Source organism: Anopheles marshallii, chromosome X, assembly GCF_943734725.1.
Source record: "Anopheles marshallii chromosome X, idAnoMarsDA_429_01, whole genome shotgun sequence".
Lineage (NCBI taxonomy): Eukaryota > Metazoa > Arthropoda > Insecta > Diptera > Culicidae > Anopheles > Anopheles marshallii.
The window spans coordinates 3,183,541-3,254,215 of NC_071325.1; the positions used below are offsets into that span (position 1 = coordinate 3,183,541).

At 46.1% G+C, this 70,675-nt stretch overlaps 5 protein-coding genes across 5 annotated transcripts; 4 read left to right on the top strand and 1 right to left on the bottom strand.

The window, feature by feature from the left end:
* Positions 1-3,066: 3,066 nt before the first annotated feature.
* On the top strand, positions 3,067-5,365 carry LOC128713827 (prolyl 4-hydroxylase subunit alpha-1-like). The gene is made up of 6 exons (XM_053808699.1): positions 3,067-3,269; positions 3,327-3,814; positions 4,009-4,181; positions 4,249-4,800; positions 4,863-5,028; positions 5,280-5,365. Exons 1-6 carry the CDS (start codon positions 3,067-3,069, stop codon positions 5,363-5,365), a joined length of 1,668 nt encoding a protein of 555 aa, XP_053664674.1.
* Positions 5,366-10,104: 4,739 nt separating this feature from the next.
* On the bottom strand, positions 10,105-12,869 carry LOC128717606 (J domain-containing protein). Its single transcript, XM_053811459.1, has 3 exons — positions 12,783-12,869; positions 10,638-10,739; positions 10,105-10,455 (listed from the first exon to the last, which is right to left on the bottom strand). Exons 1-3 carry the CDS (start codon positions 12,867-12,869, stop codon positions 10,105-10,107), a joined length of 540 nt encoding a protein of 179 aa, XP_053667434.1.
* A 13,360-nt stretch (positions 12,870-26,229) lies between these two features.
* LOC128713437 (tropomodulin) lies at positions 26,230-43,531 on the top strand. Its single transcript, XM_053808300.1, has 8 exons — positions 26,230-26,307; positions 36,830-36,982; positions 37,059-37,226; positions 37,601-37,945; positions 38,010-38,261; positions 38,425-38,572; positions 40,177-40,372; positions 43,498-43,531. The coding sequence occupies exons 1-8, from the start codon at positions 26,230-26,232 to the stop codon at positions 43,529-43,531; spliced, it is 1,374 nt and encodes a 457-aa protein (XP_053664275.1).
* An 8,415-nt stretch (positions 43,532-51,946) lies between these two features.
* Positions 51,947-56,945, top strand: LOC128713907 (fasciclin-1). Its single transcript, XM_053808816.1, has 13 exons — positions 51,947-52,108; positions 54,208-54,340; positions 54,411-54,598; positions 54,664-54,797; positions 54,875-54,971; positions 55,051-55,234; positions 55,320-55,480; positions 55,565-55,719; positions 55,794-55,884; positions 55,952-56,178; positions 56,248-56,407; positions 56,517-56,661; positions 56,728-56,945. The coding sequence occupies exons 1-13, from the start codon at positions 51,947-51,949 to the stop codon at positions 56,943-56,945; spliced, it is 2,055 nt and encodes a 684-aa protein (XP_053664791.1).
* A 10,182-nt stretch (positions 56,946-67,127) lies between these two features.
* Positions 67,128-67,790, top strand: LOC128712074 (receptor-binding cancer antigen expressed on SiSo cells). Its single transcript, XM_053806973.1, has 2 exons — positions 67,128-67,541; positions 67,641-67,790. Exons 1-2 carry the CDS (start codon positions 67,128-67,130, stop codon positions 67,788-67,790), a joined length of 564 nt encoding a protein of 187 aa, XP_053662948.1.
* The last annotated feature ends 2,885 nt before the right edge of the window (positions 67,791-70,675 follow it).

The window sequence follows — 70,675 nt, forward strand, 5'->3', positions numbered from 1 at the left end:
TACCTAACACCTGCTATTGATTTGGGCATTTTGGAGCAGCAGCACGATTACGGCAAATGGCACCTTCGCTATTGATTGTTGCTTGCGGGATGACCCCCGCTTGGTGCTGCGGTCTACAATTCGCGCACACAAACAAACACACACACTCACCCACACACGGAAATGCACCGTAACGCACTACGATTCCCGTGCGATATCCTGGCATCACCACACAAAGGGACTTACTTTATGGGTTCGTTCGCATCCGTACACAGACTGCTCCGTACCGCAGCGCCATTGTTCGCAAGCCGTAAAACCGTTGACCGACTGCGGTCCCCATCCGGCGGGGCGACGTCGGGATCCCAGCAAAAGTGAAAAAGAAAAGCAAGGATCACTGTGCGCCCGCTAATAATAACGCAACGGCCGGGGTCTGGCGCACACTCGCGCAAATGGTGTAGTGTTTTGCTGGTAAATACAGCCCTACACGCGCGCACCACTATCAGCGAACGATGGAAGCAAATCACTAGACGGTAAAACAAAACAAAACCCCCTTTTCGGTCACACTCGGTGCCAAACAACAACACCGTGGTCGCCCCGGTTTGACCAGGTACGTATGCGTACGCTTGAGCGTGTGTGTGTGTGTGCGTTTGGTTTAGCGGCATAGCGCAAGCGAGATGCATGGAAGGATGGCGAGGACGAACGAGCGAGATGCAGAGTGCGAAAGGAAAACCGAATAGTTTTTAGGGGCACACTGAGACTCGCCGGTGGACAAAATCATGAATTCGTTTTTTTTTTACCAACTCTTTTGCTGCATTTGAAAGTTACAAATTTTTACACTGTTTTCTAGAAGTTTATTGTTCGTCTTATGAAGTTTTGCTATCGGTTTTCGTATACATACAACCGGTTTGTTTGTATGCATAGCCATATCTGTATTACGATAGATGATTCACTGGCTGAGAAGTCTACTGCGAAAGTATAGAGTTGTTATGGCTTGTAGTAAGGATTCATTTTTTGGCTTGTTGCCTTGTAAAGCTCTCCAAATATCAACCGTAATCAAAGTGTTGGACAATGAGACCGGAGAGGATTTGTTCCAAGAGCAGCTACGAAAGGCTAGATTTAGATAAAAACCTTAAGTTAGTTAAGCCAGGAGACTCGACCTCCTGTATCTCGTCGTTTGTATCTTGCTCTTTCTCTAAGTTAACAGAAGATCCACCGATTGTCGATACAAGGTCAGTCGCAGTTTCCATCTCTTGGTGAAATGGATTACTTCAAGTTCGGAAGAGCTAGTCCGATGAGTTAAGGCAACTTCATGCTTAACGAGTCAATGACAATGATTTCATACTCCAGTACTAAGCTAGATTAGGTTTTTAATTAACAACGCTAGTCTTATCTTACTGGAAAGCATTGACAAATTAACATCAATCCCAATAATTCCCTACAAAAAGAAAGTAAGATATTATTATCCAACTTTAAAAATAGATTCATGGAATGCAAACAAAGGAAAATTTTAAATACCTAAAGTAAAAATAGATTCTGACCAATACGGTTGCAGTCCACCATCCACAGTGTCCCGGCTGATTTCAAGAGCGTGACGCACGGTCGTAAAAAAAGCCACAACACACCCCAAATGCAACCACTCTCGCTCATTCCTACCGATACCTTTCTTTGTCCCACCGCTTCGTTACTTGTGCAGCGTCTCTTTCCCGCCCAGTGCGTTCGGTGCCTTGCGGAGCGAATTTTACTCTCGCTCTTTTTATACGGTTGGGCAGCTGCGTTCGGCGTGCAGGAGATCAAACAACAACAACAAAGAAGCCGGAGCTAAGTTTTTATGACAGATGGCTACGTGACTCTGGAGCGCTGGGCGCGGGCGAAACAAAAGCAAAAACGAACCCCGGCGAAGGGATATCCCTCGTTGCCGCACGCGGTTGCTAGCAGTGGAATTTGTGACCGTGCAACCACTAGCCATTGCTGGAGGAATACCCGTTACAGCATCATTGCAGCAGCACCCAGCAGGACAGCACGACGTCACCCGGGGCATAATAGAGATTGGCCCGCTTCACAAGTGCAACTAAGTTACAGAAATGGAAGTGTTGCTCCGTGGCGTATAGTATGCCGTGTAGTTTTGCGAAGTGTTTTGTGCCGGTGTGTTTCGCTGGAGCAGTGTGCAGGTAAAAGGATGTGCTTGTAGTGGTAATTGCAGTGGATTGTTGCTTGCAGCCAAAAAGAGGTGCTTGGTTGCATTTGCGCATCGGAAACGAAAAATTCCGCCTGCCAAAGCGGTGTTGCTGGCTGCCGTGGTACAAGACGCATTCGACATCGACACTCTCGATAGAAAGAGAAAGAATTGGCACCGGGTAAGACAAAATAGTTGATAGTTTTTTTGACCTAAACATTCGTATGTGTGTGTGTGCGTGTGTAGTTTTTTTAGGTTTATAATGAAAAGAATACGTCCGAATATACCAGCTTTCTTCGAAACAATCAATTTCTGTTTTCCATCAACCAATCAACTGTTTGGAAAATAAAGCCAAAAAAATACGACGGGGGTACGTCACGGTTTTGATGTGTTCACCATATGACGCCAACGCCTGGTGCATTATGGGGTGCTGTTTGTGAAGAATAGGGGTAAACTATCAACCAGATCGCTTGATTTGATCGTATGGTCGGAGTCAGTTTCCTACGCTGCGGTCTGGCGTTAGAACGCTCCATGCCAACGTCAACACTTCCTGCTTCTTCGGCTGCTGGGCTGGGCGGAATATGTTATGATCGTTATCAGCATGAGTGGCGAGCGCGGGTTTTAGACGTAGATCTGTTCCTCGAGCATACATGTCCGAGTGAGCATTAACACGTACACACGCCTCGTAGCATATCTCCCCCGCCGAACGCCACATGTCGGTGCCGAGCATTAGACGTGTCAAAGGAACTTGGGCAGCTTAGACGAGCAGTTGCGCTTGGTTGAGACGACCCGGTTGGCTGTCGCGGGTGCTTCTTTGCTGTTTGCTTTAGGTTTTATATTCCGCCAGCAATTAGTTTAACAACTTTAATTAAATGTATAATCGTATTGTTTCATTCTTTCAGCCGTGCGTGACCATGTGTTTCACCGTTTCCGGGAACATGTTGCCAACCGTGCTGACAACCTTGGTGTCGCTGCTGCTGTTACAGCCACCGGTCGACGGTGAACTGTTTACCGCACTGGCGGATATGGAGGAGCTGCTCGAAACGGAAGCAGTGCTAATTACCAACCTGGACAAATACGTCCAAGCGCAGGAGGAAAAGCTGATGCAGCTACGCCAGTAAGTATGCAACGGCAGCATCGGGTGTAAGCGTAATTTAACACCTCCTTTTTGCAGAAAAATGCACGAATATAGGCGTGAACACACGGAAGCCGCCCGGGACGTCAGTGCGTACCTGTCGAACCCGGTCAATGCGTTCCTGCTGACCAAGCGTCTCACCACCGATTGGCGGTACGTGGAAAACCTGATGGCGTACGAGGTCGGGAAGGAGTTTCTCGAGAACGTGACGAGCTACCGGAGCGTGCTAAAGTTCCCGTCGGACGAAGATCTGAACGGTGCGGCGGTAGCGCTGATGCGGCTGCAAGATACTTACAATCTCGACACGGCCAGCCTCGCCCGGGGCATGCTGAACGGGGTGCAGTACAGTACGGAGCTGACCGCGGGCGATTGCTTTGAGCTCGGTCGGCAAAGCTATCTGAACGGTGATTACTACCACACGGTGCTGTGGATGCGCGAAGCAATGGATCGGTTAACGAGCGAAGTTAATCGTACCGCGACCAAGGAGGATGTGCTGGAGTATCTAGCGTTTTCCACATTTAAACAAGGTTAGGAGATATTTTCCTATTTTTACTTTCAGATATCTCACTCCCTCTCTCTAAAATCTTCAAATATGTTGCAATATTTTAACATTATAATTAAACGTGACGAAATAGTTCATTCAGCAAACTCCAATAATTTCCAGGTCCAAATCCTGGCTAATATGCTAATGTTATTGTAAACTCTTCTCTATCTGGAACAGGTAACATCCAGACGGCGCTTTCCATGACGGAAGAGCTGCTCGAGCTAGTGCCGGACCACGAGCGCGCCGTCAGCAACAAAGCATACTACGAGAAGGAACTGCAAAAAGAGGCTCAGCAGAAGATATTACGCGGCGACGACGGTAGCGAAGAGGTCCCCATCGATACAACCGCGGTACGCATAGCAGATGTGCATCAGCTGGCTGGAGTAATTATCACCGTTGTATTTATTTTTATTGCAGAAGATCCAGAAAGAGGCAACGCCGCATGTGTACGACAGCAACGAGCGTAAGCTGTACGAGCAGCTGTGTCGCGGCGAGCAGCAACCACCGATCGAGCTTCGGTCGCAGCTGGTCTGCCGGTACACCACCAACCAGTCGCCGTTCCTGCGGATCGGCCCACTAAAGCTCGAGGAAGCGTACCACCGTCCGTACATCGTCATCTACCACGAGGTCATGTCGGATCGGGAAATTGAACGTATCAAGCAGTACGCCCGGCCCCGGTTCCGGCGGGCGACCGTCCAGAACTACAAGACGGGCGAGCTGGAGTTCGCCAACTATCGCATCAGCAAGTCGGCCTGGTTGAAGGATGCGGAGGATGAGATGATACGGACGATCAGCCGACGGGTCGAGGACATGACGGGGTTGACGATGGAAACTGCGGAAGAGTTGCAGGTCGTCAACTACGGCATCGGTGGTCACTACGAGCCGCACTTTGACTTTGCCCGCCGCGAGGAACGGAACGCATTCAAAAGCCTCGGTACGGGGAATCGTATCGCGACTGTGTTGTTTTACGTGAGTATTCTTTTAAATACATTTTTGCCTTAGTGCATCTGCTAACTATACCTCGTTTTTAGATGAGTGACGTTACGCAGGGCGGTGCGACCGTGTTTCCTGCGCTGCATCTTGCACTTTGGCCCCGGAAAGGGACGGCCGCCTTCTGGTTCAATCTGCATGCATCCGGTCGGGGTGATTATGCGACACGGCATGCCGCCTGCCCGGTACTTACCGGCACCAAGTGGGGTATGTATCGTGTGTGTGACGCTGAGAACACGATCCAGCATCAAGTCTGTTTGTTTTTCTTCTGTATTGAGTGAATCGGATCGCAGAATCAGGAGATATTTCAAGCACTGCAGTGTTTGAGATATTTCACAGTGCAAAACGCAAGAACCTTTGAAGGCTTAAACATTAAGCGAGAATTCTGAATGTTTAGAACATTCCCCAAAAGATTCATTCCGCACCACACTAATCCACTTCTTTTCCCCCGTTTGCAGTATCGAACAAATGGATCCATGAGCGCGGCCAAGAGTTTAGGAGACCGTGCGGGTTACACTTAGACCACTCGGAGGAAGAATTCTGATAGTGGTCGGAAAAGCACGCGCGACACCGGTAGCGGAAAGCAATACCTTAACCACCTTAAACCAAACGAATCTTCCATAGGTTTTAGTTGCAATTGTAATCAATTCTTTAAAATAGGACATAATTATCGCCCAGAGCAGCAAACAAAACAAAACGTAACAAGCGCTATCTCTAAGTTTGCCATCTCTCTAACCAGAAACCTTAGTGCGTTGTTAGCCGCGTAAACGGTATAAAAGAAATAACAAGCACGTGGAAACAGTGAGGCCAAAAATAGCTTAGTTAAATGAGATTATATTAATTTAACCGAACCCCAGTGCTTTGAGATACGGACATAATCCATTCGGGATAATTTTTTCCCCCATTATATTTTAACATTGCGTTGAAATTCTTTTATATGTGTTTACCTGTCACTCGCAAAACGCATTATAGGGTATAGGTTATTTTATTTAGTACAATTCAAAACACATTTACTACTTGCCATACGACGAGATTTCTATCATCCATATGCGCGCCATCTGCAAGAAGAACACCAATACTCCAAATCGAAAACGAGGATGTATGTAACTTCCGACAGTTTTTGGACCGAATGGGTAAATAAGAGGTAAAAACACACGTGTAAACCTCTTGAAGGTAGGTGATGTTGATAAAAACGCATTTAGATGAGGTATAAGAGGTTGTCACTCTGCCCGGGCGTACATATTTAATGAAAGTCGTGCGCTCTTGTGTGTTGAGAAGCGAACTAAACGAAAGGCACAGTTGTGTGCCCCAATGCCATACTAAAATTTGTCGAAATAAATCAATTTTTACGTAAAATTATCGACATTTGCTATGCGTCATACAGCACTACAGGGTTTTTTGTTGATGTAATCGTTCCTTTTCTCAATATTTCGCAATAACCGCGTAAAAGGTCAACAAAGCAACGGTTTTGTTTCCACGGGAATAATTATTACGCATACACCTGGGTACACACTGTGTGAGTTGGTGAGTTTTGGTGGCTGTGGAACGGGAGCATGCACACACAGCAACATTACATCCATTTGCCATTTTGACAGTATCGTTTTGCAATAAGAATTGTTTGGGTTTTCACTTGTTACCTTGTTTCACATTGTGCTACTGAGTGTGTGTTTTGTTTGCAAGTATCGATTATCGGGATTTTTGCTGTTGCTAATATTGTAATGCACCATTGTGCGCGTACCAAACCACACACACAGTTGGGATATTACACGTTTATCATTCAGATGCGTATATGCGTCAATGTTTTTTGTGTTAAGCTTATCTTCTCTGACTATTGTTTTGTTTCCTTTTTGTTTGTTTGTTTCGCAATTCATATTGCCCGCATCCTTGCTGGTGATATGATAAATTAAAAAGAAGAACAAACATGGCGGTACAGGTGGGTGCGATTTTTAATGGGATGGTACCTGCGTTGTTTGCAAAAGGTGGGTCCATTAAACAGGCAAAATCCCCCGCTACTAACTACTCTACCCTCTCACATTCCATTACACACCGGTTGTGCCTTCGCCTAAGTGCCGAGAAAATAGTGTATATAAGTATATATATATTTGTTTTGATATAAGTTATCGACGGTTTAGAGAGACAGTGTGGTTTAGAGAAACAGTCGGTATGAGGCTACTTGTTTAGAATACTATCCTTGTCAGATTTACCAGGTACCAGGTACCTGTGGGTTCCTTTTGCTCTTCCTTTTGGTGTGCACCATGTTTTGGCTTTGATTTGTCTTAAGTTGTTGCTTTTTTTTTTTGTTAGTCGGGGGGTGTTTTTCTTTTGTGTCTTGTTGCATTTCACAAGTGCAATTTAATACATATCGCAGTACCACCAACACTAGTGTAAAATAACAGTACATATGTTGCGTGACGCCAACGGGTATAAAAGGGTATCTCCAAATGCTCTATAAAGGTCGTTCCGAATAAAGTCAATCAACTTTCCGAGCGGCTGTGGGCCACCCAACCACCGCCCCCTCTCATCACATCCAAGTATTTTCACTTTGATTTTTCGCATGTGTGTGCCTTTGCTTTTTGCTTCGTTTTGCAAACATTTAATTAGCTTTCCTTATGTAGTGTCTCTCCCAGCGATAGAGGAAAAATAACTTCATTTAGCATGGGTTACATTTTGACACCTTTTTCTTTTGTGTGTGTATTTTTTTTTTGCTTTGTTTTCGCACCCTCCAAATTACAAGATGGAGAAAAGGAGGGCCTGATTTGGACAGCAGCCATTATTAGTATTAGAGGTTGATAAACTCACATCGAGCAGTCTTATGCGCTAGAACAAAGACCAAATCTGTGTAGATGTGTGTGTCTCTAAGTTTAATCATTCTCTTCCCTCATGCTAACGACAAAGAAAGTAACCATCGTCTAATAAGTTGGTTGCCAGCTGGTGTGATTGGGTCGAAGTGACACTATCATGTTCATCATTTAACATCAATATATATATAATATGAATGTATAAGTATGCTTGCATGTATTGTATATTATCATCTACACAGCTTGATTGTTTAAATAGTTTCAATACATTCTGTTGTCTTAGACAAATTCTGTTTTAATCCACCAGGGTTGTACACTATAATCGTAAAGGTATATTAGGTAACAAAAATATGCGCTCATCGCAAAACATTTTTGTGTGTGTGAATGTTGTCTGTGTGTGAGTGTGTTGCTGTGTGGTAGGTGGTTTTGTTAATAGTAGTTTAATAATGTTATCTTCCTTTTTCTTCTGTTGCTATTATTTCTCTTTTTTTTTTTGTTCAAATATCGCATCGCTATAAAATATATTTATATATATGTACTTATAAAGACAGCCACAAAGGAGGAGAGCATCATCATCTGATTATTGGTTGCATCTGCTACGGGGCAAACATTTGGTTTGTTCTTTGCCTCTCACACGACGCTCTTCCTTTTTTGCTACAATTCACATATATTCTACCGCCTCTTGTTAAGCGAACATATGATTTATGTTTTGCTGCTTTATGCTCACTTTGTGTGTTACATTTATTGGTTTTGCTCCACTTCCGGCAGCAAACGCGCGCGCGCGCATTTTGTGTTTTTTGTTTTGCTTTTGCTCTTCCGCGCCTCGTATCAGCTGCGCGCACCCGCACGTCATGGAAATCATTACTCTTGTATGGTTTTGTTCGCGCATGTGTGTGTGTTTTTTTATGTCGTCTTACATCATTATCATGGTGCTAAAGCGCGTTCTATTTTTAACCGTACCCAATGCTGTCGCTCTTTATCTGCCGTTTGCTGTTTGGCTTTGTTTTTCTCCTTTGTTTGTTTGTCTTTCGCTTCTGTTTACTTTGCTTTAATGTTTGCTCTTCTTCTTCTTCTTCTGCTTTTTCTTTTTTACTAATAGTATGTCGTCTTTTGCTCACCGCGTTTTCTTCCCCATTCACATTCTTTTTCTTCTTTTGTGTGCTTATAACAACAACAGTAACAACTATAACACATCAAATTCGTAAAAAGGAACATCAGGAACACTTTATGTCGGACCATTAAGAGGGGTTTTTGATTTTCTTTTTAATTTGGTGGTGAGTTTACTTTTTTTTCTTCTTTTCTGTGTTTTTTTTTTTGTTTACTTCTTATTTGCTTGCTCGGGTTTTAGCTAATTCGGGGCACTAATATGAAGGTCGATAAAGGACAAAAAACACTTGTCGGTTTAGCCTTTTTGTTTAGCTCGCTACAGGTTTTTTTCTTGGTGCACATTATGCAAATACATCAGTGAACGTTGTTTTTTTTTTGTTTGGTTTTTCTTTGTTTGTATTAGTGTATTTTGTTTTTGTCATGGAGCAACATTAATCACCCACATAATTTAATAGTATCGTCTTCCACTGCACATCGTTCTTACCAGCAAAATCATTTAATCATTCAGTTACGATAAATATTACGCATCATTACGCTTGACCAGCACACACACTGCACGACATATTAAAGGGCTGTAGAAGGTTTACAGTTGCTGCCGTCCTGACATCAAATCAATTGCAATTTAACCCCTTTTGCGGCACGAACTCGAACCGATGGTGGAGCCGGGTTTTGTTTCCAGCCTCATACTCATCAAGGATACACATCGACATTGTTTAATTTTCATTGCATCCACCCCCGCGCCATCGGGGAAAGAGAGAAGGTGCGGGTTGCCGGTTGGGCGGGCGGGTTCCCACAAAAAGGGAACAAAGGGGATGAACCCGATGGCGATGAAATTATAGCTCCCGCGCAGTGTGGAATACGAAACCCACACATACACACACACATACACATATGTCCGTAAGGTGGTGAAGTGGGACAACGTGGTTGGAAACGTATCTGCTCCAATTATCAATTCAACCGTGAGTTCATTAAATTCGCAACCCTCACTTGTGTGGTCTTGGGATGGGGGTGGTGACAGAGCGGGCGATAGTAAAGGGTGTCGAGGAAGTGTGCGGGAGGGAGAGAGTGGACGATAGGTAGGAAAGATACAAAGTGGATTCGAGTTCCGTTCTTGCCACCAGGAGTCGCACTGTGCGCGTGTGTGTGTTTGTAAGCATGTATACTGTCAAGGACATCAAGGACTCTCAAAAGACAAAAGCCCCCTTCCCTCTCATCATACTCTCATATCGCCTGGCTTTTCAACCCCCACAACGAAGAGCATGGAAAGAGGGTGGCAAAGAAGGAGACTGTGTGGGAACCTCCTTCTTCCCTCCCCTTCCATCCCTGCTAACATCATTCCTACATCAAAAACAAAACCTTCCCCCGTTTGCCGCGTGGCTTAAATCTCGTAGTTGCGGAACTTGCTGACGACTTCGCTCGAATTTTCAGAACCCCACTCACCCTTCCGCCCACCGTAGTACAGGGCCGCACCGCCCTCCGAGGCGCGCCGATGGGCCGGGTTCGGTTGGGCGGCACTCAGCCCCGAACCGGTACCGGAACCAGCGCCCCCACCGGTGGCGCCACCCTCCGGCAGCATCCGGTCCTTCGTTTTCGGGATCGCCCAGTGCATGCTCTGCTGGACGTGCTCCTTCATGCCGAGCCAGTTTTTGTAGCTGATCTGGATGCCACTGTTGCGCCATTTGTCGTAGCTCGCACGCTTCTCCGGATCGCACAGGATCTCCTTCGCCTCCTAACCAGACCGGACGCCCGGCAAAAGAAAGGGTTGAAAGAGAGAATGGTGACGATTAGTGTGACACGTTTGCCGGGAATATGTCATATCCGTACGAAACAAGCAAAAGAAGCGAAAAAATCCTCAGTCTGAGTGCATCGAAACGGTGTGCTTATCATCGGTCTCATCACCATCATCATTACCTTCAGCTGCTGGAACTTTGCCTCCGACTCCTTGTCACCATCGTTCTTGTCCGGATGGTACTGCAGTGCGAGTATTTTAAACTCGGCCTGGATTTGGTCGACCTGTCAGAGGACACAAGCATTACGAAAACATTGTTAATGACATTCGACAGCGATACTAATGCGGACGAGGGAGAAGCAACGATCGGGGCGATGGAAGCAAAAGACATAGCAAGTGCGCAAAAGTGCTCCCCGTATCTATAAACCCTGCTGGTGGGCGAGTGTACTTGGCAAAGGTGGCGGCCAAGAATGAACATCCAAGCCGTGTGTCATGTGCAGTGGCATTTAACTGCTCCTATAGCCACCTGTCATGCCCCGACTGCCTGCCTGTTCGCCTTCCATCACCCATCTATTCGCCGCAGGTCCTCCCATCCTCCCCCTCCTCCCCAAAGGACTCTGGCCACAGTGTACGGTTCATAAATAATGTACCAGAATATGTATACATTGCAAACCCCACCTTTTTTAACCTACTTCCGAGCGCTGGAGCTTATTTAGCCTCAAACGTCAAAAACACCGGACGGGGCAAAGGGAAACGTGGGGTAGGTGGTTCACCGGACCACCGCTAGGACCAATAACACATTGGTCGGGTGCGACGGAACGGCGGAATTATTTAAAGCGTAGCACAACAACGCTCCGGTACACTTGTCAAATGAAAAATATGAGACTGCAACGTTGTTGACGTTGATCCCGCAAACCGTACCGAACTGCAACAAAGGCACATCGGCAGCTTCCACTCTCTCTCTCTCTCTCTTTCTTGCTCTTCCTTGGCAAATGCCATTTCTTCACGTCCGACTCACCCGGAATGCAACAAATAATTATATACAATGCGCAGAACACGGTCGTTGTCGGATAAGCGAGGTTGAGGTCATACCGTGCTGGTGTGTGCATATTCTCACACAAACGCACATACACACACACACATGCACACAACTGCAGAGAAAATGCATCGAGGAACGTTTGTGTGTGTGTGTGCAAAATCCCAGGGCCATTCTTGAGATGCGCTCCACAAGAAGTAACTTTTACTGCAACAACAGTCTAACGGTAACAATAAAAAAACTGAAAGAGAAAGCAACAAAAAAAAATCATAAATGGAAAGAAAAACAGATTTTCCGCTTGCAAATTGTTTCCCTTTTTTATATCTTTCCCTACCTACTGGGTGCGCTCTTGAGCCGCTAGACACGCTGTATGAATAACTGGGAAAATGAAGCGTTTACGGTGAGTGCTTCGTTTGGATATAAAGAGAGTGGGAAAAAGTTTTGAAGCAAACATTTTAAAAAGATGAACTTCACTGTTGAAACACTGCTTTCCATTGCAGAATATTCTTTTGAGCTGTTTTCAGCTCGAATTCCTGCGATTTGACTTCAAATTCTACTAAGTATCACCTTGTAGAACTTTCAACTTAGAAGAATTCCATTCGAAAGGTATTTTGCGGAGAGTTTGCTTTTGGTACGTTGAATAGTAAACCTAGTAAAGTTACCAAATTAGAAGAATTTAAAATTGAAAGGTATTCGGATGAGTTTTACCCTATTCGTAACTTTGCAGAATTGAAAATTTGAAGATATTTTGCGGAATTTCATTCTCTTTGTAACTACAAAGAATTAAAAATTGGAAGACATTTAAAGGAGTTTCACGCTCGTTGTAACTTCAAAGAATTGCAATTGGAAGGTATTTGGAGAAGCTTCATTATACTCATAACTTAGAAGAAATACGATTGGTAGGCATTTTGAGGAATTTCACTCTCATCGTAACTTTTAAGAATTGCAATTGGAAAGCATTTGGAGTAGTTTTACGCTATTCGTAACTTAAAAGAATTGAAATTTGGAAGAAATTTTGAGGAATTTCACACTCTTTGTAACTTCGAAGAATTGCAATCGGAAGGTATTTGAAGAAGCTTCACTCTATTCGTCACTTAGAAAAACTGCAATTGGAAGGCGATCGTGATTTAAACCCCGTAGAATTACTACCTCAGCCGAATTGCAATTGGAAGACAATTTGAGAAGTTTCACTCCAACCGTGGCTTGCACCTTGACCGGTCTTATTGACTACCGACCTGATACTGGTGGGTTAAACAAACAAGCGCAAAAAACAAATCGCCTAAAACCTTACCGTTGAGGTTTCGCTGCAGTTAAGCAGCGCATAAAGATCCTCCTTGGAGTCGCGCTTGTACGTCAGAATGTCGTCGACACCGCTCATCGTGTCGGGGCTTTGATTCTTGGCGCTGCAGTAGACCTTCCCAAAATGGTGCGAGATGAAGTTTGCTCGGTGTGCGTGTCACTGGTTGATCGTTGTTCGATTGTTTTCTGTTTTGTTTTGCTCCTCGCTTTCGCTCGTTCGCTATTGTTTCCCGCGCTTTCAGCGCACTGTTGTGGTGTGTGGGTGTGTGTCGGTATATACGTTTCGTAACACCTTGAGCCTGTTTTGCTGAATGACTACGGAGGGGGGGTTTGCGCTTTGCGTTACTGGGTCAATTCTCAGCGATGTTTTAGCGACCTTGCCCTATACACACATGCACGCAACGCACACACAGAGAGACGCACAAGAAGCTGGCAGATTTGGGTAGTACAGGTGGTCAAACAGCAAACTTTCCCTTTGTTATTTTCCACCCAAAACGGGTTTATTTTTTGAGGCGTAGGTTTTACTGAAGTTTGATTGACGGGTATGTACGACGCGTACGGTACAGTGGTGACGATAAGCTGTTTTGGTTGCAACCTGCGGATTAGCAGCCGAAATGGAAATGGCGCGCCACACTCGATGACCGGTTTTCCGCTTCACTGAAACGAGACAACAGCGAGACGGTTTTGGCTGTACTACGACTGTTGTCTGATTGCCTACAGTGTCAGTAGAGACGTGTAATGAGTGGCTCAACTAAGTGCGGACGTACGTAAAGCATTCACTTCTGTAACGCTGCGAGACAACAAAAAAAAGCTCACACACACTCAACTCCCTAGCGGTTTTGGGTGATACCACACCGTTCGCCTCCACACTGGCTTACCACTGAGACCGCAAACCGACACCGATCGGTCAACACTTCGACACCTTATCGGACACCGTGGCGCGTTTGTGTGCGTTTATTTCCCCCCGCACGGTGAATGGCTTTTTTTCCCTCTTGTCGATGGGTTTTCTGCTGGCTGCTGGGCTGTGCACGGTTTCTGCTACTCAGTTCGACCTCTCGCAAGCGTGCCTGATCAACCACTAAAAGCCCGAACCATAGCATCCACGCATCGGTACAGGGCTCGCAAAACTGGAGCCTTTTTGGCTAACCCGGCGAGAGCCAGTACGGTGTGGGTTGGCTGCCGCGTGAGCATCTTGCCACACGAAACGGAGAGCGCGAGAGCGAGAAAACCCCCTCCTCCCTGCAGCAGCCGCGTGTAAATTTCCTCTCATGCTCGAAGCAAGACGAGGGTCTAGTGGTAGTAGAGGTACCGACAGGGAAGTTGTGGGAGGAGGGGGGGGGGGGGGGGGATTTTCGGTCCAGGCTCCGGAATCGGACTTCCCCGAGCGACGGTGGTGTACGTAATCGGTGTTGCCGCGGGTGAATGTGCACGAGCTTGAGTCAGGTAGGGTTGACGTAAAAGTAACGCAGGCTGTCATGACAGTCCTTCTGTGCTGTTCTGCGTTGATATAATCTGTTTTTCATAGTGTTTGTGTTTGTTGATGGTATTACAGATGGGATCGTTGATAGCAGTAGTATAATAGAAATGCTATTTCACCAATCATTTCTCTTTCACGATGTAGTGGAGCAGTTAAAGCTTGGCTTGGCAGCACATACACCGGACCTGGCTTATTAGAATGAAAGTCTTATCATTCTATATTCTACTTGAAGTTCTAGATTATTTGTCTTGACATCTTGTAATTGCAGTTAGATAGTCTGATAGTGGATGAGAGAGACAACCTGATGGGAAGGATGGGCCAGAATTTTCTGCTCCCAACTTCTGTTACCTACAACTTTGATCTCTTTCTTTGAGAACAGTTGTTTTTGGAAGAAATTACTACACGTACCTGTTAAAAAACCATTGCCGTTATACACTCTCCTGTGAAGAAACACCTTTAAGAGGTCGCCTGAAAGTACTGCATCAAACGAACTGTTCTTTGCATATAAGGGTTTAGACAAGCTCGTATGGAAGTTCTTCAATATATTGGAATCAAAAAGTCATCTCAGTTAGATTCTAGGTTCTAATATCGACCGGACGCATACGTCTTCTTGACGAAGGTACAGCTAGTTCAAGTTTGAGAGATTAGGAAACAGGTTCATTCTTTCGCCCTACCTACCGGAACTGTTTCAGATCTCTTTGTCTATGCAACATCTTAACTTGTCTAGACATAAACCTCTCGTTATGATGAGATTCCGTAGTACAAAGGATCTCCTCTAGTTTAGCTTCTTCCCAGTCAAAAAGTCTATATTTCTAATATTGGTCAAAAGGGTGACTTCTCAGCGATATTTGAACTCAATAATCAGGTTCCAGGTTCTTTCTTTACCAATTCAATATCGTGACTTGTCTAGACGTGGACTTAATATTAAGTGAGATTCCGTAGTTCCTACGTAAGCTGTCGATATATCCAATATTGGTCAAAAGTGTGACTACTCGAACGATGTTCGAACACAACTAATAAGAAGCCTGTCTTGCGCTGTTAACCTTCGGTAACTTCCAAAGAGACCTGAGATCCAACTCTTCCAACTACTTTCCTGTGCACCTAACAATAATCCCGCACTCTTGGGTTCTAATCATGACAGGATCATGCCCCTAATACATATTACTGAGGATTTCTGACAAGTTGGAGCAAAGGCAATAAAGCAGGCTTAGGAAAATATTGGTCTGCATCCCCCCGCAAATGTGCTAATACGAGCATAAAAAGCCTTGGGATTATCTTTAAAAGGCAAACTTCGGTTTAAAAAAAAAACACTGCTCTGGGCTTTGTTTTGGATACGTCAGTATCTTTATGCTACTGCCCTTTATCCAAGTACAGAGCGAGTCATTTTGAAAGCCATTTGCAAAACTTTGTGTGGTAAATGCTACTCGTCTTTAAGCTTGCTTTGCTACAGATTCTACCAAAACAAAACCTCTAGGGACGAGACCTTCTGTAATGCATATCTCTTGTAAGTGATGCCGGGACCGTGGAACGCACATTACGCGTTGAGTGGTTGTATTTCTGCAGTGTTTAATTGCCATACCAGCCCGACTTAACACGCACCTGTACACACACAGACGCTAATGAGCTTCTTGGTTGGTATTATCGGGTTCATCCATATATATATTTTTTTGCTGCCATTCCCATTTCCCCACACAAGGAAAAGCTCCCATACGTACAGACACGTACACACACACATGCTCAGCTTTCCCCCCTGTTTTGCAGTGAAGGTGTAACGAAATCCATTTTACCCAAGTATCCCCGTTTTAAAAATAGCCCCGTTTAAACTTAACTTCCCGCACACACCCAAACCGTCCGCCATTTGCTTTGCCACGGATGCGGACCATTGCCATTGTGCTCCGTTCGACGCTTTTAAGCACGTCGACCCAATCGTTGACCAAAAACCTCGCAAAAGCGGGAACACACACAGAGGGAGCACTCACAGGGCAAACGGACCGCTCTCTCTCTCTCTCGCTGTACCGGTCGACTCCTCCACTTCGGCACGGTTCGCATTCCCATTTGGCAACACGGTTTTTTTCACCTATTCTGCCCATTTTCGAATTGTTGTTGGTTTTTTTTTCGTTCTTCTCTTTTTTGCTCCACTCAAAACGGTGTACCGGTGGTACATTATCTCTACCTTCTGCGGTGTGGGGTACACCCGTTCGCATCATCATCAACCTCAACAGCATCCTTTGTCGTTCATCATCGCGTTCGCACGTTGGCGCTGTACCAGCGGAGAAAGACTCGCGCTTGTGCTATTGTACACACAAATATCGCAAAAAACAGGCCGATGAAGCTTTTTATGGATGAATAGTTTGCCGTACTAACGAGCCCCGGGAACGATGATCGTTCCCGTCCTGGACTGTATGCGCTTCCAGCAGGTGTGTTCCACTGTCCGCCGATGAGGATCGCCTTGGAACACCAGCGAACTTAATTTGCTTCCAGCCCGCCCGCCGCTCCGGATGCCGCACGGTCCACACCGGTACTCAAGCGCGGCAGGATGTTGATGCTTTTGCCGGGGGGGGGGAGGGGGGAGCTTTTCATCGCCCCGGGTGGGCGGTATCCGTACGCCCAACAAAAGACGTTCGCCTTCTTTTGTCGCTTTAGACTTCGCGTCCAATTCGCTCCAGAAATCCTTCCATTTATAGCAATAAAGTGAGTGCGCTGGTGACGAGATCTGGGGCGAGGATGCTTCGGGGAGTGCTCTCTGGGTACGTACGCGGCTTAGTGTCTACGTCCAATGCTTTGTGGAGTTAGAGGCTTATCCCCCTCTAAGTTTTGTGGATGTAGCTTTCGAACAGTGTGCAATAATAATAAAAGATGGGCAAAATGATGCGAACCCGGTTTGGTCAGGACCGAAGGGACCAACTCCTAAAGGAGCCATCGGTATCGGTGGATGCTGCCCTACCCGCTCAGGAAGGTTCTGCCAACCCAAAAACCTGCAGTTGATCAATATTTCACCCTCTTTCCATCATTATCACCCCGAGTACAGCTAACCAAACCAACTCTTACCGACTAAATGTGCCCACCGGGTGCTGTGGTTGGGTGTCTTTGTGTACCTTGCCCGGCTGTGCTTTCCACCTAGAAATGTTGCACCGCACAGCACATAAAAACAAACACGGTTCTGCACCAACTGCCCGTTGGCTGGGTGTATCTGGTACATTCGCTGGTGGAGGACGGATTCTGAGGGTGGAAGGCTTTATGGCAAAAACGGAACCATCATGAGCGGGTCGGGCCCAGTTTCAGGAGGGGGGGGGGGGGGGGGGGGGGGTACATTCTCGAACCGACTGCACACATCTCCAGCAGCGTGAATCGATAATGGTGGTAAAGCAAGCCCCTCTCTTCTCTCAGGTTGCTACTGTCGTTCCCACCGGTCGTTATTTCTGCTTCCGAGAGGTTCGGTTTTTGGAAATTGCGGTATCGTTTCATTTAGCGCCTGGCGTAGATGCTGTGGACGAAAGTAATAGCTTCTTTTGGGGTCTTCCTCCCCCCCCCCTCCCCCTCCCTCCAACACCCTTCTACCTGCAACTCCTCCTGTTTAGAGTGTCCCTCTGCGAGGGAGAGCCTGCAGCTTTGTCCTCGTCAACACAGATCTTCCTGCCCGGGGGTAAACTTCCGTCAAGCGAGTGGATTAGAAAGCGAACAAAGCGATACCGGCGGCAGCAACCGCACGCCCGTGAACGTCAGCTGCACGCGAGTGACATTGACTAATTGATCGGATTAAAAATAGTTTTATTTATCTTCCTTGTACGGTGTCTCGCACACTCTCACTGCGAGGTCTCCTTGAAGTCAGTCGTCGCACTTTTCGGGTTGAGTGGGGTTGGCGAAAATAAACCACCCCAAACTTCCGCCCCACCCCCCCGTCCACGTTCACTCCGCCATCTTCTCGTTCGTGCTTGTTCTGCGCAAAATGAAAGCAATATCAAGCGCAGCAATTTGATGGTCGTGTTTTTCAAGTGGCCTAGGCAGCTGGAAAATCCACCCTCCCTCCCCCCCACCCCTCACTCCGCAAAACGCACCGGGGAAACCCTCCTTTGGGAGAAGGGGTGTAGTGTTGCAATGCAAGAGGACTACACATGGGGGGGGGGGAGGACAACCAACAAGCCCGGGCAAGAAGCAACGGGAAAAAGAAAACATCGAAACGAGAACGAAACCGACCGCGAAAACTCGCACCCACCGGAACAAGGACAAACACAAACACACAGCCAGTGTGCGCTTGTGTCGGCAAACCCCGGATACGGCTCTGTTTGCCATTTCTGGAAGGTAGGCGTACGCGCTCGGTGCAAAAAAAAACACACACACACACAAATCAACATGCCCTACAAATACGCAACCGTGCCGCACGCATAAAGGCCGGAAAATCCACAAAACGTGCCCGTCGTCTGTGACGATGACCGAGAAGAATGTCTTACCATCCTACCGACGGCGCACCGACCGATTTCCTTTGCCGAACCAACGAAGGTCAATTCCGGTACACAAAGGCCCCTTCGCCCCCCCCTACCGACCACCCCACCAAAGTGGAGGAGTTCAAGAATCGGGGATGAGGAAACATCTTCATCGTCTGCGCATAAACTTTTTGTTGTTTTCGCTGTGCTAAACCATTGGCAAAAGTTAAAACAGCCAGCAAGGGCAATCAAATTAAGTGCCCGGGAAAGTGGAAATCGTGCTTCCTCGGCGATGATGGCCGGTTTGCGATGTATTTGCAAACCGCCCGGATGCATCCGGGATTTGCACAATTTTTGTCAGCAGATGTGTGCGGCTATTTGCGGCAAAGATACAATATTGGAAAACTTTCTCAAAAGCCACCCCCTCCCCACGGTGGGGTGGAAAGCAAGATGAGGATGAATAGGGGAAATGGGGGTTTCCCCCACTTGGGTTGGGTTGTTTGAGTTCCACTCGACTGCAAGTGACTTCTGGCAGGGGTTTTTTGAGGGGTTCCGGCTCACTAGGCAAATGTTTGCTCAAGGATGCGCATGCTAAGGCTACCTTTTTCTTAACCTTCATCCCGGGCCGTGGCCCGCCCGCATACACGTTTGTCCCGTTTTACAATCAGGATGCATGTGGGTGGTCAGTTTGTCCGACTCGAAAGGATTGCTGCCGGTAAGAGCAAACCACATCCGATTGTGCATTGCTGGCTAGTGGGCTGGTGTACCATCAGCCCTGGACAGGGTTTCTCGCAAATTAAATTCAGAATGCATGACTGATTTAAATCTTTCTAGGCAGCGGCTTGATTTTAATCTCCAAGAAGAGTATTTATGATTCGTTTGTAATTTAAATTACAAAAGCGAATCATTCACAACAATGAAGATTTAATTTTGCACGACGACCTTCAACTCACTATTTAACTCGTGAGTTAACTCTGGTGTAAGTTAAATTCCGTGAAGAGTAAAATCTAAATGTAGATTTTTTACTCACAATTTAAATTATGATCATGTTGTTCATGTTGCTGAATAAAATTTCCTTTCCTCTTCATCATAATCATCACCATCAAGTCAACAGCTAATAGTGATTAAAAAAATTGAATGTTTCCAACAACTGAACCCCTTTTTGAACGGAGGAATTTTTATTATTATGAGCTAACGCAATCCACTCACACCAGTAGCAATCGAGCCGAACGGTTACGGTAATAAAATCCTAACGCTAGTCTATTACAGTACAGCAGCAAAGCAGGGCAATTGTTTTCAGTTCATTTAAACTCGCCATGTTCTGGTGGGCGCAACAACACTCTCGTCAGAGAGTGCTAAATACAGTAAATGGCGGTGAATAAAGCGTTATTGCACCAACCATCGACGTTGTGCCATTACTCAATTGTTGCTAGGTTAGAGTCAATTATGTCTAGGGCTGGTTGCTATATATTTGCTAAAAGAAAAAACTTGAATGCTCCCAACAATGATTGAAGTTCAGTTTATTCCTTGAATTCAATTAGTTTTTTAGAAAATATATCTTATCATTATCATTACTTATTTCTTGCCAAAAAAAATATCTGATTGAGCTGTTTATTTGTTATTAATTTTTTTATTTGTTTTTAATAAATTCTACCATCAGGTAACCTTTTTCTCCAAGGAAAATAAAATGAAACAGCTTTTTTATAAAGAATAAATTTTTAATACAAGAACATAAGTATAAGAGAGCATCATAATGGACTTTGTTTTTTTTTTTTTAATAATTAAATTAATGAACAAGTTTATCAATTAGTTAGGTTAAAAATGAATTTAGTTTTAAATAATAAGGTTCAATTCTTTTATTGTAAATCATTAAAAATGCGACAAAGTTGTTAAATAAATAACTGTGTGAGGCAAATTGCATACATTTGGGGAAGTATTGTTTTTTTTCTTCGGGATGCAAAGCAAAAACCGGTAAAGCGAACCCTGCAAATGCGTTTTACCGCAAATATCAGCAGCAAAACGGTCCGCTCACTACGTGTCGTTTACGAAGAACTTTCAATGACCATTACCGAGGATTCAGATGTCCATTCTGGGAAGATCGGGGAAATATTTCTCACTAGCCTCACCGTCGGGCAAGCTTTACCGCCTGAAAAGCCAACCCATCTTGTCCCCCTTAATGGAAGGTTGGCCCGGTTTAGCGAAGCTGTGTATCAAAATATCGATCCTTGCCGCTTTGCGCTTTGCCTGTCAAGCGTTCTCACTCCATCTTGCCCTCTTTCTATCTGACTTTCTCTCTCTGTCCCTCCTTTCCACCCCATTCCGACTGGTGCTGGTACAGATTTTTGCGAATTGCGGCAACCAATATAAATGTCAGGTATAGTTTGCAAATGCACTATTTAACATGAAAAATAGACACCGGCGTGTACCTAAGCGTGTACTATCTGTAATCCCGTCTCGCTTCTATCCTACCCCGGGGATGTATATTTTCCTCTTCAAAAAGAAAACCCCCCCCGTTATTGCCCGTTACACCATCCGTCATAGATACGGATGGATGGTGCAGTATTTCACTATGCAAAAGAGACATACATACAGCAAATGTAGCTTAACTGTTTGTGTGTAAGTGTGTGTAGACGGTATCAGTATCGTTTTTTTCGTTTTCGTTTCCTGCAGAGTAAAACCACACACCAACACAGTGCGATAGAAATAGAGAGGTGTGTGGTATTAAAGGAAAATCCGAGCGAAAACCCGGCGCAGCAGCATGCACGGCACGTACACGGCTGTGGAGGGATAAAGATGAAACGAGCCACAGAACAAATATACCAACCAACTCCAAACGGACCGAGCGGGCGCTCTATTTTCCTGGTGACGTTCGTACACCGCACGGGCGTTCGGTATCGGGCGGAGGATGAGTTATGGAAAATTTTCAAACGATTTAACATTAATCCACCCTCGAATATGTCATCCCTTCCCCTGTTGCCTTTCCAACCGATGGAAAATGGTCCCCCCTCTCCCTCCACCTCTTTTACAACCTAATCCTTGGAGGAGGAAAGGCGCAGTCTGGCAGTGAGTTCGCATCCCGGTTGGGTAGAAAAAAAGGCAACGTATCGCAACGGAGCAGGAAAGAAAAAACAAACAGCAAGTTCTACACCACCACCTCCCCCCTTTTCTCACACCCTGTGCAAAATCACCGGAAGAGAGCGGAAACCACCCCTTTTCAATTATAGAAAATTCAGGAAGGAAAATTCGCTCACCAGAGTGGCGGAAAAAGCAGTGCAAAACCCGGAGAACAAACACAACAACAACAACAACAAAAACACACACACAAACGGAAGCAAAAACGCAGCACACGTTGGCAACGAGATCAATCGAAATTGAACAGGAGACAACCCCCCCCCCCCCCCACATTTGCCCTTCTAACGCCGGCCACCCACCCACACGCAAGGGAAAAAAGGTCGTTAGAAAACTCTTCAATCGTTTGACGTATGCCCCCCCCCCCCCCAATCCCCCCACCCACCCAACACCCACTTTTCCCAATCCATCACCGTACCACCCAGCATCCATCAATTTAACTTTATTTGTACTCCCTTTATATGTCGGTGCGTGTGTATGTGTGTATCTGTCTTTGCCTCCCTTTTCCACCACAAGCTTACCACAGTACACCCCTCCCCTCCCCCGTCCATATCGATGCACTGCAGTTCATCGAACACATTACCAAGAAAATTGCATCCCACACACACACGTCACAGAGGAAAATCAATGTCGTGAAACTTGAGTTACGGGCCCCAAACCTCCCCTAGCCTCCCCCAATTAGGAAAATGTAGGTTGGGAGGGAGGGGGCGGTGGCAAGTGGGAGAAGGAAAGCATTCGTAGGAAAGTATTTTCCTTTCCCACAGTTAGTACACACACGCACACACACACGTGCGCAGCTGTTTGCATTAGTGAATCTGTGTGATGTAACACATAACAAGGAGGCGCTCTTGTTACTCTGAAGCTCTTTTTCACGTACAGTGGTGAGCATTGCCCTTTCTCTCTCTTCCACATCTCTGGGCGCACTCTCGGGTTTTCAATGAGCAATATTAGTATTGAAAACACATTTGAGCCTGAAACTATGCAAAACCTGCAAGTAATTAGCACCATTAATCAGTCTCTCCCCCCCGTAATTATGCAATTAGCACAACACGAAGCCATTTACTAATTTTAATATTGCCTCACAAAGCGTACGGTTTGAGCAACAAAAGCAAGGGAATACGAAATTTGAATGTGGGACCTCCGTCCGAGATTCGAACCAGGTAGCGGTTGATTAGCAACCATCCGCCCGCACCACACGACCAAACACGCTCCGTCGAACCGAGCTGCTTGCAGTGGGGTTAAAGCGTGAACAATGTGCAATTAAAAGCAAAATCCTCTGCCATTTAATGATCCTTTACGTGCATGCAGTTTTCTAGACGGAAAAATCCCACCCAATCTACGTACAATTTTCCGGGATTGCGAAGGGATGCTGATTGAAAGATCAAAAACAGTACCAAAAGAAAACCCCACAAACATTACTCCTCCAACGCGTTTGAGAGACTTTGCGTGGCGACCGTTTTTCACTCACCGCTCGTACGCTCTCGTGCGCTCGTGCTGCGGTAAGTAGGGCGCGGACTTTTCTTTCTTTTCCCTGCACGCGCAACGGTGTGCTGCTAGCGCCGCGATGCGCACTCGCGCCCGTTTTGCGCACAATCTCTCCCTCTCGCGTGCACTATGGGCTGGCGATGTGGGACAAATTTGTTTCCGCACACAATAAGATAAAGTGTTATAACTATGCTATTTCCCATGCATATTATTTCGTATGGATAAAAGCATATTTTCGATAGATTTCTCTGACACTCACGAGCATTTTATGAACACATTCCCAATTAAGTTCACCATTGTTTTGGCAGGGTTTTCCCATGCCTTTTTCCCATGCCAAGGGCGGAGCGCACCTCGGTTGTGACCATGAAACGGAACGACTGTGCGGCACACAACGGTGAGTCGCTCGCGATTTCTCACCGCTGCGCGCGTCGGAACCGTAAACCGTTGCACGATTCGCGTGCCGTGTGTCAGTGTCCCGGTGCCAGCGTAACGCCCAGCGTAGCCAGTAGTGTTGTTGCAGCGCAGTGCAGCTTCCGTTGTGATTTGGAAAATCGTGCGCGGCGAACCTGTTTTTGGATCGTTTTGCCCGATTGCTCGATCGGCCGTTTTCTGCTGCTAGTTGCCTAAACGCGGGCGCCCCCTCCCTTCGGCCACGTTCTTCTGCTGAGGTTTTTTTGTTTTTCTTTTTGGTTCTAGTAACTGCCAGATCAGATTTAGGATTTATCGTTGGTTACTTTATTTTTTTCCTTTACATTTTCCTCCCGTTTTTCCCCCATCGTGTCCGGCTCGCTATATTATGCGTATATGTGAGTGTGTTTGTGTGAAAATATCTTTTTTTTTTTCGGTGCATCATCACAGTGACGAATTTACGGTCGGTTTGCGAACCCAGCCCTGTGCGTGCGTGTGTGTTTGTGTTGTCTCTTGCGCCTTCGGCTTACTCTTCCACTCCCCCCTCTAACGTTTGCGCGAAGAAAAAAAAACCGTCTTGGCACACCCGGGAGGGAGGGAGGGGGGGCCGCGATAGTTAAACCACGCACACGCGTGTCCTTGTGCCCCGTACGTGCCCATCCTTTCCCGTGTGCGTCAATAATTCCGAACATAATCCTGCCCGGTTTATCAAACGCCTCGGACGGAGGCCCACACAGAACCAACCGTCTACTATCAAATCCTTCGAGCTGTGCCTAAACACCTGGCGCACCGCACGCTCTGCCTGCGAACAGAAATGCGGAAAACAGGCGCCAATGGGCAGGGATTAGCTCCTCCGTGCCGAAACGGAGTGAGCGTGGAATTCTAAATCGGTGACCAAAATGGATAAAAAGCAGACAGCGTGAAAAAGAAAGATTGTTCGTGCGTGAGTTTAGTGTTTTTGCTGTGCCCCGGTGTGTGTGTGTGGAAAGGGCAACAGAACGTGATAGAAGTTTCAACTTTTATATTCCTCCCCCCCCCCAATTTTCCGGTTGTTTTTGTTTTTTGGTTAAAATTTGTTTGTTTGTTGTTGTAGCAATGAGATAATTGTATTATTTTTTTTGCGTTCGGTACGAATCGCGTGTATCTGTGGTGGGTTGTTGTGCGCGTGCGTGTTTATCCCCCCCCCCTCTCCCCCTCACCCCGCAACCTCCCCACGCCCCATCCCGCGTTTCGGTGGTGTGACGTTTGAACTCAGCGCACAGGACTGATTGTGCGATGATCTCGCATCCATACGCCGCAGCGTAAGGACACGGATTGTATCGCCCGCTTAGCTCCAAAAAAGGAGTTCTAGCACACGCTGAGCGCGCTCGCCGGCGGCCGAAACGTGGTTGGACCGTGGTTCTCCACCCCACTAAACCACTCCAAAACACATTCAAAAACGCTTTTGTGTGTGTGTGTTCCATTGAGGATCATCCCTATTTACCACCCCTGCTTGGGAGCTGCACACACTCCCCCCTCCCCCCCTCCAGCGCCTCTTTTACTTCACAACGAAAGTTCGATAACGATCTGATAAGCGGATTTGTGGGTTTTCTTGCGTATGTCCACCGTGCGCACCCACTGTGCGTTGTACAGCGACGATCGTTCAGTGTCTCCCGATCATTCGATCGCTTCGGTGTTCGGTTTCGGGGCGCGGAGCGCTAGGTGACCTAGAGCCGTGACGGAAAATTCTGTATTTATGTAATCCATCCGCTCCGCTCCGCATCAATAAAGCACACACACGCACGCACCAACGATGGGGAGGGAGGGATGGGGAGGAACACACGCAACTAAAAAAGCGTAACGCTCCTTCCCCCCCCCCCCCCCCTCCACCCTTTCCACAAACACACGCACAGCCTCCGGTGCACAGTGTGCGGAGTGATCTGACGTATATTGCGCAGGCACGCCGTGTACCGTGCGTCGATCAAAAGCGGGTCCGGTTCGCGAACTAATCGGGGTTGTGTTTGAGTACGCCTCTATCCAGCAGATCCCACCCCACGTCGGAAAGATTTTTGTTTTTGGGTTCGGAATTTCGTCGAATATTCCCCCCCAAAAAAAAAAGGCTTATAAAACACACACAAACAGGAGTCGAAAAGGGACGAGTACAGTGCGCGTACTAGTGGGTGTTTTTTTTATATTGTGGTGTGTGGTTGCGCCTCGGTGGCGTGAAGGGGGAGGGGGGGGAAAAGGAAATTAACACCTGTGCCGGACGTTTATATATTTTCATATAATATACACAAACATACACCCGCCCACACGACACACCAACACACACCCATACTCATGCAAATAATTCATTCAAATTAGCGAGTAACGATACGATCTTACAATATATCTTCATCTATGCACCGTACACAGCGTTACACATAGATATAGCGTTAGCGAGTGCTACTACCAGCCCCCCCCCCCTTGTATTATAAGGCCGTTCATACCGAAATAGATACCGAAGTGATTTAGGCAAAGCGGATTCTGACTTTCCAATAATGGCCGAAACGTACGAGGAGTACGAGGAGTCGCACCATGTCACCAGAAAGTCCGTGACCACCTTCAAGATCGAGGAAGTAAGTAGAAACGGAAGTGGATTTTGAACACCGCCCAGTGCCTGCTGCACACGCCGTAGTGCTAGGGCGTGTGTGTGTGTGTGTGTGCAATACCCGCTTCGCATTGCTTTGCCTGCACGGTCAAAAAGTCACGAACCGCATGCGAATCCGCACCACCGTATAGCAGGTCCCGCCTGCTGCACTTGTCCCGACTACATTGTGTAGGGTATTTATTTTGAAACACTTCCTTAACCACCACCCCCCCCCCCCTTACCCACTCACTTTGAGTTTTTTATTACACTGTTACGTTGTTGGGGCGGGGGGAAGGTGTTTGTTCTTGGTCTGTTCCTCTGCACCGATTTGTTCTTGCTGGCGCTTCGTCTGCTGTTGCTGGTTGCGTTCTATCGAGACTTTGAGCTACTTTTTGTCTCCGTCTGCGTTTGCCTACCTTCCGGCTGAATTTTGATCGTCTGCAGTTAACCGTTTTGTTTGCTTTGGACTTGTTGGTCTTGTGGTCTGTGCAGTTGCTGTTCCGGACAGATTGGGCTACTGCTACTGAGAGTAGCCCAACCAGTAGTAGCAGACCACCAACATCATCACGGGGCTCTAGTCTGCTTTCTCCTCGGGTTCCTTCCTTTCTTTTGCTCTTTCGCATTTTACACACGCTTCCTATTCTTCTCACTCCCTCGCTTCATGCGCTGCCCCCATCCAGCACTCTTTCATGGCTCAGTTTTGACTACTAGCCGTCTTCTGTCGGTTCCTTTCGCACCGAACACGGGTAGCGAGGAGAGGGGCAATCATCGCCACCCAACACACACACACCCACCCGGCGATCACCATTGCACTCTCCAGCTCCGGACCTGTGCGCACAGCTGTTCGCATCTCGCATGGTGAGTAGCGGCCAGCAACGGGCATGGCCATTAAAAAGCTGTGTAGCTCAATTGTGCGGTCGGTGTGGCAGATGCACACAGCGAAGATATCTCCCAGCACCTTTTTGACGTACGCAGGAGGTTAGCGCAGTTCACACATCTTCTGGGTGGGTTTTTTTGCTGTTCGTTCGCTGTCTTCTGTTGCGTTTACTGCCGCCGACGAGACACCACAATGGGCGGTTAGCACACGCAAGTGGCATACACACACACATGGGTGCTGCGCCGGGCAAACGCCGCACAACAACAGGCTCCCGTGCGTTTGACTATTTTTAAATGTTGATTCTACCAGACCGCTCCACATCTCGGGACTGCGGGGGAGTTTGGCGGGGCGTTCGTCGATCGGCGCCATGTTCGCTACGCAACCACGCACACAAACCCACCACACCAGCAGTTCACGCACGGGACAGACACAACTCACACCGCACACGCGGGAGGTGACACGACGGGCCATTCCCCACACACAGAACCGATGGAGCCGCACACCGGGAGCAATCCCGAAAGGGAAGACAACCAACAACAACAAACACACACACACACACACACACACACAGAGGCAGTGTGTGTTGGAGAGCGGGACATCATGCGCAGATCACGCCGTGCCGGTGCTGGCTGGCGGTGTGTGTTGGCTGTATATTGCCTATTTGTTTTAAATATACCTTACCGATTTAAATTTAGATAATACATCTGAGCGTAACGAGCCGAACCAGCCAGCGGTACACGCTCATAACCCAACACCAATATTTTGTCCACACACGCAACATGGCGGCACATCTTCCGCATCTGTCGCGGGATCGTTACCTTCGCTTTGTGGCCTGTGTGTGTGCGTGTGTGTGTCGATTGCGAAAACTTTTACCACTGCTGCTTGGGGTTTGAAGCGAGGGTTGTCGATTGCACCCTGTGCAACATAAATTCGGGTCCCAAGCAATCGGGGTGCTGTCAGGCAATGAAAATCCGCTGTACAGCGGGGCGCTGCGTGGTTTCGTTCGCGGCTGCCGAGCTTCTGCTTCTTGTTGGGGGGGGAGGAATTTAATTGTGCTGTTAGTGCATCTCGCACCTCTGAGAGGAACCGGACCGGCATGTCGGTGGACATCCTTCGCGCCGGAGACTCGTGCCGCGATGTGTGATCGGGCTGACCTCCAGGGATGGGTGTTGACACAATTTAACCTGCCACACACTCGTGGCCGTGGGGATAAACAGAAAACCCTGCTGCACGCGTTATACGGCGACGGACAGCAGCAGCCGGCAGAAGGACAGATGGGACACACTTCCGCTGGTAAATCTGCAACCCGCAGCACCCCTCCATCGTCACGGTCTGACCGTGGCCCGATGATGGATGAGCCAGGTCCCCTGCCGCTGTGTGGGTGTTCCAACCGGGCAGCGCGGGAACGGCGAACACCGTGAGGTGTCGGTGAAAGGTTATGTCCCGGTGCCGTGCCGACAATGACGACAATGATGGTGGCCGACGACGGACAAGTTCAAAACCGCGGTGCTGTGGGATCTCCACGCCGAAATGTCCCACCAGGGTTACCGCAAACCAGGTGGGAGCGGGGGGGTGGTGTTGGATCTTTCCAATCCCAAAAATGGGGGAACGGATTGTTCGGTTGCTCAATTGTTGTTCATTGCCACCCGGGGGGGGTGAGGAGGCCCGGACGGCGAAGAATGAAGAACCCGCGACGGGAAAGTATTTCGAAAAGTCGGCATGGCCAAACTGCGTTTGCCACTGCGCCCCTGTACGGTGCGTCGATTTCTGGTGATTCCACGCGATCCCGTGGCATGTTGACATTGCGTCTGCTCACGGATTCTATTTCGATGCGCGGTTATACTATTTACCGCACAGCGTTGCGTGGCAGAGAACGCAAAACGAAGGCACCCGGGTGCTAATCAAAACAGCACCCTCCCTATTCCACCGCGGGTGTGAGGCGGGCGGGTTGGCAAACACATTGCGCAGAAGGGAGGGGGGGAATGGACGACACCCTCGTTCTAAAGATACTTATGTAACATGCACAGCCGCGCTACACGCACGCGACGCATGGCGACGTTTGGATGCGGAGCTCAACCGTACCGATAGCCCTTTGGCACAAGTGGCTAGTGACTGGTTAGTTGCTTCCAGCTATTTTCGGTGCCGTTGGTGAACTTTTTGTGGTCGGCAGCTGCTTTCGCTAACAGACACTAACAGGCTCACCGACCCCGCCACAATCCAATTTGCCCCATCGCACGCTGGCCGCTTCCGCTTCTGCGTTTCTCCCATTGCTACTGACTACCTCCACGTACGCGTGGGTATCTATGTTCTAACACCTAGTGCTGTCTCATGTCTCTGACTCTTTACAACCCTTCCCTTTACTCTCCACTCTAGGTAAGTTGGGCAGCCAGCTGGGGCTTCAATCAATCGAACTTCTAATGCAAATTAAAAAAGAACAAAAAAAACAGAAACCAATAGACAACAACAACAGAATTGAACTACGTAGCCCCCGGGGTGCGCCTATCAACATGCAGCCAATGCAACAATGGCACAATAGAGTTAAAATCAATCAACGGCAACAGCGTGTGCATCAATGCCTCTAGGTGTTCTCGACCTATCCCACACCACAAAAAAAACCAGCCACCATAGTGGCATACCACACAGACACATACACACACACACACACACACACACATTGATATTCCCAATGTATTTTGCTTCTTCCGAGTTCCTCCATTTGTTGTTCCAGGGTACCAGAGTATCATACAAAAAGAACCCCCCTTCAGGGCCCTTTACCAATCCGCTTGGGTACATGCGGGTTTTTTGTAGCTGGAAGTAATGTTGCGTAGGTGGGACCCAATATTGAGCAAACACGCCATCGAATCTTCATCGACCTGTGGCGGCGGCAGTGTTTTGCTAGGGACATGCGGGCATTGCGAGTAGACTGCCATTATATGTGAATTTTCTTTTCTTGTTGTGTTTTGATGGCGAATAAGGTTGCGTGTTGTACAGTAGGCGAATGTGGAATGCTTGTCAATATGCTTGCCAGACGCGTGCACATCTTCCCCGTGGTGGACATGTGCAACACTACCCCCGTCCCTTTCCGACCTGATTGCTAGTTACACGTACGACAAACCGGCAGCAGCAGTAAACACTTGATGCGCTTCTTCAAGTAACCGCACCGCACTGCTTTTCATATCTTTCCTATCTGTCGCACCGCCAAGTCCCCAAGGGAATCCAGTGCCCCACTTGAGGAATCGGTGCCCTGCCTGCTGGAGTGGACGGTCGGATGTGTAAATAGAATCTATGCGCTGCATCTTGCTCGCGTCTTCAAGCGCAACTAGCAACTAGTCGGTTGTGCGGTCACGTCACTGCCACACGCGTGCAGGACTCTAGTTCTTGAGTGTGAGCGCCATCTTCCTTTTTCAAAACATACGCCATTACACGTAGCTTCCCTGTCTCTTGCCCTTCTCTCCGTAGTTTGGACTTAAATGAGCGCATTATATTCTTGCAGTTGTACTGCTTCTATTCTATCTGAATTCCTCGCAAACTACCCTGTCTCGCTTCGACTCTTCCCTTGCACACCTCGGAATGAATCATTGCATCCGGTACGTCACAGCATGTACAAGATGTCGTTCCCTTTCAATGTTGCCATTTGCGCTGGTCTTGAAAAAGTTCAAGCTAAATAATATTTTTTTACTGCTCCCCTCCCTCTCTGTCTCTGTGTCTATCTTCCTGCCTTTTAATTGATGTCTGTGGTTCCGGGCTCCGCGGCGTAAGGTCAGACCGGTGGGATCCAACACATTACCTTCTTGGGTAACATCTTTGCCGGAGCTTTTTCGTGCGGAGTGAGCGGTTGCGCTTCGCGTGACCTCCACACCGTTGACCGGGAGATGATTCAAGAAGGGAGCGATATTCTCACGATCACCCCTACCTTGGTACAATGGGTTGTTTGAAAATGTTTCACCTTTTACCGTATGCATAATTGAAACCTTCGCTGATGAGAAAACCTTCAACGGTGTGGCTAATTTTGGGTAGTTTTTGGGAGCTTTTGTTTGGTGAACAAGCTTCGCATTCTCCATTCGCAATTAAATCAATTGTTTTTTTTAACCCTTCCCATCATTAATATGAAATTTTCTTCAGAGCATAATTTTTTGACTAAATTTGAGACTGCAAGAAAAAGAAGAAACAAAAGGCGAAAATGGTTTTCAAAAATTAACTTACGTATTATTCCGGTTGGTCGCGTTTGTTTTTGCTCCCTCCCTTTGCTGAAACAACAATCTGTGCAGAAATGAACACCACGCTGTAAACTGTGGCACCGGCGCCAAGCTTCGTGACGGATCAATTCCTACAAACACAAAAACAGGAGAGAAAGCTTATCGAATGCCCGAGCGAGATAGAAACATAAACAACAGAATGCGATTATGCTACGGTACCGGGGTTTGGTTGTTTTTTCTTTTCTTACGTACGCAAAGCCCATCCCGCTAGTATATGCTCCACCGTGAAGGTGGTACACACCACAGACACACAAACACTTTTTTCCACTGAATCCACCACCATTCTTTCTTTGTTTCTGTTGGTGCGATTTGTTCGACGTGGTGGTGGCTCCGGCTATCGATTTGCCAATGCTCGAAGTACTGAACGTACGCGTGTAGTCAGCGGGCTCCAGGTCGGTCAGTCAGTTGGTAAACGTCACCCGGTGCACACATCGAGGCTAGAATTGTCGCGCTGCTGTAAGGTGGAGTAAAAGAGAGAGATAGAGAGAGAGAGTGCGCGCTGTCTAGTGACAGGCATACGCATATTTTGAAAGGATCGAACTGCACTTATATGGTGTATCGGTTTTCGTGTGTGTGTTGTACGCTGTGTCTAGGGTGTGTAAGGTGAAGTCATCATCAGTCGGTGACGGGCAGAAGTTAGGAAGTTGTCCAGTGTCCAGTTTCGCGATCGCTGTAGTTTCATTTATCCCATTCAATTGTGTGATTCATCGTGTGAATTACGGCTAGCAGCGCCTGTGTGGCTTTGTTTTGGCGTGTGTGCGTGTGTGTGTGTGTGCTTGTTTGTTTCGAGCCACTGAAGAAAATTTCATCGCCACTTTTTTGCTGGGCACCAGCTGCATGAGCAGTACCGTCTTTTACCCTGGGAAATACCACCTAACGTAGCGAGATGCTGGGCTGGAACAAGAAGCATTAAAACAAAGTACCGTTTTATGTTTTTTCATTCCACAATTTCTTTTTGTCGGTGTGAAGTTTCTTGACACCCGAATTACACAGCCATCGCACTCCTGGGCGTGTGTGTGTGAGCGAGAGAGAGAAAGAGATAGAGAGGGAAAGAAAACCCAAGGGTTGCTGCCCTTTGTGTTTGCTTTCGGTAACTCCTCATTCCCACGAGCATAAACCATAACTCCTTGTGCAGTGCAGTCGGGCGCATTTGTATGCTCTCGTTGCAGTTTCGTCAATATTTTTCTACCCTACCACGATACAAAAACAAAACCGTGCTACATAAAACCACCGTTTGCTTTCCGTTGCATCGACATTTCCTCCCCATCATCCCTTAACGCAAGTGGCTACAGTGAAAGCAAGACGTCTCCCGTAAGGTGGTTTTCTGACAAGCAATTGGCGGACAAAAGGCACCATAAAAAATAAGGGCAGGACGGTTGGCACCCACCACCACCATTCAAAACCCACCCAGAAAGCATTACTTGCAGCATAGATCGTTACCGATCGGATCTCGAGTTGTACACTCGCATTTCTTGGATGTGCATGTGGCCCACCAATCAAGCACCCACCCACCCTCCACACAGCCATCTCGAAACACATTATGCTGCAAATATAGCCATTCAGCACTGTAATAAGATTTTATTTTAAATTGTAAAGCGCTCCCCGTTCTACGTCTAATTAGCCGCGTGTCCTGCACGGTTCTCTTTGTCCCGCGCGCGTTTGTGTGTATGTGTGTGTGTGTGCGAGAGAGAGAGCAAGTAATTTGTGAATTTTCATTGTATGTGCACGGGCGCACGTGGGAACCAGTAAAGGCGCTAGTGAGATCATAAGCAGGAGAAAAGCAACAACAACAAAAAAAACCCACCAGGGTGTGTTCTTTGCTGGCAAACAAAAGAGAGCAAAAAAAAAACACAAATACAACCCCACTCACACATACACGCAGATTGTGCGCGTGTGTGCGTGTGTGTGAGTCAACTGCGTTACCTACTTCTACTTCTTCCCCCTTCGCTACTCTGTTAGAGCAACATGGTAAGCTTTCAACCGTAATCATAATTTCCAACCCCAATTTATGTTTCTCTGACCTCTCCCACTTCCCCCTTACCACCGTTCTTCCCCTCCTCCCCTTCACCCTCTTTCACTGTCTGTGTCTCTCAATCCCCCTTTTTACCAACATCTTACAGCCCGACAATTGAACGTAATAGAGAGAGAGAGGAAAAAAAACGACACACATGTGTGTTTGATTGTATATATGTGTTTGCGCGTGTGTGTGTGTGCGCGTGTTTGAATGTGTATGAGCAATGATGATGTTTATGTTTTTGTTTTTGTTAAAATTTTCCAACAAACACTAGAGCGTGCACACAGACAGTGTGTGCATTTTTAACTGCACCCCTTTCGAACCCCCCTCCCCCCCTCCACCCTCCCCAACCCCCTCCTAACAATTCCTTCAACCCACGGTTTGCAATTCGCGATCGCGATCATGTTGTGTTTGCATTAACGGATTTGTTCACCTTGCTCCTTCCACGAACCCCCCACCCACCCCCTTATACATCCCCCCCCTAGCACTTACTACCCTGCACACGTGCACACACTCTTCACATGGTATGGAGTTTTATTGGTTTCGCGGTTTGTTTGTGTGCGTTCGTCTTGTTTCACCTATTGATTGATCGTTTGTTTCTCGTAGCACTCATGCGGCATGTTGCTAAAGGCATGTGTTTCCACTGTGTGTGTGTGTTTTTTTTTTCTTTTTATTGCACCATACTGTCGTTCGTATGCTGGCTGCCGAGGGTGGTTGGATGCGCGACGGGATACTCGTGGCGGGGACGATTTCTTCGAAATCGCCCTCAAGAAAGCGCTATTTGATTCCCTCATCAACACTTCTCGCTCACGTGGAGAAGCCGGCTAGGTTTGGATTAGATAGGCACCGGGGTTTTTTTTTTCTTGCTTTCCTTATCTCGGTCAATGTTGATATCAAGTGGAAGATAATGGGATGCACTAGCGGAAGAGAAAAATTAATAAACCGCGAAGAAACCGTTTCGTTTCCTCCAGAAGAGGCGCCACTTCTGCAGGCGCCAGCAATTGGGGTCTCGGAGAGCTATACATTGAGGAAGCTTAACAGCGTCAAGCAATTGAGATGGTGAAGATATCGAGGTCTGTTAATTGAGAGACTTAGGAATCCTCGAGATATTCGTTTCCTGTTATGCCAAAAACGACCTCACCGGAGCCATTTCTTGAAGAAATACCATGAAGACATCATGCAAATTTCTCCTTTTCTAAATAACTTTAAAGGCTTTCTTTTAGCCCTTCTTGAGGAGGTCTTGAGCAAGCTCACCTGCAATTCGTCGTTTGAATTGCTCTTTTTTTGGGTTTAGTCTTAACTCTTCATTAAAATGAATAGTTTTTGTGATTTGCAAGCGCATTCCATCATTATAATTGAAGTATTTTCTGAGAAATCTTGAATACTTAGCTCTGCGGAGTTAAAATCATACCTCGGCTATATCTCTTTGGCCATTATTTTTAATGCGCTTGCAGATTAATCTTGAAATCATACAAAAAAATACTTCCCAATTAGACTATTACTTGAAGGTGAGCTCCAGCAAGCACCTGGGCAATAAATGTCAAACGAAATTCTCTTCTTTAAAGTTGTTTAACAAGCGAAACTAACATGATGTTTTCATGGCAACTTCACAAGAAATTGACTGTTGTGCATGTAACATGTTTGATTAGACACTGGTCCTTATTGAACTACATCGGACAGCTCGCTGAGCTCCTCTTCTTCAAGCGATTCTTTAATTACTTGAAGGTGAACACCGGCAAGTACCTGTTCAACAAATGTCAGGTGCTCACCTTCAAGTAATAGTCTAATTCGAATCATTATAAGTTTAGTCTTTTCTCAGGAATTTCGAATTCTTGAAGGCGGTTCCATTGCTGCTCAACTCTTCAGAAGTAGAATTAGATCTCAACTATAGCTCCTTGGTTAGAAGCAAAATTTGTTATGCGTTTCATGATGTATACAGCTCAAGAAGAGGAACTCTATAACGTTAAATTGTCTGATTGAAAATGTTTCAATATAAAATTCATGTTAAAGTGTTGGCAATTCTATATTCGTGGGGGAGTTTTACTACTCCCAGGGCAGAACAGCTATTGGAGATGAGAAACTCATGTCGATTTAAAACCAGAGTAGCTAAAGAAACGGTTCCTCAAGAGTATTGGTACGAGTTCTGGTTAATTGCTACTTAATCTAAATACCTCAACCTACTGAAGACTCCCCTCCATATGGGTCGCTTATGTATCTAGGTCTCTCGTAGAAGTGATCGACCATGTTAAAGCGATGCTAGGGTAGTGTGGGAGAGATCGTGACAAACTCGATTTAGAAGGGAATTATGTGTTTGCAAGAGGGGTGAGATCGTACGGGACTCCCTACCACTCCCCGCACAAACATGTCTTCTATGTTTCGTGGCGTTGCACTTGCACATTACCATCATCACCTACATCGCAGGCTATGTGGCTACCAACTCCAACCAGCAGCAACCGTGTACGCTTACGCAGGCAAACATACCACACTCACCACCATGTGCATGAAGCAATAAAACATGGCCTACACCCGTCGCCTGCTGTTACCGCGAAACGATGCAAAGGCGAGTTCAAGGCGAGTACAAGGTGGAAGCGGGAGATCGGCACCCTCTGTTTCATTGGAACACGCATCTAAACTTGCTACTTGCCGCTTGGTTTTGCCGTGGGACCATTTTGAGAACCACCCGAGAAGGAAAGGTCTTTGACGCAGATCGCTAAGAAAAAAGGGTTGCTGGCAAGGGGGGCAAGAATTGGGAGTGGTAAGGGAGGGAGCTCATTTAATTATGCTGTCATAGGGCGTGAAGCTGCTGGAAAGGAGGCCGACGACTGTTCTTATTACTACTGCTATTATCTCTATCTGTCATAACGTTTTACTTCTTTGCACTACACTTATTACAATCCGCCCAACGCATCCCCCCCCACCCCCCCTACATTACACACAGCCAAACAAAATGCCATGCCACACATCTGTACTCACACTCAATCAAGCGCCCTGTTACTAGTGCTAACCAAGCGAACCGAGAGAAAGGAGTGCATTATGATGTGGCCTGTTTTGTTATTTTGTTTTACCATACAATCGACGCACGAACGACGGCGACAGTGAGGCATTCAAACCAACAACGAAAAACTGGGACATGACGTGCATTTTTTTGTTGTTGTTGTGGTGTCTACATGCAGGCTTACACTTGTGGCAGGCTTGGACGTTTAATGTACCACTCCAACTTGTGTTGTGTTGATCTCGCACAGTAGCGTTTGATGCGCGCGCTCCATCTCGCACCTCAACTAATGCCACCATTATTTGCGCTTTCCCGGTTTCGGTTTCTGCCGCGGGCCCGATGATGTCACCACGCCGATGCGCACCCAACTAGACGTCATCATCCACCACCACCAAAACCATCACGACACCGGCCAAACTCTACGGCAAGGATGTCGGCGCGTACGATGATATCGATGTGGACGAGCTGCTCGCCCAGCTGTCGCCGGAGGAGATTAGCATGCTCGCGAAGGAGGTCGACCCGGACGTAAGTGTGAAGCAGCGGGTGTCGGGTTGCCTTTGACGGGGACAGCATCATTAACCACTTACCGTTTGCTTTGTAGGATTCGTTTTTGCCGCCGAGCCAGCGTACCAACTACGAGTGTGATAAGGAGCCAACCGGGCCGCTCGATCGGAAGAAGCTGATCGACCATATTAATAAGCAAGCGCTGGAAACCCCGGACCGTCCGGAACTGGAACCATTCGTGCCGGGTGTCGTGCGTGGTAAAAAGGTACGCTTTTGTGCTGTGAAGTTGCATGAGTGCAGGAGAGATGTTAAAATCACTAGGAGAGTGGGTGTGGTGTATTTGGTAGCAGCACCGGAAACCACACGACAGGACCGAGACAAAATCCCATCCGGACCAATAATAAGTCATTTATTCGGTATAATTAGTTCAAATCTTCACGAAGTTTAATTTATGTTCTTTTTACGAAAAGGAGCACCTTAGGAGTATTGATTATCTATGGCTGCACTTCACGATTTGTTAAACTTAACATTTTTTATTTTTCGAACAAATATTCAGTTTCTAATTACGTTATTATGAACGGCTCGTTGAAAGAGATTCGATTTACGCTGAAGTTTGTATTTCTTTTCGTCTATCAACAGTGGATACCACCACCACCGGCAGCGAAACTGCAGGCAGCCGACGAGCAGATTGCAATCGATCTCGGCGACGAGTACGAGCAAGCGTTGACGGATGCGACGCAGGAAGAAATCATCGATCTGGCCGCCATCCTCGGTTTTCACTCGATGATGAACCAGGACCAATATCACGCCTCACTGCTTAACAAGGGCCAGCCGGTCGGGCTCGGCTGGGATGGCATTACCAAGTCCGCCATACCGAAAATTTTCCCGGCCGAGGCACCGAACACGACCGATCCGGAGGATACGATCCAGCGCATCAAGAGCGACGACAGCAAGCTGGTGGAGGTGAATCTGAACAACATCAAGGTGCGTTACGGTGGTGTTTATTCTACGACGATATATTCATTGCGCTCTTTCCCTCGCTCCGCAGACCATCTCGGACGAGCAGTTCGATAAGCTGTTCGAGGCGCTCAAGTCTAACACACACCTGGAGGTGCTGTCGCTCACGAACGTGGGGCTGACGGATCGTACCGCACTGATGCTGGCCGGTGCCCTCGAACAGAACCACGCCCTGCGGGTGCTGAACGTCGAAACGAACTTTATCAGCCCGCCCGTCATTGTGACGCTGGTCAAGAGCCTGCTAACCCAGATGACAATCGAGGAGTTCCGTGCCTCGAACCAGGTATTCGCCAGGGCCAACAGTTTCCAACGACCCTATATATTAAAATGTTTCCCTTTCTTCCATTACCGCGGTGTCCGTTCCGCACCGTGTCACCAATCAAACATCGGGCTACTCCCGCACCATCAACCACACAACTCAAAACTCGACGTGTTCAATCGGGCAGCGATCGCAAGTGTTCGGTAACAAGATCGAGATGGAGATAACGGAGCTGGTCGAGAAGAATACCACCCTGCTGCGGCTCGGTTTGCATTTGGAGTTCAACGATGCTCGGCATCGGGTAGCCGCCCATCTGCAGCGTAACATTGACAGAAGTGAGTACGGGCACACCGTGGTACAGCGTAATGCGCGTACCCCGTATTTTACGATACATGATCTTTATTTTAGCCACAGTACCGCACGGAATGCGGATTTCGTGCGTAGTTCGTGTTATTTTCCTGTAAGGGGGCGCTTTCGGTAGTAAGCATTTCGTATTGTTAGCGAACCTAATGGGTTAGTCGGTGATAGTATGCGGGAAGTTGCTGTAATCCTACGCCTATTTTATTCTGTCTTACCTCTCGTGGTCCTCTGTGTCGGTAGCGGTTATGCTCTCTTCATTGACCTTGCTTTGACCATTTACTTCTGTCTTCTTTTACGCTCCCCCTGCTACGACTCGGTCCCGGGCCACTCTCATTGTCTACCTAGACGATCCGGAACACTGTCATCCGATACCGTACTACCGATTTCTGCACGTCCCGGTACCGACCGAACCGGTCCCGACGAAGCGAAGCTGGGAGGAGCTTCCTTAGGAGGCGTTCAACCTCCCTGCTTCAACAAAAACCACTGCACCCACCTTACCACGTATCGACGATCCGTTTAGTTTCGGTTTTTATAGTGTTCCGAGTAGCTTTTGCTGGATAGGATATCCGGTCCCCAACCAAATGCGGCTCAGGTTCGTCTGAACTATCTCGTGTCTTTTCTTTTTCTACCATCGGTCGCTAACAATTCCGTAATTAGCAAACTCGGGTTCGGAAGATGCGTATATGTGGGAAATGTCAGTGTCAACTTCGTGTCTGTTGTGATTCTTCCCGGATGTTCCCATGCAGTCATCCCTCTTACAGCATCCCTTTGTTTACAATGATGAACATTTATGTCTCCCAATGTTTTTGTAACCCAACAATTGTCGTTAATGACAACCTGACCTTCCATTCTCTGATGTGAGTTGTTGCGAGAGTCATCCACCGAATGTACCGCCGTGTATTTCTGCTGTGGTTTCGTTCCTTCCGTACCAATAAGGTTCAAATAATCTTCTATCTGTATATGTGTCATTTTATTGTCTCATTTGCTGCTCATTTGTTTCCTAAATTTGTCCTCCCTTCCCACTTTCTTCTTTTGCGTACCCCAAGATCGACAGTGTCAGTAGCTGATCTTCCCGTCATGTTGATTATAATCACTTTAATCCTCACAAGCGTTGATGGTGTGTGTGTGCGCGTTCCAGCAGGCGTAACACGCAGTTGGTTTTGTTTTTACTGTTTACGTTTGTTTTGTTTTGATTTCTCTTCTGTTGTGTCTTCTATTTAACTAAAACCTCTACTCTCTATGTCTTTCGCGTTACCTATTTCCCGCCCTTTTTGTTCCTTCCTGTTTTATTTATTTATTTATTTATTTTTTTCATAATGACACCTTACGCTCGCCTTTAAAAACACACACACACATACATGCATACCCGCACACGAACGAACATACACACACATCGTCCAAAATATTGTGATCATCAATATCTCCGCTCGAACAATTATCTCCTCTACCCTTCTCATCCCACCCTTTTTCTCCTCCGAATCATTCACATCCATTGTTACTTCCACCTCCTTAAACGACCCCACCCCGCACTCCCCTATCCACCCCTGTTCAACCACCACTCCCCCACATCATCCGACAGTTCGAGTCGATAAGCGTGACGGACGCTCGTCCCGCGGCAGTTACTATCGGCCGGTTCGCATCGAGGAGGAACAGGAGCTCGCAATGTCCGACGTGGAGGAGGAACCGGAGGTCGAGGTGCCGCCGGCGGACTATGACGTGGAGGAAGATCCCGACAATGTGGTGATCCGTCCGCCACCGTCCGACGACGAAGATATGTAAATTTTGTTTGCCAACCTTTTTGAGCAATTGCGGGGGGGAGGTAGTTGTTGGAAAGCAAAACCAAAACCGTTCAAAGTAAACTGCAGCATACCCCCTTCCACCACACTGCTACCAACACCGCGCGCCTCGCCATGAGAATGTGTCGGAAACAGGAATGCCAACGAAAGTCCAAGCAACCCACAATGCGCAAAAAACGGCTCAGTTTGCAAACATAAAACCTTTCCAGCCAGCCATTCTGCACCCCAAATCTTTCGCCTGTCTCTATCGCGCACGTCCGCACTGTGTGCCCTGCTCTAGCTAGGAAAAAAAGAACAAAAAAGAAACACACACAAGAAACAAACTCACCAAAGATCGCGAAACGATTCTGTGTGGGTGTGTGTTGTGTTGTTGATGTACTGATGATGATGGAACTGTTTGTACCCAATAGAGAGCAAAGTCTACCGCAAATTGTGCGCAAAACCCCGTCGCTGTGTTGTACTCTTTTTTCTCTACCGCACTGCTGATCTGCTAATGATGCTGTGCTACCTTTCTCGCTGGCTACTTACTTACGCAAACACGCACGCCTTGTTAGCATCTCGCGCAGAGTTTCACCTGATGATGACAGCTGTAACGCTAGTTGATGGTGTGGTGTACAATAGTTTCATGCGCGTTGACGTTTATTAGCTTGAGGGCAAGTGTATTACCATCCATTTCCTTGGCCTATGACGCCTGATAGTATGCAAAAAAAATATTTTTATTATCCTGCATAGTCTAAGTGGAGTTCGATGCATTTTTTGCGTATATTGCCGAATATTCCCTCAAGTAAACTTTTGAAGGATTGTAATACACTTATTCTAACGTTTTGTTTGCTATTGTTTTTTTTGTATAAAACATTTTTTGAAGTATTTTTGGTTAATTTTTCAAAAATGGTTTGGCGGGTTGGTTAATTCGATAGCTGGTTGTTTGTTTAGTAGAACATTTTAACGCGTTTTAGACGAGTACAAATATCGCCCCGTGTGAGATCTACCATCAGTAGGTTGTTTGTATTTTGTTGACGTCGAAGAGCCAACAGTGAGTTTTGTTTATTAATTTTAAATTGATTTTGTTTTTGTTTCGTTGTGCCGTGTAACAGCCTTTCAGACCATTCTAACAAATTTTGCATTGCCATTTTGCTTCCGGGCGTGTAATGCTTATCGATCGGGGAAGGGTATGCTCTTACCATTCAAACCCCCTTTTCGACGATCGTTCTCATCTTCATGTTTTTTTTAGCCACCCTTCCTTTGCCCTGATCGTTGTTTACCCGCCCCACGGGCTGTGTGGGCTCTGGTGCATGATGTGCATGTTTGGTTGTATCGATTCGTTCCACCACCATACATCCCCCCTCCTCGAAACGGGTGCATCCGCAAACGTCATCGGCACCTTGATGTTCCACCACCAAACTCCCTCCTTTCAACTTCCCTTCGGCTTCCACCTCTCTAAATACGGCGATAAACACATATACAGATAGAACCCGATGCAAAGAAAAACACAAAAGAAAATGGATATTGAAATTGAATTTGTAAAACTTTTTTAACCAAAAAAAAATCTACCACCCCGTTTTCACACCACCCGCCCAACATACGTCGTACGGCAGACCGTTCCTTTCAGTCCTCCTGCAGCGTACGGATAATGGATCCAGTTACCCCGCTTCAATTTTCCTCCTCTGTCGAAACATGGTTATCAACCGTACAACGCTTGTTGTTGTTTTGTCTTTCTGTTTTGGGAGTTCTCAACTGCAACTCTACCACCCCCACCCGATTGCGTGCGCAACCCCACTCAAGGGGAGAAGCCCAGTTACACCAAGAGCACTCATATATGTATCACATTACAAAACAAACCAAAAAAAACCGCGCGAAGCTACGCCTTACGACGGCAGGATGACTGTAGCGATCATACCGGAAAAAAAACAAAACACAACCCAAAACCACCAGTACCATACAGCAGGAGTTGTGCCGTTTGCTTTTTTGTAATGTATATCTTGTTTCATTCGCATTATTATGATTGTGCATATAGTTTAGCTCTCCTTCTCCTTACCAACTGTAAACGCTCCGTAAAGTCATTACATGATGTTGCATTTTGGATTGTTTTGTTTTTTCGTGTCTAATCGAATCAACCCTTCACCACTGTCTATGGGACGTCGTTGGAAAGTGAACGTGTTTCGTTGTTACATATTTGTACAAACCGTCTTTTGCACATACACACACCCGCTTACGTACACGCAGCACCCACATGTAAACATCGCTGTAGGTCACGCGGCCCTTTTGGGCAACGTCTGGAAGAGGCCTTCGGAATCAACCTAATACATCAGGTTGATGGAGCAATTCTTGACCATTTCTCTCTTTGAACATTACTTTAACATATTGAATAATGTAATACCTAGACATCTCGATGGTTATTCATTATAATAGTGTACTTCTTCTTCTTCTTTATTGGCATAACCACCTCAAGAGGTCTAGACGTGCCATTTTTGGCCTTCTGTGGCTTCGAAGCACGAAGAGTTATCTTATCATGGAGCCCAAACGCTCAGAATTGCCTGGTAGAATATTGCAAACAATTTTCCGACAAACATCGAAGTTCAAACGGTTCAAAGAATACATTCATCTTCATGAGAAATCCTCTAACTTTTTCGTTTAACATCTAGAGCCTTTGTAGAGCTCCGTTTTTGAAAGATCTCTCAAGAAATACAATTGATAAATATTATGTACATCTTCATGAGAAATCCCAAACTTTTTCGTTTACGTTCCCCAGAACCTTTGTAGAGTTCCGTTTTTGCAAGATCTCTACAGAAATACAAATTAATCAATAAGAGCTTAATAAAAATCAATGGAAGAATTCCATTTCAATGCTAAAGAGGCATTGATGCACTCACGCTAAATATGATGTACTAGTTTGTGCCTTTTATTCCGATTCGACTACTCCAGACGCTTGCCCACGGTGCCACATGACATGATCTCACCATTGGTTATGTTGCTGCTCTGTATATTTGTTATATTATACGCTGCTGGTTACTCCACCCGCACAATCCGGGTTTGATTTTTCATTTTTTTCTTGTTCTTTTTTTCTTGTTCTTTTTTTCTTTTTCCCCACTTTTCCCTACTTCCAGTAAGAAAAAATCTCTCACAGCGGCTGCAGTTTAGATTTTTTCAAAACATGCATAGGAAACAAACGACCATGATACAGTGAGAGATCGACCGGGCGCGCGGGATTTTCACACGTTGTCCCGGCGTGGCGATCATCTCGCGCACGCGTCTTCTGACCTCCTCCTTCTCCCCCACCCTTCACTTCAACACTCTTCACGAGCAGTTACTATTTTTATTACTACCACTACTGCTACTACTATTTACTCAGCACAACAGCAACAAAACGAATGCATCCGCAGTTTACTACACAGGGCTCCTCACTGGCAGCTGTAATGTAAAGAGGGAGAGAGAGAGAGAAAGAGAGAAAACACACACATAAAACAAAGGAGCATGGACACATTTGGTTCGGTTCTGTGTAGGTCGAAAAGATGGCTGAAAAGGAAACGGCCAAAAATATTGTAGCAAACTTGCGCCACTGCAAAACCCTCCACAAAACCCTCGACAGACGGTAAAAATACCGCGAAAGGAGATAGGATGTACTAGATAAAATAAGGAAGAATGCAACTAAGGCCAATTTTGAGCCAGTGTGTGTGTGTGTGCAGGTGTATGTAAAGGAATCGAAACAAAGATATCAAACCAAAGCAAGGGATGATATTGTTCCCTGTCACAGAGTTATTTATGCAATGCAGCGATGCTTGAGACGAGATTATCTTGACGGAGGTATACTATGACTATGTTTTTGCCATATTTACTATCGCCTCTAATTTCTTTTTCCCCCCCTTCTTTTTCTTCTTCCGTTGTGGTCGCTGTGTTTTTGCTCCTTATAATGCGTTAATACAACAACAAAAAATCAACACCAGCCCAACTAAAGGCAAGCAGCTTTTTGTTGAGAGGATTTTTTTTAATATATCCACTCCACTCTGTGCTACACTTACCTATTGAGGAGTTACTCTGAGTGTCCGCTCATTAAACAGTAACACGACTTAATCATTTATCTACTTTTTCACCCCCAAACACTTACTTGCATGTTTTGTTTCAAAGTGTTTTTCTTTTGTTCTTATTCTGTTTTGCAAACCTTTGATAAACGAACCGGTTTGATTTTTACTCATCCCAAAAAGCATTACTGTTTATTACGCACCCGTACCTAAATTTAAAAAATTAGGTCAAATTAAATAATAAAAAAAATTAAGCAAATTAAGCATAAAAGCTAATTAATAGACTAATTTTACTGATGTCTCATGCATAATTCACAAGGTTTGTTGCCAAATGCAACAAATTTGGTAATAAGAGAAAACTTTCTACCTTTACTTTCATTTTTCGATCAAAGTTGCGCTTTTCGATCGAAAACGAAATGCGGCGACCGTTTTCTATCCAAAGCTTTTACGAGTTTACGGAAGTAATGACTTTCAATTGATTAACGGGTACGGTTTAAGCACTAATAACTTGTTGGTTTCGTTTTGTTGATACTTTTTACACAATTTTTTTTAGTAATTGTTGTTTGGTTTTTACTTGTTCTTAGTAAGTGTTGTTCTACATTATTATTTAATTTATTTGAAATATTTCTTACATGTTTCAATATGTACTTGCATGTTTCATTTTGGTTTTCAACATGTTTCGTTTTAATGTGTTATTTTCAAATCATGCGTTAAAATTTAATTATTTAAACAATTCAAACACACTCAAAGAAATACTCACCACATCACAACCCAATCACTTTATCACGGGAAAAGAATTTTCCAATAACAAGCTCGCTCCCACCCCCACCCCTCCACCATCCGTCTTTTTGTTCTCGCACCATTCGCCATCACTTTCGTTCGTTTTCATGCGCCCTTATTTTAACATTTCCATTTTTAGTGTTCGAACATTCCCGTCAGAATTCTTTACTCTCCTCGTCAGCTGCATTTTCTTCTTAATTATTCACCAACTGTCCTGCTGTCATCCATCTAACTCTGGCTGTCCGTTCTAAGAGAGGGAGAGAAAGAGAGAGAAATTTTCGCTCTTCTTACTGTTGTGGTTTCATTTTTACCATCCCCTCCCAAGAAAAAAACTATCATCTTGTTTGTTCCGTTTTGTTGTTTTTGTTTTGTGCTGTTTTACTTCTTAATTATCGCGTTGTTCTACACCATTTTATCCATGATTTAATTCGCTTCGATTATTAATCTGCGTTCGTTTTCTTATCTCGGCTTGCGTTCGTTTGGTTGTTTCACCTGTGTTTTATTTTTATTATCTTTCTTTGTTCTCTTTTACTCTCTTTAATAAATATTATCTTCTCCCATTTGCTTTCTCTTTTATCTTTTACCCCTTTGTTTCTTTTGTTACTTTTTTTGGTTTACTGTTTTGTTTGTTTTCTCTCGTTTCTCTTTCCCGGCATGTTGTTTTTTTTTCATATTCCTTGAGTGCACTCTGATCGATTGATTTATATTTATATATTTTTCTTCTTTTTTATTTCTTACATTTCTTCCCGGGCGGGGTTCAAAACAAAAACGTCTTCGCCATCGTATCACGACATACGCACACGCCCCCATGTCATTGTGGTTTTACATTGTTTTCTTGTTTGTTCGCCGTTGTTTGGACATTGACCAACAACAAAACGTCAAATTGTGTTTTATTTGAAACAAAATCCCGAACACAGCACGAAGATCACACTATAAGATAGCGAAAAATGTAATTTAGAGCAGCAACATCGCGGTGAAGTGGGAACATTTTGTGTTCGGTGGTAGCAAGTCTCTCGATAGGGTTTTATGTAAAACAAGGCAAAGAAACACGTCTTTGTTATGCTATTTTCTTTAAAAACTGCCTCAAACTGGTCATTTCTTGGATGATTTTGTTACAATTATGGAAAGCAAAAAACGCATTTTCACTTTACGTTTTCATCACCGCTTGAATTGTTTTAGACAGAGTTTTCAATTTAAAAATCTCTTCGCATCCATTCGTTTTGGCTCCATTTTCACCTTTGTCTTAAAATGCCTCTTTGGTGTTGCATATGGGGCAGAGTGTGAAAAATAGTTGTTTTCTTTTTATACAAAACCGAAGTGTGGGGTTCAACCTGAAGTGAGGCAAATCTGTAGGGATGGTGAAGGAAAAATTATACTATTAAAAGAAAAAGAATTAAAATATTTTAAAATGTTCATCGTATAGGAAAAGTAGCGAGAGAAAGAGAGAGGAAGAAGTAAAGAGAGAAAGAGAAAGGGAGAGTATAAAGTGTAGTAAAGATTTCATATGATTTGTTTTGTTTTTCGCTTTACAAAAGTTCCACAACCAAAAAAAAAAGGATCTTAATTATTCGTTTTATAATTGTTATTTGAAAAAAAAGGTTTAAAAACCATGCTCTCCTTTGCGTGTAGCATTCATAATAATATGGTTTCTATCCATCGGAAGTTTATAAATTTATAAATAACATTACATAAAACTCATTAAAAGAATATTGAGGATTAGGAAGCGAAGGAAAATGGGAGTGTTTGTAGGAGAGACTCAACTGTTTTGCCTTTTATTTCATATTTTTGTTTTGTCTAATTGTGTATAGGTAGTGTAACAAACGCCATGTTCGTTCATCAATGTATTCAATTTTCTTTACCTTTTGTACCGGTAATACTCATCGACACACACACCCACACCGCCGTCTAAGCAATTGCAGCAAACGTTCGTCCATCGCTCCCCCGGAGGAAGCGAACCGATGCTGTCAAATAAAAGGCTTATGTGTGAGTGTGTGTGTGTTAAATAAATCTAGACACATAGAAGAAAAAAAACATAAGTAGTAACCAAATAGGCTTTAGGCTTCCGTTCCTCCCTCCGACACCTGTCAGTGGAGTACGTAGCGTGTTGTACGCCCCTGTTTTCGGCTTGAAGTCGAGCTTAAAGTGGAATCACCGCCTTCGCACATTTGACAGGTGGCGTAAAAAAACACACACACATACATCAAACCCATTAGCACGCGATTGCGTGATGGGAATTGTTTTTTTTTTTGTGTATTGTTTTTGTTTTTTTAATATTTTTTTGTCCCCCAATTTCCTCCCGCTCATTCGCGCCTCCGCTTACCTATGTATACATATATGTATAGCGTTGAATATATATATTGCAATTGAAAAGAGTTAAAAATTGAATTATAAGTGGAATAGAAATTACGAACGTCCTGTGAGGGTGCGTGGGTTTTGGAGTTCCTCCTCCTGTTTTTTTGTGGATTTTGTTGTGGAGGGCTTAAAAGATAGAGAAAGAGAGAAAATCAAGAACAGAAAAGGGTTAAAATGAAACAAAACACACAAAAAAGAAACAGTCGAGAATATAGCTGAATGTATAGAAACGTGTTCGGCGTGTGTGGTTCTTCGTTCTGGCACATCACTTTCCTTTACGTCAAGATGTCCGCCTCTGTGCGTCTTTTGATGGTGTGTGCGCGTGTGTAGCCCCCCGTTTGGTAGAGTGCGGGTCCCGGTTCCCAGTCTGGTGACGGGGTTGTGTCTCGTGGCCGGTGTATGTGCGGATGACGAATGCTCTACTACCTGTCGGCGTGTGTCGTCGTGTCAACATGTGCACCCGCCCGATCGACGGGCAGTCGCTGGGAACCCTGAGAACAACAGACCACCACTGTCCAAACAAACTGCTGGTTGTGTGTATGAGGTTTTTTTTCTCTTTTTTTGATTCTATCTGGCTGTACTTGCTGCATCTGCCATAATCTAATAACTCGCTGTGTGCCGTACTAGCCCGACTGCCAAGTAGAGTGCAGTAAAATAACAGTAGCGTCTAACAATTCTCTTGCTCTTCTCGCTAACTAAACGCCACAAAACCATCTAACCGCTGTAGTGGAAAATGAGCATGTAGCCTAACCTGTCCGCCCTGTATAAGATGTCGACCCTTTTGAACAACTATTGGCACTTGTGCGTGTGCCGAGAGAGTAATGTGTGTGTTTCGTCTGTTCGCCTCAGACATCAGTAGCAACTCTACTAGCGACATTTCGACTAAGTCCGTACTGTTTGACATCCGCATGACCAAAATAACTCGGTTTGATATGTTCTTTTTGTTTGTTTGTTTGTTTTTTTTGCATACCCTACTACTACAATGCACCGCGCTGCATACACTACACGGTGATACTGATAGCATTCTCATACCGATCCTTTCTCCACTCCACAGTACGCCAGGCGCGTCTCAACCAGCGCAAGTAAGCAGCAGCCGACGGCCAACGATAAAGACGACGAACCGCGTTGGTGGCAATCTTACCATCCGCCGCACGCTTACCACGGCTTTAAATCTTTCCGTTCGCGAGCACGGGCTGTGGAACGAAATAAAACAGTAACCACGATTCGACCCAAACCCATTTCGGAGCTCAATTGGACAACGACGCAGTCCTGCTTGTTAGGAACGGTTGACAAGGGAGGGGGAGGGGTGCGGTTTGACGACATCAATTTTAATTCGTTTTAATCACATCATCAAATCATCCGTTCAGCGGCAATGCTGGCAAGAGTGACTGCCCATTTGCAATGTGACACCCCGTGTAGGACAGTAGCGTGTAGGGCCGTTGCGTTTCTTTGTATTTGTGTTCCATTGTGCGACAACTGTTTAAATTTCTTCAGGTCGTATTGCTTACCGTTTAAATTTAATTCTGTATTTAAAAAAGGAGGAACCAAAAACAATCAATTTTAGCTACAGCAATTCCCCGCGATACGTCATACTCTATGTACGGGATGTTTTCGAAAAATGGCAGCTCAAAGATAATCAAAGGAATTCTGCAAACTTGGAGCCGCAATGCAAAAACAGAATAAGCGGAGTGTGTATTAGTTATTTGTGTAAAAAAATATATGATAAACATACGAATTCCTCTTAGTTCCACGCAATTTTTTTGCGAAATTTTCTCTGGCTCCTGATACATGTCCTTATTTCATCTCTCCAATATGAAGTATGAACGATATTTCAAGGAAATGCGCGACCGTTTGGTCCCAAAAATTAGCGTAATGCGGGGAGCTGCTGTATTTGTTATGCTTATCGTTGCCGCGGAAGCCCCTAGAATACATCACATTGTACGGGAAGTGCAAAAGATGCTTTTTCGCTTTAGTACAGCTTGTTTAGAGCATTGACGGACCATCTTCAAACAAGGAAAGGAGTTAAAAACCATCCAGAAAATCGCTAGTAGTCGCATGCAAGGACAAGTAAAACAAAAACTAATCAACCCCCCATTGAGGGGAACAAAAAGGAAATAGTGAAAGGGTTGCGAACAGAAAGAAAAACATGCGAAGCAATCATACAGACACATGCACGCGTTTAAAAATAATCATCCATAGCAACCGTACATTGGGCGGCCCGTGTGCCCCCCACCCCTCCCGCGCAATAGCATGCATAGTGCGTTTTCATTTTATATTATTATTATTATTTATGTTAAGCCAATTTCCGATTCGCTTCGACAAAAAAAGGGGATTGCCAGGACGAGGGGTGTAAGGAGATCCACGTTGATACTGCAATTGAGGCAAACACATCGCCCCCCCCGCTACCAATCGTGAACGTTTTTAAATTATTCACTATCGAATGTTTATGGTAAAAACAAAAAACAAACAAAAAAAACAAAACACACAAAACAAAGGAAACAAATAAAATGTAAGCAAAAACGATCGAAAATGGCTCAACACCAAACCCATCAGGGTGGGTGCTGTTGTGTGGCGTCATTCGTTTACTTTGAGAAATAGTTAAATTACTTTAGATTTTTTTTGAGACTATCGCAGTCGAGACAATGTTAACAGGAGTCCAAGGTGGATCAGACCCTGCAACAAATAAAGCCTTCAGCTAGAGAGGGTCTCTAAATTCCCAGGAAAGTTTAACAATCAGACCAAAGGATTTATCGAACTTAGATATAACATAATCAACAAATATGGAACTCACAGGAAGTTAAATTTTGAGCTCGTCGTCTTGATGATTCATGAATATCTGAGGATTTGTCAATCTGACAATGTATGAATATCTGACGATCTATGACCTTTTGGAATAGAGATTCAGATTCATGCATTCAGTTCATAGATTTATTGAATCTGTTGCAGATAAGCTTCATATATCCTTAGGTTGTTTTATTTTGCGTCCTTTTCTGCCTCCTCGTAAGTATGTTTCACACAAAAAATATTGATTGCATATTTTCAGACTATTTGAACCCACGAATAAAGAATCAAATCAATTAATATGAAGTTTCATTTACACACAATTTCAAACCGGACTAAATGAGGTAAAATAAAATTGCATCTCTTTAACGATCGATGTTTATTTTTTCTTCTGTTGCTATAAAGAAAAGCTCAGAAAGCTCGGGCAAAAGCTTGTTCTGTGTGCGGTGCGGAATTTCGAATGTGCCGCTGATGAGTCATGGGCCAGCACTGGTTTGCTTTGTTTTTGCCTGTTTCACGCAACGAAACGTAGCCGTTATTTCCTGTTTGGCACCTTAAACTAATAATTTTATATTGAAAAAAGGCAACGCTTTTATGTTAAATATAAGAATTTGGTGCTGCGGATGGTGCACTCGCGGGTTATTCGCTTGCGATTTGAAGCTGCTCGTACTATGTATGTGTGCGAGTGGCCATGCGTACAGTGGGATATACAAACTTACAGCTAACAAAAAGGAATTTAATGAATATACACCAGTTTTGTGAAATAGTTTATGAAGTAATTTTGTTTTATTTTTTGTATAAATTAAAATATCACCGTTTAGAAAATGTTTAGACATTAAAAATGATAATAGAGAAATGGTGGAAAGCCATACCTACAAACCTGTTTGTGTTGGTGAGCGCATAGTGAGCATCCAAAGCGTAGCGTTGCACCGAGGGGTAAAGCGTCGAACCATTTCGATTCAATCGCTCGCCGCGTTCGGGTGTGCGTAACGGAACGGTGTCCGTGGTTTTGTTTTGCTTCCCAACAGGCCAACAGCATTGTTAGAGTGTGGTTGTGCGTATATTAATCCGTGACGAAAGCGTTCTGGTGTGGCCGTAGCCGTAGACCGCAGCCCTTGCGCGGCATAAGCCCCACAGGGTTTTTGGGAAACAACCTGTTCGTCCGTTTTTCTTTTTCCTTGACCGCGCCCGCTCAAGTGTGATTTTTTGCTGCCGTTGTGTTGTTGTCTAACCGCAGCAACAAAGCATTGTACGGCACGTCTTCCCCGTTCCAAGACAGACAAGTGAAACGCGAAGAAGCCCTTCAAAGATTTGTGTGTTTTCGGCTTTTCCGTCCCGTATCCGGTCGTGATTACGGGGTTTTGGAAATTCGTTCCTGTTGTGCCACCGTTTCAGTTGCTGTTGGGGGCGCTGGGAACCGGTTACCGATTCGTGCTGTGTGTTTGCGCGTGCTAGTAGTGTTGGTTCTTTCTCGGGGTGGCGAGATGGCAGCCTAACCAATACACCCCCACCCACCAAGGCGAGCCGCCGTCGAGATCAACAGAATCCACGATCATCCACGATCGCCCGCTGTCAACAACACTTACCCTAAGCTCCGGCCACTGCCCAGCCCCAAATCGTTAATATGGCGATGGCATCGACGACTAGCCTCCGGGGTGGCCAGTATGTCCGGTACTTGGTCTTCCTCAGCGCGTGCCTTCAACTTTTGCCAGCGGTGTGGACCGTGTCACGCTCCTCGTCCGTTACGCTCGAATCGCGCATGAGAGATGATCCAGATTTGTCAGAGGTTTGTATCCTGCCAGAATTTTCGACCTGCAAAGTTGTTGAAATTCTGAGAAACTCAAAGCGACGAACCTCGTCCACCTAGTCCAGGCACACCGAGAATAGTTGTAAACGTGTTAGGAGCTATAAAAATAGAACAAGAATTGATGTCCAACAACAATGTGAGATGTTTGATCGCTATCTGGATAGTTACGCTACCCCCTACCCCAGCCGAACTCAACCCGTGCGAAGCGCTCGTCCAGATACTGGACGCGAGTTAAAATTGGAACAGCTTGCCGTGCTGCAAGAATCATTAGATTATACACAGATCGATAGATACGAGCGCCTCATCCACCCAAACGGTTTACGCTTTATTGCATTTGCCGTTGTCGGAAATAACACCCGAATTCTCGCAAAGGACACCCCATCCTCGATGAGCACCTCACGCGCGCCATCCACAAAACCGATGTGAGTGTTTTAAACTCAACACTACGGTCGATGCGGCAAGGGAAGGAGTGGAAGCTTTATGCAGTGTGTGTGCGATTATATTAGGGTACAGAAATAGACAAAAATCAATGCAAATCATCTCGCCTCGCAGCGGGGTGACTCACGCGCGCTGCACAATCGCACCAACACCCCTCGCTGTTCGCCCCAGCGATGTCCTTACGCCGGATGAGTCAACCGGGGTTGGGGGTAAGCAAAACCCTTCGGAAGGGGTGGAATAAATTTTGCGCGCTGCGCGACCCCATTTTGTTGCTGATACACGCGATTGTATTAAAAACAAGCGCCTCCCCCCACCCCCCCTTCCAGCAAACGGTGATTGGACCGGGGGTAAGGATAGTTTTGATCCTGGACAGGCCACAATCACCACACCATCGTTTAAATTGCTTTTCTCCTGTTCCGAATGAAATGCGAACGTCCCCATGAACTTACCCCCCCACCCTAGGAACGGTGTATCGATGTTCCCTCCAGCGCAAAGCAGCGAACCCCTGCCAAACGGGGGAGGTGGGGAAGCTATTTTGCAACAACGGGAAACGCACACAAAAAATGAACCCAACCCCGTCGTCGGCTTGTGTTTCATTATTGGTTTTGCCGTGGCGAGAAGTTGGCGCCAACTTCATGTGCCCAGGATTTAAGGGTGCACGGGACCAGGGGCAGGAAATTGGTTCGGTTGGGGTGGTTCACCATCTGTGTGTGTGTGTGTCTGTGTGAGGCATGATAGTTTTCTCGTCCCGGTCCCATTATATCCCTAGCGTCCGTGCTTCAATCGCTTTCCCTCTTGGTCGCTGTCGCCTGACGTGTGCAAAAAAAAAAATGTGTCCAACAATCTATTCCTATACCTACTACTGTATCTACAGTAGGACAGGGAGGGATGATGTGAGACGTGAGTGGGCATTTCCATCATTCACCTCCAACATCAGTGAGGGTTTTTTTTCCATCTAGGTTGCCGCTAGCGACCGGCCGCGTCTCGGTGTAAATTCGTTGGCGCCAGAATGTCCTCCTTACGCACACTCACGCACCACCGATTCGGTTACGGTCGGAGACGTCCTTTCCGCTGAATGTCTCCATGCTGCAAAAAAGACCAAGAAAAGAAAACCACTAAGACACTAGCAGCGTTTGGGGAATTTATCGAATCATTTCCTCAGTGGTGAATGGCACGCACACAACTGGAGACGGACTATTTACGAGGAAAATAAAGCGTACGTTGTAAGCGATGTAGGTTAAAGAGGCCTACTCCTGCTCCCGTTTTGCGACATCTCGATAATTGGTGGCATGAGTAACTCAGTCCGGGATGAGATGACATCGTGACGCAGTGAAACTGCTACTACTTTTGGATTTATTACTGTGACGAAGCCTGTATTGACCGTAGAAAAAATGGCGTTTTGGGATATTTAGACATAACTTCAGGCTGATTCCCTCAAGATATATAGTGGCTGCTTCCCAGGACAGGACCGACTCAAACTTCTATCCAGGTTCTCCAGTTAAGGGTAGATAAAGTCAAAGATAGCTAGAAGTTGCAGATCTAGCCATCTTGAGGTTGTTGTGTCGCTAAAGAAGAGGAGATATTCTTACCTCAGGAGGTATTCCAAAGCTCTCGCATAATACGATATTAAACTGTTTCAGTTCTACTCACTGATTGAGCGAGATGAAATAGCCATGTCGAAGCTGGTCCACCATTCGCTGACAATATTTGCCCCGACGAATCAAGCCTTCCAGCGTTACCTCAACAACAAGACGCACCTGAACTATCACATGTGTAAGTTCCAAAATCCCACAGCAACGCTACCTGTACTAACGCATCGCGATATCCTTCCACACTGGTGCAGCGTCCACGCCGCTACGGTTATCGCAGCTCGCCGATACGGTGCGTTCGTTGAATGACGACGGTACGCCGCTGTACATCACCCGAACGCGCCCGCTGAGCGGCATGCAGGAGGATCTGTACGTGAACAGTGCGAAGATTATACGGGAGCGCTCCAACATGGAGTTTACCAACACCCGCGGCTACAAACAGGTAGGTGGCACCCGTGCGCTGATGTCATCCGGCAGGTGTCTAACCAATGCTTCGCCACCGTACAGATACTCCACATTATAGACGACGTCCTGACGCCTATAACGACGGTTTTCAACAAAACGTTGGATACACCCAACCCGGATGCCTGGGGATTCCTGCAGAGCGTGGAGGCGATCAACATTGAGCCACACCGGGTAAGGTAAGCATCGAAATTTGGGGACCGGGATTGGGAACCGTGAGGGGGATTGGCGCTCACGTCACCATTTCACACCGCAGATCGTTCCGGAAGAAGATACTCAACCTCAAACGGGACCAAGCGTTCAAGAAACCGGGCATCTCTACCTTCTTCATACCGGTGGAGACTGGCTTCAAGGTGAGGGCAGGAGAGGGAACACAGCACCAAATGAGTTGCCCCAACGACGGCACTGTATTGATTTAATCTCCGATTACAGGTACCTCCGCACCCAACCTTGAGCATGGTGGATAAGCGCGTGATTGATGGGCATATTATACCGAACAAAGCCATTTTCACCACCCCCGCACCGTACGGTCAAGCGTTGGAGACACTCCAGTTTGAGGATGATCTGCGGGTGACGATTACCTTCTTCCGGCACGACACCGGAAAGAATGCGCGAGGTATAGAAATAGGTTTTACAAACAGCGGCCGCAATGAAGACTTACTGATATCGTCGTTTCCTTGGTCCGCCATTTTGAATTCTAGTGTTTGTGGTATCCAACACGATGTACTCCAACTCTCGGCTCACACCCGGTGCGGTAATAGCGGAAATCGTTAAAGCAAACATCCCGGTTGCGAATGGTGTAGTGCATCTGATACACCGACCACTGGTCATTGTCGACATGCACGGTGTGCAGATGCTTACGGTAGATAGTTGCACCTTTAACGTACCTCAGCAGGTGGTTTAATACTTTGTCTCTCCCTCTCTCTTTTTGTTGGGATTCGTCCAGCAGGATAACAGCCACACACTATGGTCCAAATTTCGAGACCTCATTGAGGACTTTGCGCCAGATTTCCTGAACATCTTGCGGGGTATGAACCAGATGACGATCTTCGTACCGCAGGATGACGCTGTCTCTCAGATGATGCAAACAAACTTCATGAGGTATGTCCGCTTCGAGAATTCGAAGATTTGTAAACTTATTGAATGTCTCCTTTTGTATTCTGCCCCTCTTCCAGTAACCGCAAGAAGCTGCTTGAGGTGCTAATGATGCACGTTGTGCCGGATGCCATTACGATCGATAAAATCAAGCGTAACAACCAGAATCATGTAAGTGTTGAAAACCCCCACGTATCAGCCGGCAACTAACTAACAAACTCTGGTTCGTTCGTGGCAGATTTACCAAATTCCAACAATGACAAGTCGGCGCTTTATATACTTTAATCTGAACGAAAACCGCACCACACATGCCAAAAGCGTCACCGTCGAAGGTGGAGGTGTGAATGCGTCCCTGGTGCTGGGCGACATTGCCACGAAGGATGGCTACATCCACATCATCGACCGGATGCTCGGCGTCTCGTACATGACCGTGCAGGAAAAGCTTGAAACGGATCCAATGCTGAAGTATGCCACCGGACCACACGTTAGGCAGCTAGGCGCATGAGTACTCTAATCGCATTCGTTCTATTCCAGCCTTACGTATCACTTTGGAAAGTTGAACCACTTTAACGACCAGCTAAACATGACCAACAAGCGATTTACTTACTTCGTACCGAGGGACAAGGCCTGGATCCAGTGGTTTATTGAACATCCGGCTGCAAATCTCGACGACTTTGTGCGGAACCGTGATCAGGTATTGTTTGTTCAGATAACAGTATCTGAACGAAGTACAAAAGGAGGAGAAGATCTCAATATAAACTATAATTTCTCTGTCTCTCTTTCTCCCGCATGCTTATATCTAGTCACGTTTGGTGTTGGAGCATCACCTTATCGTTGCCGATCGAGTGTTCAGTATGGGTGAGCTGAGAAATATGTCTCATGACTCACTCATTCTACCGACGGTCGGCCCGGAAAGTTTGCAAATACGCGTCAAAGAGGAAGACAACCGTAAGTAACGCTCACACGCACACACACGCTGGATAGACTCTCACACACTGTTTGCTCACACCGTAGGGTTCTTCATACAGTGGAAGGAAACGGGCCGTTGGACCACTGTGTTTCGTGCCGATGTGGAGTGTACTAACGGGCTGATCCACGTCATCGATGCGCCGTTCGTGCACGAGTACGACATGATCACTAGCGGCGGCAGCCCGGTTCTGCTTTGCAGCACAGCACTAACGTTGGTGGTGACAGTATTAGCGATGCTAGTAGCAACGGTTGGAACGTTCTGAAGCGTACGGCTGGTGCGAGTTCGGTCAACAATTTATAAGGCACACCGGCCAGAAGAGGATACCGGTTTGTGGATTATTGCTTGCGAGCTCGGGCCATTCCGTACGGAGCGGCTCGAACTGTCATTTTGTTGCCAAATATTTGGGTTTGCGCTGCAACTCTCCTTAGTAGTACCGTAGTACCGAATTCGTATTCTGTTCATTACCCTGATAGTGATGTTATTAAGTATCTCTATATTTCTCTCTATCTCTCTATCTGATAGTGGTAATGTATTAAGACAAATTAGTTGCATTTCAAGAATCTCGTCACTGATGACTCAGTTTATATGCAGGGAGTGTGTTTTGTATTAAAGCAAAGGCGAAGAAAACATTTACTTCATTTTAAGTCTAGCAGGTACGTTAGTTTAGGCACGACGAGGGCTTGTGACGTTTGTTTAGTCTTGTGTAGTATATTGTTCCTTTTTGTCTCCCTCAACAACAACCAAAAAAAAAATCAAAAAATCACAAAAAAATGGCGTGATTGATTTGATGTTTCTTGTTTGCGTTTCTAAACGTGTGCAGTAGACCCCGTTCCCATTCCTTCGCTTTTCATACACTTTAATCCGTACCTTTTTCAATGTGTTCGTGTGCCTTAATATATACAACTTAATATATACAAAAACAGAAAACAAAGCCCAGAGAAGGAACATTACCATTGCCGTCATTACCGCAATTGCCTAGTGAAATATGCCTTCTGTCCACAGCGGATGAACTATAACAGATACCGAATCTCTACAGCTGGCAAAATGTTGAAACGAAGTAAGATAAGCAAAACGGAAACATTTAAGCTGCGTGCGCGTCTGCCCGTTGAAAACCTGTATTTACAAAGCACACCCGTGTGTCGGAGGTGTGGAAAATGTATTCTGTATAACCAAATATGGTACCCCAAGAAACGTCACCGATTCGTTTCGAATGCCAAGGTATTGCTAAAATTGATATTAAATAGTCGTCGTCGGTTTTTTTTGATACTACTACTTCCAATTCGCGACCCATTTGTCCGTACTCCCTCCCCCCTCCCTTCAACCGGTTTGTTAGACTAGCGAACGATTCTAGGCGTAAGTGCATTGCCAAATTAAGCGTAATAATAGTATGAAGAAATGGAGCAAAAATTGAAATAGGAATCCGCGATGGCGGTATGACAGATAGACACACAAAAGCAAACGGAATCCCCATTTAGATATCGCTTCAACCCAATAGCATGTTCCACAAAGCCTTCATCGCCTTAATACAGGAAGATAGCAGTGCCGTGTAACGCGTATTCTTTCGGGAGTTTATGTTTGTGCATTGTGGCGTGTGTGCCTTCCGTTTCACTGTTGCCTTCTGTTTGTCTTGAACCTAGTACGTGAAACCGATACCCCCTAGCATGTAAACAGCCAGGTCAATCCCGAACCCGAATAATGTAACAAGAAACCACTTTTAGCTTGATGAATTAAACATCTAAATATAAGACGATAATGATAAGGTCGGTGTCGGTAGCACTGCTTTACATCCGCAAGATGACACGCGTTAGATGACATCGTGTGCCTCCTAATGACGAAATCGCTTTGCCGAGGTACGACAGAGACTAATGAGCTAATTTGCAGTTTCCAATAAAGGATTGATGCGGTCTAATGATCATCAACTGCAGAAGCAAGACGACGCTCTAGTTTGCTAAGTTCATCGGGATCTTCGTTAGCTTAAAAATAGTCCCCCTTCCACCGAACCTCTCCACACACATCCAACGGCGTGGCTCGGGAAGATGTGTCAGATTAATGCGTCGCACGACAAGCGACACCGGAATGAAATGACACCAATTAGACGAGCGTCCTCCCTTGTACCCCGACGCCCAGCGGCGAGACATATTAAATTAGGCCACATTGGTTTTTTTGCTGCTGGAGTGAGTGAACCTTTGCTGCCGCTGATTACTTCCTGCCCACGGGACGTGAACAATTTATTTCGTACACCGACAGTGCACGCATCTATTGGTGTTAATTGGATTTACTTGTCGTCAGCTTTCAGCAACGATGCTAATGCGCTCGTCCGCGTTAAGACGTAGCCGAAAACCAAAACCGTCGCAAAGACTAAGACAAAAGGACGTGCATCAATCCTGCACTGCGGCTCGCCGTTTCTTTTTCACCGTGCCCGTCCGTCGTTTTGGAGTCGTCCAATTCCCCCGTTTGTTGTGGACTTAATTTGCTTAGACAGCACGGCCACACCGTGCGTCCAAATCCGGACAGGCTGTAATCGGTTGTCATCGTGTTGGGCTTTGCCCCAGAAGCCGCCTTCAGACGCGGATTGTGCAATCAGTGTCGTAACGAGAATAATACCGCACCAGCTAATACGCACGTGCGTGCACATCCGGAGGGTCGCCGCGGTCGTGTCGTACCCATTGCCGTGTTTCGACAGGTCGTTAAGGGGAGAGAAGCTTTTCAAAAATCAATACCCTGCGTGCACGGTCTACCAGGCGACAATGAGTGGTTCCGATGGTACGGGATCTGAGAAATGTTATTGATCTTTGACAGGTAGTGCTTGCCGGAGGGTATCTGTTACATCATCGTCAACGTACCGTCCGCCATGTATCGGTACCACAGCAGCATGTCGGCAAGATCGCCCTCGTTAATTCGTCCACCAGCTCTGTGGCAAGATAAATGACCGACCGGTGCAGTGGATGGAGCAACTCCCGATCAAACGATTTGGGCTGCGCATGATCACGACTCGGCAGCACAGCTACCAACAGCATCGTTTCCTGTTCTTCAGCACTGTGCAAAGTATTGGAAAAATCGCTACAGCTGAGATTGTGAACGTGGACGTGCAGATAGGTTCACGCGCCGCAGCAAATAGCAGGAGGTTGTGCAAACATCTCTGTGTGTAGCAACAGTAAAACGAGGCGCGAGGTCAAGCTCCTCTTGAAACGAGCGCACAAACATCAACGCTATTGCAGAGCGAGTCTTCTGCTATCGGTGTTGGTGTGCGTACACCCGGGCAGTGCGCATGTGCTCTCTCTCTCTCTCGCTCTCTCCGCTTGTCGGAATGCGTACGTAACCGGGTGTGTGCATACGCTATCGATCGCCATATTTGGATGAGAGTCTCTGGCCGTGCGTATTTTTTACTTCGTAACCCGACTCGGCCAGAGAGCACGGTAGCTGAGCGTGTACGGAGAGCGTGAGAGAGAACGCGCATCGAATCTTCAGATCGATGAGATGGCCAACGCGGCGCTGCGACTACTCGTTGTCGGATGGTCGAGCCAACTCCATGTGCTCCCGGAGTACAACCGCACCAATCAACCACACCCAATCAAATGATTTCTCCAGCCTCGGAGCTACCACAGCGACAGACCGCAGCATCTCCACTGTGAGGTGAAACAAAGGGGGTATTGACACTGCTGAAACTCGTTCTATACTATGCAATTGCATCTAATTTCTGCACCGAGCGCTGCTAGCGCCTCGAGAACAATCTCCACTTTATGATTGCGTGTGTGTATTTGTGTGTGCATTTATGTATGCGTGTGCGGTTGTGCTATAAATGTGTTTAGATTTTCTTCTATAATGGCCATGGCGAATGAAGCTGCCCAGCTCAAAGTCTCTATAAAAACAATAAACAACAACAACCATGGTTAGTTAGGTCACGGGGGGGTTTACAATAATCGATCTTCGATGCGCATTTCCAGCTACTTCTCGCTTCTTACCAACAGAGGCAAAAGACTTCCCGTTCGAAGGTTATCGCAAGTGAGAACGTGTTCATGTTGCTCCCCTTATTCGGCCCATCACCACCACCACCAACGAGTGCGTGTGCGTACAGTTTCCGTTGTTTTCCATCGCTTTCGTCTGACGCACACGCAGCGCAACGTCCGCCGTGGCCGCGTATCCCAGCATCTTCGCCCATCAGCTCCCCATCAGCTTTTGGGGTGGAATTTTCCCGCTTTTCACGTACGCACTGCACAGCGTGGTGCCGCTCCCGCCACAGATGCTGCTGGTGCTCCTGCACGCCTGATAACCGTTCGACGAGTCGATGGCTTTGGCTGATCGGTTATCGGTATCGATTGCTTTCCAATATCGATTGACTTCCACGCCACGCCGCAGAAGAAAAAAGAATGGCCAATCAATCGGCGTAACACAGCAACGGCAACCCCCGGCCGTCCCGATGGGACCCGATCGAGACGCAGCAACCCCGGTGCAGAAAGCGCACGCCATTTCTGGCTAGCCCGGGTTCATCGGCTACGGGAGCGAACAAGTCGTTCATCGTTCATCGCGCACCGGGGTCGCATGTGACGTGGCAGGTGCCCGTGCACGAGCGCGTCGCTGCGTGCGACCAGCGCCGGGGCGCGAAAAAGGCGCGCAATTCGACTTTGGTTTTGGTGCAGGTCAAAATTTTGTTCCCCTGCCAGGGTAGCACGCGCCGGAGCAGGCAACAGCAACCGGCTGTGGATGTGATTTTCGCCTGGCACTGTGCTAAGCGAGAGGGAGCATGAGAGATGAATAGATTTCGGTGGGAACACAACTGGTTCGGGTCAGTGGTTGGCAAGCAACAAGCAGTGGGCTTGAAAAATGTTGCTTAAGTTGTGTTTAAATAATCTTTTCAATTATAAACATCAGAGGTAATTTATTAAGTAAAATATGTAGCAAACCTTAACTGTTTAACAAATAATCCTCCTCAACTCAACAATACTTTATTAAAAATATTATAATGGTGTTGGTTGATTAATCATTTCAACAACTTTACTTACAATATGTATAAAAGTTTGTCTTGATAAAAGGGAAAAAATAACATATTTGGCTTCTTATATTTAAACTACTAAACAACATTTATAACATTCGACCTAAACATTTTATGGGTGTTAAAGGAAAATTTAAATTTTATTCTTGTACATCGTTCAAGTTTTTGTCACGAAACAAGTGTGACAAACATTCTAAGCATCGCGTCACAAGCACTGTCGGTCGACGCATCTGCAACACTCTGCCAGTTGCCCCACTGATATGCAGCCGAACGATGACTAATGAACGCGGCCGAGGGTCGTACGTTTAGCGCGCATTACCATTGGCAGCGGTTCCTCCTGCGATTCCTGCGCTCTTCGTAGCGGTTGCGTCAAAGTAAACGAATCCATTGCGACGCGTTCCTCGCCTTCATAACGCGGGCGACTTGGGCGATTTTGCGTCGCATTAAGCAATTTCCCGAAAATATATTTTAATGCGCTTTGGATCTGAATCGCACTGACAGTCTGTTTGGGAGATAAGCAACGAAATTTATTAAACTAAAAAAAAATAATTTTTAATTTTTTATTTTTAGAAGCCCTTCTTGCGAGTTTGTTTCGATCTGTTTCGCGCATCTGCAGGGTGTTCCGTGTAAACATCTTGTTTTCTGAAGGTTCGCCGGTTCGGTGTTGACCGGACGCAATCCGCTGTCAGCGTTCGCCCGTACGGAACGGTGGGATGCCGTGCACATTACACGCTACCTCTTGAGATGCATGCGCTCTTGGCAGCAGATGCGTCTTAAAGGAACTTGTTCGTTGAATTGCGTTGTGCGGGATACAACCGCGATATATGGGTAGTGGGCACAAATCGTCGCTCTAAAGTGCTCGCAGCGCTGGAATAAAGAAATGGTATAAACGTATATAAACTTCACATGGCTAATGTAAATGGAGTTTATATCGGTGAAGTTTGTTCCCATTTGCAGAAATTCAACACTTGTTTGCCGTATAAAATATACAATCAATTTAAAAGATTGCATTTGAAAAATCACTTATTTTGTTATAAAACATGATTATTCGATATTTTATAAAATTTCTGATGAGTTACTCCTATCGCTTAATTGTCATTAAGCTCGAAGCATTGTTTAGTAAAAATGTGTTTTAATATATTTCTATTTTCTTGAACTACATGTAATGTACATTCCCTTCAGCCTGCTTTATCTTAAAAACTCAATGTAATAATGTATTATCCCTTTGCTACATTTCTTTATATTCCATGAACTTTTATGTGCATGATACAATACAATAAGCGCAATGTATTAATGTATTATCCCTTGGATACATTTCTTTATATTCCACGCACTTGTATGTGCATGATACAATACATTAGGATTTAATTTAAAAATTTATTGAAAAAAACCAGCATCTGATTGTCGACCACTGACAAAGGAGAGGAAACCACTTCCACGCAGGCTTGAGATGGATTCCAGGAGACAATTAACGCGAAGAAAAGCGTTAGAAATAGATACAGTCGGTAGAGCGAGACATCCAATCTGTCGCATTCCAATTTCGCTTTTTCGCTCGCAATCGATGCAAGACGCGTTTCGTTGCGCCGCACGCCGGCCGATGGAGGAAACAACCGGCGGTGTCGGTACGTTTGCCCACACGAGCACAAACGTTGACGAGGACGGTAGTGTGGAGACCGCTGTTAGATGGCCGTGACAAGGGCGGAAGCGTTGCGTGGCGACTGGGGCCGGGGTGCAATGGATAGTTGTGGCGCGTCTAGCTCCAACTAGCGCTGTGCTCCTCATAGTGGTGTGGAGTCGGTTTTCTAAGCAACATGGCTTAGAAAAACTATACCGAGTGCCATCGATCGCGCCCGGCAGCGGCTTAGTCAGTTGTGGAGAGTTTTGTGTGCGATGCTGTGGAGACAAGCGGTCTACTTTTGGCGTTAGCAACGGCGCAGGAGAGAGAGAGAGAGGAGAAGGGCGCGTATCGCTTTCTAATGCAAACTATATTTCTCCTCTGCCTGCAAGAGAAGGAAGCATCCTAAACGCGGCTACGCAGCAGCAGGCACTCAGCGAGAGAACAAGAGTTAGATGTAGCGCTAACGCACACCTCCTAACACTGCTGCATTCCTAGCCGTGTGAGCACATGGTCAGGTTTCTAATGCCATTGCCGAACGTGTGTGCTCTCAACCCTTTCTAGCGCCATCGCGCGGTCGAAGAGCACCGGATTGGTACTGTCGCGGTCTCGGGCCGGACACTTCGCAGGCGCCGCATGACAAGCGTGCGGTTGCGATCGTCGCGCTACGCCTGTCGCAAGCCCCGGGAAGGGGCAAACGAAATGTTTCGCTCGGTGTCGAACGCGAAACTTCCCCAGCAGGTTGCTGTGGCCGCACGGCTCACCCGACCAGGAGCGCAGCACCCGGTACGGTCCGGCTGCGGGTGCGTCCCACAGAAAGGGGAACTGTGTCTCCTTTTCTCCTGCGCCGGTGTATGGTTGTTTCGCTCGCGCGACACGACCAGCCGGATGCCGTCGCTGCTGTCCGAAACCCTTTGGCTGTGTGGGGCGACCGTCAAAGCTCCACCGCTGCACGGTACCGTCCGTCATGCGCTCCCGGTACGCGTGGACTCGTTGAAGATCATTTGGTGCCCATTAACGGGTCCCGTGAAGGTTGTTTGCGTCCGATTGCGTCACAGCACCACCCCGGACATTGTCGAGCGACATTCGACGTTTGCGGTTTGCGACAGCGAACGGTGTGATGCGCGTGATATGTTGGGGGCTCTTTCTTTCGGTCAAACTAATATGGCCACAACAAGCAGTTCGCACACATTGACATGTAGATAGCTGCGAGATTATCGGCCGCTGCTCGAACGACCTTGCGTCCAGCGGGCGTGTTGCAAATAGACGTCACCAACGGCTTGTAGCGCGCATTACCATTGGCAGCTGTTCCTCCTGCGACTCCTGCGCTCTTCGTAGCGGTTGCGTCAAAGTAAACGAATCCATTGCGACGCGTTCCTCGCCTTCATAACGCGGGCGACTTGGGCGATTTTGCGTCGCATTAAGCAATTTCTCGAAAATATATTTTAATGCGCAATGGGTCTGAATCGCACTGACAGTCTGTTGGGAGATATGCATCGAAATTTATTAAACAAAAAAAGTTTTAATTTTTAATGTTTAATTTTTAGAAGCCCTTCTTGCGAGTTTGTTTCGATCTGTTTCGCGCAACTGCAGGGTGTTCCGTGTAAACATCTTGTTCGCTGAAGGTTCGTTTCCTCCACCGGTGTTGACCGGACGCAATCCGCTGTCAGCGTTCGCCCGTACGAAGCGGTGGGATGCCGTGCACATTACACGCTACCTCTTGAGATGCATGCGCTCTTGGCAGCAGATGCGTCTTAAAGGAACTTGTTCGTTGAATTGCGTTGTGCGCGATACAGCCGCGAGTGGGCACAAATCGTCGCTTTAAAGTGGTTGCGACCGATGCTCGCAGCGCTGGAATAAAGAAATGGTATAAACGTATATAAACCTCGCATTGCGAATACACCTTTAAAACCTTCAAATAGACGTTCTCATGCAGAATGTCTCAAGATTGTCATAATAGCTAATATTTTCTAAATAGAAGTTGCGACCCCCCGATGCGACCTGTTTTCCAGACCAATCGGCGAACCGCGGTTGCATCGCGTCTTGTAAACGACGGATGTCGCGTCCGATGTACACAACTTTTGCGAAGGGTTTTCCCGCGTACACATCGGACACACCGACCGGTTGCCTCCCACCGACATGTGTGCCTGTCGAAAAAAAATAATTTACAGCTAGGCATCTAATTTTATATATTCCCGCACGGTGCGTGTCGTTTGCCGGTTTTTTTAAAACAGCCGTTTTACGCTGGAGACGCCCGATAAGCTGTGTGCCATTTTTATGGCAACATGTATGTGAAACAACCGGAAAAGTATTTTGACAGCACAAATGTTTACGTCTGTTGTATAAAAATATTGGTTCTTCCTTATAAGCTCAAACATAAGCCAATTTTATGCTCACGAGTGAGAAAATGTCCAGCGGTTTTGGCTGGTTTTAGATGCGGCCGAGCAAACGGCGAGTTTAAATCCCAACCCCATCCGATGCCCAAAAGACCGGTTGCGGGTGAATTGTGTGTGCGGCCCCGGGCGAGTGCTCCCATTTGCCCTGCGCTCCTGTTCGATGCTGAAACTTATTCGAGCGAACTCGGTACGGTTTTCATCTCCACGCAGCAAACTCGCGGACTGCGAACTCAAAACATTGCATTTGTTCCACGAAGTTCTACGACACGCGTTTGCCGTCCGTGCCCTGGGTGTGCTTTATGCCGCGCGGATGAACACACACAGCTATGCCGTGGGGAGGGAACGAGTTCGCTTCGCTCCTGGTTGGTGCACGGGGGAAAGAAAAAAACAGCCACGCGCGAAAAACGGCATTCGTCGGAGCGAGATAACCGGTACCGGTGCGGTGGGGAGTGTGCTGATGAAAAGCCTCCCCCCAAATCTGTTCGCCGGCTACGAATCGGCTCACTGTTTGCAATCTCCAAATGTCAAACGCGCTCAAGCTGTCACCGCAGCGGTCGATTTGCTGAGCAGAATTCAAAATGACCGTTGCTTGTTTTATAAGCGGAAACGTCGCACTGCTTGCGGATGTATTTTACTACACAAAGTATTGAAAATGCTTAATTTAAATTGTTGTTTTTGTTGTTTCTGCGTCATTTAAGCTAATTTACGACCACGTTTGTTATTATTTTGGAGTTTTTCTGGTATGTCAATAAAATTATTTTTTAAATTTCTTCAATATGTTTTAACAAAATTGAAAAATTGGCTATTTAGCATCATAGATGTTCTAGCTATACATGAATATTGTTGGTTTTGGTGTTAAAAAGCAAGTAGCATCAATTTTCGGGGAACAGGTTGAGTGAAATTAATTAACTTGTTTGAAATATTTAAATATTTCACGAGTATTTTTTTATTCAAAAAATAAATACCATGTAAAAACCATACACATGTCCTTGCATTTTTATACCGGAGCAGAAAGAAACACGGCACAAATTTTATAAACATTTTACCAAATTGGTTCAGCTGCCGGGAAACCGCAACAAAAAGAAGAAAAACATGAAAATGTGCACGGGTATGACAGGTCGAGCTGTCAACAGCGGGGCAAATCGGTACGTAAACATTACCATTTTGCCAACCCGAGAACCAGCGCAGGGAAGGAAGATGAAAAAAGGGTTTTAAAAGTTATTTTTACCCCTCTCCCCTTGTAAGTATGTGGTAAATGTGGGCTTTTCGTTATTGTACTGTGATGGCGATACATTGCTTGTTGATCTTTGTACGCACGCATAGTTACAGGAAGTAAATGTTTGCCACCTTTGTAGGTGTCACTACGCTCAGCCGACTACTGCCCCGTTCCGGTGTTTGGTGGTGTTTTTAGTTTTGTTTTGTTTTGGAACAAATCGTGCTAGAATGATCACAGAGCTAGTGATGAACCGGATCCGGCAACTACTGCTAGCAATCGTGGGTGTGTTGAAGCGGGCGATGTGTTGCTTCTCACGCCGCCGGAAACTGTCCGCTGGTGAGTGTGAGGTGCTGAGCACGGTCAGCGTCGATCGGTATCCGAATGCCGGCCGCCACGGTAAGAACGTGCCGGAGAAGGATTGGAACTCGTGGGACGATTCGCCCAAAACGGTCGAGGAGCACATAGAGCGGTACCGGGAAACGCTTGCCCAACCACCGTCGCCGACCGAACCGCAGCCCGAGATGGACTACTTTCAGGATATGGCGCCACAGATCTCATCGCAGCCGAAAATCTGCATCGCCACCGAAACCGAACCGAGCGATTTTAGCCGCTTGGTGGCGAAAATTGACATTCCCGTTGTGGTAAGTGCTTCCGGGTGCATGGGAGGTTCACTCAACCGGATGGGTTTTGTTTTGCTAAAGTCGCCTTTTCTTTCCTTCTCAAACACGCACACGACACAGAACGAATTAGAAGACTGGAACGAAGGTGATAGGAATGGGTGGGACGATGCGGATGAAACCACCACGAAACAGTTGATACGGGAAACGCGCAAAGAGTTGCGGGCCCAGCGGCACCAGAACCGTCACCAGCTCGAAACATCTTACGCATGATCGTGCGTCTAGGCGAGCGACTGCTATGCGACTGTACAGAAACGCAAAAGGGAAAACGTATATACCTTTCGGCAAACAAAACAATGGCAAACACCCTCCCTATAACACTTCTACACCTGCCTACTGCTGCCGGGATGCTGCAGGGAACGTATTTTCCGTTAATCGTATTTTTAGTCGGTTTGAGATGAACCTTTTTTTAAAATGTAAGCTAAAAAATCAAACAAGAAAAGCAAAAATGCTGTTCGCGATTGGCGAGAATAGTGTAACAGTAGTCAATCTCGCGTGCTCGTGCCAGAGTATTACTTCGCTACTAGATTTCGAAGGTGAGATCCGTCAGGAGATGCTTAAGAGATGTACAAGACCAAATAAATTGTTTTATTTGACGTCTTTCGGGAGTCTGCTTTCTCTCTGTGGTGAATGTGGTTGAAGTACTTACCTACATGTCCGGCGCTATGCGGTCTTGGCTAACTGCAGGAGTCCTCCAGCAGGCCTTCTTCTGGCAATATGATAGCCCTACCTTTTTAGCGGATGCATCAACGCCAATACTACATTTCAATTTGGACATACTACACCTCCTCTGACCATGTGGATGACCTTAAAGGGCTTTACGGACTGGGTCGTCTAGTGCCATTCTAATGACATCACCCACGGAGTCTTACCAGAGTCTAATGCGCTTTACTTTAGTGAGTCCATCGTAGCTCATCGTTGCAACGACTCCTCCATTGCCCTCCACACATGCGAGACCAAAAAACCTTCTGATCAATTTCATCTCGAATGAAGCCCTCTTTCGCCAATTTTGGACAAAGTCCTTATAACAGAGGCGTATGTGAGTATCGGAACCATATATGTTCTATATAGCCGTGGCAGGTGTTTTGAGTACAGAAGAATTCCTCGGACTGTAGAAAAAGTGGTGGTCAGCCGGTACCAAAGCGCAGGTTAACGAACGGTAAAGTCCTTAAGGGTATTGCTGCCTAGTTATACTCATCCAAATAGTGACTCCTCCTGTGTAGGCATTTAAGTCTACCTCCGCAAACACAATGGTTAGGAGTTCGCAAACAGGACTACTAATTGTAAATTTGAAATGTAATAATCAAAGCAAAATGGAAGACGAGGAAGAAGTAAAAGGCCATTCTGTTGTTGGTTTGTTTTTTTTTTGTTAAAATTATCCACTATTTTTTGCAATGTTTCATTAAAAATGTGTATCCAATACAATATATTACTCGTAATGTTCGTTAATTGAATCAGCAACCTACACGCACGCACACACCAGACACACGCATACCGGTAACGTGCCTCGCTGCGGACATGCGGATTCGTTTGTTTGTATCGCTTGCTGACGTACAACCCACACACACACACACACACACGCGCGCGCGCAATCACGCACACATGTTCTGATTGGTTTGGCGCGATTAATCCATTCATATCTGGTGCCATTATTTCACTGAGTAAACTGTGTCCATTCTTTAACGTACCTGATTAATGCCTATGCCTTTACGTTATCTCTCGCTGTTCGTGCGTGTGCATGTGTGTGGATGTGGGCTTGTGTTTATGTGTTTGTGTGCGTTGTTGGCAGGCCTGCAATTAGTGGATTAAGTGCGTGTTCTTCATTGTTTTTTGTTTGTCCTTTTTGGAATTTTTGGTTGTTGGAAGAGAGCCATTTTGGAGTTGCCATCTTGCATTGTTACGAAACTAGTTGCTGGAAGTACAGTAGTAGACAAATGGGTTGCGTTACCTTACCCCTCTCCCTCTGTTCTTTCTCCTCTTATCTCTCTTTCTCTCGCTCCCGCTACCTCTAGTTAACTTCCACACTGCTACTCACATTTCGGTTCAGAGAGCATTACGCGTTACAGCGTTACATCGGATTACCAGGCGCAAGTGCTCTCAGACCTCCCGCCTAACCATTGTACATTAGGACACCGTGTTAATGCGTTGCTGGTCGATTTTCAGCAATGAAAACGTTCCGAAAAAAACACCTTCTTTTCTGCTCTTTTTCTGAATACAAAACCGAGTAGAAACTCGCCAAAGTAGACGTAATCATTATTCGTGCTAGTGTGTCTCCTGCTTTGTTCTTCCTACCAGGCGCTAGAGAAGTGCTGTCCAATCTCAAGTTTAACTGATCAATTTTACGCATTTTTTACTGTTGAGTTAACTAGTACTAGCTATCGTTGTCGCTTCGCCTTCGCTTCGTTTGTTTTATTTCTTCTCCCGTTGTTTTATTTTTCTCTCTTCCATTTTCCTGTTGTTTGTTTGCTGTTTCTTTGTGTTTTGCTTCATATTAACCATTTCACTGTTCTCTTTTACCACCTTTTAAGTGTGTGTTTGTTTTGTTAATTACTTCTTATACGTTTTAACATAGTTTTACACACAGCTCACGTTCGCTCGTGTGTTTGCTTTATTATTATTTACTAAATTATTGTGAATTGTATATCACGGTTTTTCTTTGTTTTTCTTTTTGTTGCAATGTTATGGTATTTAGTGCGGATTTTGTTGTGTTTCTTTTTTTTTCTCTCTCTCTCTCTCTCTCTGTCTCTCAAATTTCGTTAACACATTGTTGCACCGATCAAAAAGTAGTACGATTTGTATGTTATGGTAATGATTTTCGATTTGTTTTGTGATGCTGTGCATGGCAATACCAAGGAAAGGAGGCGAAGGGGGTGTGGTAGTGGGGGGAGAGGACTTTCGGTTTTGTTTAGGTCATAGAAAACATTCATGTAGTATTACCCTAGGATGTGTTCCGCAGAACTGGTACTGTCTCACCTCTAATCTTACTTTCCCTCTGGTTAACTCTCTTCCATTCCACTATTTTGCGGTTACGACGTAATGCATTTGCTATTATAGTATGCCTATGTTATTATTATAATTTGCTGTTTCGTATAAGGGTT

What these genes read in the sequence shown, in the direction of transcription:
- LOC128713827 (XM_053808699.1), top strand. Translation starts at nt 3,067, where the DNA reads ATGTGTTTCACCGTTTCCGGGAACATGTTGCCAACCGTGCTGACAACC. An exon ending in TCCCCATCGATACAACCGCG is followed by an intron (nt 4,182 to 4,248) that starts GTACGCATAGCA and finishes TTTTTATTGCAG; the next exon opens with AAGATCCAGAAAGAGGCAAC. An exon ending in TCGCGACTGTGTTGTTTTAC is followed by an intron (nt 4,801 to 4,862) that starts GTGAGTATTCTT and finishes CCTCGTTTTTAG; the next exon opens with ATGAGTGACGTTACGCAGGG.
- LOC128717606 (XM_053811459.1), bottom strand. Translation starts at nt 12,869, where the DNA reads ATGAGCGGTGTCGACGACATTCTGACGTACAAGCGCGACTCCAAGGAG. An exon ending in ACTGCAGCGAAACCTCAACG is followed by an intron (nt 10,740 to 12,782) that starts GTAAGGTTTTAG and finishes GTCCTCTGACAG; the next exon opens with GTCGACCAAATCCAGGCCGA. An exon ending in CAAAGTTCCAGCAGCTGAAG is followed by an intron (nt 10,456 to 10,637) that starts GTAATGATGATG and finishes CGGTCTGGTTAG; the next exon opens with GAGGCGAAGGAGATCCTGTG.
- LOC128713437 (XM_053808300.1), top strand. Translation starts at nt 26,230, where the DNA reads ATGGCCGAAACGTACGAGGAGTACGAGGAGTCGCACCATGTCACCAGA. An exon ending in CCACCTTCAAGATCGAGGAA is followed by an intron (nt 26,308 to 36,829) that starts GTAAGTAGAAAC and finishes GCACCCAACTAG; the next exon opens with ACGTCATCATCCACCACCAC. An exon ending in GCAGCGTAACATTGACAGAA is followed by an intron (nt 38,573 to 40,176) that starts GTGAGTACGGGC and finishes ATCATCCGACAG; the next exon opens with TTCGAGTCGATAAGCGTGAC.
- LOC128713907 (XM_053808816.1), top strand. Translation starts at nt 51,947, where the DNA reads ATGGCGATGGCATCGACGACTAGCCTCCGGGGTGGCCAGTATGTCCGG. An exon ending in ATGCAAACAAACTTCATGAG is followed by an intron (nt 55,720 to 55,793) that starts GTATGTCCGCTT and finishes CCCCTCTTCCAG; the next exon opens with TAACCGCAAGAAGCTGCTTG. An exon ending in CGTCAAAGAGGAAGACAACC is followed by an intron (nt 56,662 to 56,727) that starts GTAAGTAACGCT and finishes CTCACACCGTAG; the next exon opens with GGTTCTTCATACAGTGGAAG.
- LOC128712074 (XM_053806973.1), top strand. Translation starts at nt 67,128, where the DNA reads ATGATCACAGAGCTAGTGATGAACCGGATCCGGCAACTACTGCTAGCA. An exon ending in AAATTGACATTCCCGTTGTG is followed by an intron (nt 67,542 to 67,640) that starts GTAAGTGCTTCC and finishes CACACGACACAG; the next exon opens with AACGAATTAGAAGACTGGAA.